This window comes from Tripterygium wilfordii, chromosome 11, assembly GCF_013401445.1.
Source record: "Tripterygium wilfordii isolate XIE 37 chromosome 11, ASM1340144v1, whole genome shotgun sequence".
Taxonomy (NCBI): Eukaryota; Viridiplantae; Streptophyta; class Magnoliopsida; order Celastrales; family Celastraceae; genus Tripterygium; species Tripterygium wilfordii.
Window position 1 is genome coordinate 5,149,784 of NC_052242.1, and position 62,933 is coordinate 5,212,716.

Genomic DNA, 62,933 nt, shown 5'->3' on the forward strand with positions numbered 1-62,933 from the left:
CTATCTCCCGTACATATAATCTCGTCAACGACTCAATCGAATCTGTCTGACAAATGGGCATAAAATAAGCTGTCTTTGTCAACCGATCCACAACAACCCAAATAGCATCATGTCTCCTCGGAGTCATAGGTAAACCCATCACAAAATCCATAGTGATATGCTCCCACCTCCATTCAGGTAATGGAACCAGTTGCAACAATCCAGCAGGTCGTCGATGCTCTGCCTTTACCTACTGATAGGTAAGACGTCAAGTCACGGTCTGTGCCACATCTCTCTTCATGCCACTCCTCCAATACTGCCTCTATAAATCTCGATACATCTTGGTAGCACCAGGATGCATCGCAAATCGTGAGTAATGTGCCTCCTGAAGTATCTCCTCTCGTAACTCAGTGTCCTCTAGAACCACTAATCTACCCTTGAATCTGACTCACCATCAGTGCCTCTAACCCATCCCTCCATATCCTCAATGTCATCAAATAATGCATCCCCCAACTGTGCATCCAACACCTGCTGTACTATGGTCGTACGAGCAATCAAACTCCGTAAACTCAGTACATCTCCACGCTCCTCCATATCCAGTCGATACTGACTAAGTGTATCCACCAACCCAAACTCCTGAATAGCCAACCGAGCTGCAATCAATCTCCTACTCAAGGCATCAGCCACCACATTGGCCTTGCCCGGATGATACTATAAAGTAAAATCAAAATCCTTAAGATACTCCATCCATGTACGCTGTCTTTGGTTTAGATCCCTCTGAGTAAACAAGTACCGAAGACTCCTGTGATCCGAGAATACCTCAAACTTCTCACCATAAAGATAATATCTCCACTACTTAAGTGCGAACACTACTGCAGCCAACTTCAAATCATGTATAGGATAATTCCTCTCGTGCGGCTTCAGTAAACGTGAAGCATACTCAACCACTCTCTCCTACTGCATCAACACACAACCCAATCCAACTCCTGAAGCATTACAATACACCTGATAACCAATACCCCTGTCTGGTATCACCAACACTGGAGGTGACGTGAGTCGAGTCTTCAACTCCTGGAAAGCTCGCTCACACCCGTCTATCCATACAAATGGAGTATCCTTTCGGGTCAACTGTGTCATCGGTGCTGCAATCCGCGAGAACCCCTCAATAAAACCCCGATAATACCCTGCTAACCCCAGAAAACTGCGAATCTCCCCCACATTCTTTGGTCTCCTCCATGATATCACTGCCTCCACCTTAGCTGGATCCACTGTTATAGCCTCCTGGGATATCACATGCCCTAAGAATTTCACCTGAGTCACCCAAAACTCACACTTACTCAGCTTGGCATATAATCTATGCCCTCTGTAACACAATCTTCAAGTGTCTGACATGCTTCTCCTCTGGCTGAATAAACCAATATATCATCAATGAACACAATCACAAACTGATCCAGATACGGTCTAAACGCCCTGTGCATCAAATCCATAAACGCTGCAGGTGCATTGGTTAGCCCAAATGGCATAACGAAGTACTTATAATGGCCAAACCGTGTACGAAATGTTGTCTTTGGAATATCCTCCTCTCTGATCCTCAACTGGTGGTACCCCGATCTGAGATCAATCTTGGAGTAATAATGGCTACCCCTCAACTGATCAAACAAATCATTAATCCTCGGCAATGGATATTTGTTCTTCACTGTCATCCTGTTCAACTGTCGGTAGTCCACACACATACGCATCGTACCATCCTTCTTTTTAACAAACAGAACAGGTACTCCCCAAGGTGAAGTACTTGGTCCGATAAAACCCAACTTCTGTAAATCTATCAACTTAGTGTCTAATTCCTTCAGCTCTGCTGGTGCCATCCTATACGATGGTATAGAAATTGGATCTGTACCCGGATACAACTCAATCACAAAATCAATCTCCCTCTGCGGTGGCAACCCCAGTAAATCATCAGGAAAAACATCCATATAATGCTCCACAATCGGTATAGGGATCGAAGAATCCTCCTTAGACGCTAAAGTAATCAAACCCACTATAACACAATCGGTGTACTGAGGATTATCTAGAAAATGTGGACACGAAAGAAATCTCGTCCCACGAAATCTAACCCTCCCCGTACGTGTGGTCAGTGTAATCCTCCTCTCAGCACACTCTATAATCGCCTCATACCCAGTCAACCAATCCAATCCGAGAATAACATCAAAATCAGTAAATGGCATCACAAACAGATCCGCTCTAAACTCATGGTCTGTGAAGCTAAATACACAGTCCCTACAGATACCACTAATCATGGTACCTGGTCCTAGGGGTGAATCAACTATAAATCTCCTCGCCACTCCCGTAATCTCCAAACCCAATGTCTCAGCAAATGATGCAAAAATAAATGAATGCGTAGCACCAGTGTCAAACAAAACACGTGCCCAAGAACCGAATAAGAGAAACCTACCTCCCAAGTGGTCTCGCTCTGCTGGAACCACATCAGGTCTGAGTACATACACTCCACCTCTCTGCTGCTACTACTGCTGAACTAATGGCCTACCCCGTCCTGCAGGACCCCTCGGTACCGGAACCGGTGCTGGAACTAGAACTGGAGTTGAAGCTCTTTGACCTCGAGGTACTGGCGGTGCAAGTCCTCCACCTTGTGGACAATCTCTCCTAATATGTCCTGGCAATCCAGACTGGAAACATAATACCATAGGACAATCCCAACGCATATGGACCACATGACCACACGCATAGCAATGTTGGGGCAGCTGATCCCGTCTCGGAGCCTGACCTTGCTGGTCCAATCTCTGCCTCTGCTGACCTTGTCTCTGCCCCTGCTGAACCGGTCTCCGCCTCTGCTGAACCTGTCTAGGACCCTGTTGTCCCTGCCTAAGTCCCCAATAACCGTGTCTCCAACTCTGATAACCCTGCCCCTGACTCTGCTGCTGCCCCCGAGTATCAATCCTCTGTCTGTGCTAACTACTCTCGCCAGAAGCAGATGTAGAACTCTCAAGCTTCCTCTTGTGAATCTCCCAGTAATCCTTAATCTCCACTAAAGTCCTCTACACTCCGAGTGCCCTATCAATACACTCCCGATAGGTGGTGATAGTCTGAGCTGCCAAATAAGGTGAAATCTTTGGCGACAATCCTCTCCTAAATCTCAGTATCTACTTTTCCTCTGTGCAAATATACTCCTCTCCATATCGCCCTAACTCCTCAAAACGAGCCTGATACTGTGTCACTGTCATGTCCGGAGACTGAATCAACTCAAGAAACTCCTTAGCTTTAGCAACACGTACTGTTTGTGGTACATACTGTGCCCACGGCATACCCTCTCTGCCCCGACTAACCGTCATCACCTCCCACCACGTAAAGGCATCCCCCTCTAGAAACTCAGCAGCTAATAAATCCCTTCTCCCATCAGGAATCCGCAAGGAAGTCATCTTCCTGCGTAGCTGGCGAACCCACTCCTCTGCTGCCACTAGATCTATCACTCCCCTATAAACCGGAGGATTCGTCTTCCGTAACTCGGCTAGCTCCTTGATCGACGTATCAATTGCCAAAGGAGGTACTTGCGCCTCCACAATCTGTCCTGTACCCTCCTGTAACTCACCCAAAGCCAGAAACTACGCTGGAACCTCAATAGGAACCTGTAATGCAGCTGGGACTGGAGCGGCAATCTGTGTCATAAGTCCTGTAACAGTCTGCCCAAGAGCTCGCACCAACTCAATAACATCCCGAACCTCCTGTCGTAAAGTAGTCACTACTGCCTCTACCCCATGTGGTGCTAGATATACCGATGGTACCTCCTGATCCTCCCCAATATCATCTACTGGATCTATATACACTTGTCGCCTGCCCCCACCTCTCCCACGTCTTCCACCCCTACCGCGTCTCGCACCCCTACCTCTCCGTCCTTGCCCCGGCTCTAATGGAGCCACCTCAGGCATACCCACCTCATCTACCCCCTGAGGCTCATCCGCCTCATGTTCTCCTCTACCCCGTTCATGTCCTCGCACCCGAGTACTACGTGTGTCAACCTTATCTGGAAAATATAACACACGTATACATAAACCAAAAGGCAAGAAACACCAAAAATGAAAACTCACCAGGTCAGCCAGGAAGTGCATGATGTGTAGCCAACAAGATAACCTAGGTAACCTAACCACTGTAAGTTTCTAAACCTACAGCTCCGATACCAAGCTGTCACGCCCCTCTCCTAGGGTATATAGAAGTGTATATATACCACAGGGACGTGACCGGCAAGGGACACCCCGTCCCCCGAACCAGATCCCAAACCTACAATTAAACTCAATAAAATAAACTGTAGTAATAATAATCATAATAACTCCCACAATGTATAATGAATAGTACTGAACCCAAAAACACCGAAGTATGAATACAACAGCGGAATAATGAAATATATCCACCCGATACCAAACCATATAATATATACAAAATACAATACAAAAGGTCCCCACACCCACTAAAGAGTCAGCCGGAGGCTACACACTAGCTCACGCATCCCACCGCTGACCGCTTGACTCAGTCAACTCGACCGAAACCCACTCAACACCACCGCTGCGATTCGACCACCCAAACCTGTCAAATCTTATATCAAATTGAAGAGCTCAATGAGATGAACTCATAGGTACCTGAAACAAGCGAAATCGTCGCCGGTATCGGCCGGATCGACCAAAAGAAATCCGAGGTGATCGGAACTTCAAACTCTGATATTTCCCTAACCACAGCTCCAATCGACATGATTCAAGTTGGGTTACACTCGTCTCGTCGATACGCTTCTTTTGATACCGGTGGTGTCGATCACCGTCGTTGGAATCAGAAAAGCACCGGTAACCATGAAGGAGAGAGAAAAATATGGGAGAGAGAGAAAAATAAAGAGAAAAAGTCACGTGAATTTTTTTTTTATTTTAATCTTTCTTTTATAATATCTTTCACTTACAAAAACACCCACCTGTCAGAAACACCCCTAACTAAATTGTTACAATTAACTTCAAAAATTCATAACAAATCCAATTTAAATCTGATTTAAGTAATTCTTGCACCAAAAATTTTCTTTTAAAATCCCCCATTTATGAAAAATATTTTCATAGTTTTATCTAGATTTAATTTTTATTTTTCCAAAATCCCGATTCACCATCCCCGAGGTTCACTCCACCTCGATCACCGCTACAAGATATTATGAATAGTGTAAAATCAGATCAGGATATTACACTACCCATGCACGCTAACCATGTCCTAAATAACCAAACGAATGTTTCAGTGTCCTCACTAGAGATCAAACCACAACCAATAACTATTGAATGCCCATGGTGATTGACACCAACAAACGGGGCAAATGACATGTCATATGTCACGCCCCTTTCTCCTAAGTATACCGAAGTGTACCTATACCACAGGGACGTGACCGGCAAGGGACAGACACCCCATCCCCCAAACCAGATCCCAAATCTACAATTAAACCCAATAGACATATGTAATAAAAATAGTAATAACCACCATAATATCCACAAAATATATCTACCCGAGTACATATACAACAGTGGAATAATAAAATATATCTACCCGATACCAAACCGTATAATATATACAAAATACAATACCAAAAGTCCCCACACCCACTAAAGAGTCAGCCCGAGGCTACACACCAGCTCACGCATCCCGCCGCTGACCGCCATCACCTAAATCTAACTCACCTGAAAGGGAATAAAGAAGAGGGGTGAGCCACAAAGCTCAGTAGGGCGTAGAAAGGGAACGCCGATATCCAGAAATAAGAAATCCAGAAATATGATGCAAAATATGCAATACAGTAAATTTATATCCATCAGTAATCCAACCTAGTAGCATGGTAGCCGATAAGGCTAAACAACACTGTAACCACCCACACCGGTCTCCAGAAATCCATACACCAATCCAATCAAGTAATATGGTAACCGATAAAGCTATACAGCACTATAACCACCCACACCGACCTCCAGTAATCCATAATCCATAAACCACCCCTGGACCCACCCTAATCCCCGTAGGGTGTCTCCCAGTCCAGGTCCACACCAAAACTGGATGAGGATCGAATATCCCGATAGCATAGCCTACCCCAGAGGGCGTTCCTTATGATACACCTCATCTCAGACGATCTACAGGTACGTACCCGGTCTGTATATATATATATGTCATCCATCATAAATCCATATCCGATAATTTGGGCTCCTAAATAGGCCCACAGTCCACATCAATCACCTCCAACCATCCCACTCTCAAAACATACCTACAGTGATAAATAACATGAAATATAAATTAACAAGCAAACAAGTCGTATTTCCACCCCCAGAAACCGACAAAACCATAACATCATAAGAGTCCGTGAAACCGGAACTCTAAAATGACATGCAAGAATAAGGAAAGCCCTACCTGAAAATCAAAGTGCCAATACCAAGCACGTGTCCCTGACAAACCCCTAACTCCAAAAGTCAACCCGCTCCGAATCCCAACCGACACCACCGTCTACACCGAAAAACACGATATATGAAAATACTGTAAAAATACATTTGGTCAACTATGGTCAACGGTCAAAGTCAAAGATCAAATAGTATCAAACCGGGTCAAACCTTATAAAACCGGGTCAAACAGTGCCAAAGCGGGTCAAACTGGTCAACACACCAGTCACCGAGTCAACTCGGCCTGACTCGATCAACATACCAGTCAACCGAGTCAACTCGGCTTGACTCGATCAACTCGGTCTGACTCGGTCAACACACCAGTCAACCGAGTCAACTCGGCCTGACTCGGTCAACTCGGTCGAAACCCACTCAACACCATCGCCGACGATCCGGCCACCCAAACCTGCTGAATCTTATATCAAATTGAAGAGCTTGATGAGATGAGCTCATAGGTACCTGAAACAAGCGAAACCGTCCCCGGAATCGGCCGGATCGACCAAAAAAAATTCAAGGTGACCAGAACTTCAAACTCCGATATCTCCCTAACCGGAGCTCCGATCGACGTGATTCGAGTTGGGTTACACTCGTCTCGTCAATACGCTTCTTTTGGTACCAACTACAGTCATCATCGTCACCAAAATCAGAAAATCACCAGGAGAGAGAAAATGCACGGGAGAGAGAGAAAGAAAGAGAGAAATTTCGTATGAATATTTTTTTTTTCATTTTAATTTTTCTTTTATACAATCCTTTACTTACAAAAACACCTACCTTTCAAAAACACCCCTAACTAAATTGTTACAATTTACTTCAAAAATTCATAACAAATCCAATTTAAATCCGATTTAAGTAATCCTTGCACCAAAAATTTTCTTTTAAAATCCCCCATTTATGAAAAATATTTTCTTAGTTTTATCTCGATTTAATTTTTATTCTCCCCAAATCTCAATTCACCATCCCCGAGGTTCACTCCACCTCGATCAACGCGACAAACTACTATGAATATTATAAAAATCATATCAGGATATTACATCATACTTGTTAGTTAGGTATGTCGTATCGAATATAACGACATCACCAAATTCATGATAAGTTGCCCTGCTGCGCGGATCTACCCAAAAAACCTTCCTTAAACGCCCATCATCATCCCAATCTATCAATGAAAAAAAAACCCTAATTATTAGCTTGCATTTGAAGAAAGTAATCATGTACGACATTAGCATCCCCTTCACCAAGGCACAAACGCCTAGTCCTAGCAAGAAGGTTTCTAGTATCTCTCTCCAGAAATTGAATATTATCATGACCACCGACACCAATGACAAATGAATTGAAACTCTTGTTCGGTCGAATTCCAACAATATCATTAATATCTAGTTGTCTTTTAACACACGAATTTATTTCCCTATTGGACGTGAAGAATCTAGAATGACTAGGACTTAGATTGTGGTTGTGGACATCTTCAAACAATGTAATCTTCCATTTCCCATCAACAAAAAGTCAACCAACAAGCCTCGCCTTGCACTCATTCTTACTATAACCACAATGATTGACTGGATTCTTCGAACGTGATACAAATTTATCCGACCTCTAGCAAAATATCAGATATCTATAATCACCATTCACATCCTTCGTTAATGACCTCCTCTTGAATGAAGACCCATTTACTTGACCATATTCCTTGTAAAATTTAAACATCTCATCAACCGATTCAAACAGCATTCCTATAACTGGAACATTCAATCCAATAGTCTCGGCACCAGTCTCAACATAATCATTAACACAATCAACTTGATTGATATTGATCTGATTATCAATATCATCAAGTGAAACCATATATTTACTGCAAAAAGAATATTGAGACATATATTTGTTAGAAGAAAAAAATATAAATTCAGTAATTTATAATCGTAATAACGCAAATAATATGAACCCCAAATAATATCATTCCAGAGCGTCATAAATCATTGGCCTAAAAAGTAATACCAATGTTTTTAACAAGAAAAATGTATATGTAATGAAGAACTGGGATAAATACATTGGTTATTCGTAATGCATTAAAACTGGTTAACAAATACACTTTCAAAAACCTAATGTAATAAGCTACTGGCATGACAAAATTGGTATCCCAGTGATAAAGTCCCACCATCAAAGTAAGACTAATCTATTTAAAAAGGAAAATCTTTATACAATGAACAACTGGTTTAAATACACTGATTACTCTTAATGCATTAAGAACTGGTTAACAAATACACTTTCAAAAACATAATGTAATAAGCTACTGGCATGACAAAATTGGTATCCCAGTGATAAAGTCCCACTATCAAAGTAAGACCAATCTATTTAAAAAGAAAAATCTCTATACAATGAACAACTGGTTTAAATACACTGATTACTCTTAATGCATTAAGAACTGGTTAACAAATACACTTTCGAAAAAATAATGTAATAAGTAACTGACATTACAAAAATGGGTATCTCCATTGATAAAGTCCCACCATGACAGACATCTTAAAAGAACAACAATTGTTCATCACCAACAATTGTTCATCTATATCTAACTCAGTTACAACAAATCAACAAAGAATAACATCAACTTCTACCGCATCCAACACATTCTCAACAAAACCATTCAGATCCAAAACATAGACTCCAATGTTTATAAAAAAAATGAATAATAAGAGAATATGAACCTGGAACAACTAAGGAAACTCATAACTCATAAGTAGAATAGAACCAGAACCCCTGCTAGTTGATATATATGTGCAGCGTTTAACCGATTATTCACGCTTGTGACATCACTGGATTCGAAAAAGAGAGAGACACAAGTAATTGATCCGAAGTAACACAAGGAAGTCGCCCGAGTTGAAAAAGAGAGACACAAATATTCTTCTAGCCGGAGTCAAAAAAGAGAGAGATACACAAAGATGCTTCTAGCTGGAGTCGGAGAAGAAGTCGTCGAAGGTATCATAAGCTCAACAAGATGAGAGAAGTGGGTAACATATGAGAGTGGGTAATGTATGAGAGTGGGTATTGTATAGCCTACAAAAGAGTGGTACTATAAGGAGAGATAAACGGGAAAACTATGTGGGCTCTAGGGTTTTGTGTAAACCATCTATGTGGCATGCCACATAGATTATGTATATTATGTATGTCATTTTCAAAGTATAAAAGTGGTTTAAAAGCTGAAATTTGGTTTGCAGGTGTAACTGTCTGGACAGCTTTTTAAAATTGTCTGAACAACCTTTTAAAGTTGTCCGGACAACCATAGAAAAATGGGTGCAGATCTGCCAAAATAGGCAGAGGTGTTCGGACAGCCATCAAGGGTGTCCGAACACCTCTTAAAAAATCAACACGCGTGAATTGTTTTAAAGCACTCATTTCGCGATTTCTTCTCAAATACCCGACCTAAACAAACCCTAAACTCCATTTTCTCTCAAATTTCCTCCCTTCCATCAATCTAAAATCATCAAGCAAGGTAAGATTATCCTTTTTCAAGTTGATTCAAGATGGATTAGGAATTCTCTCTCTCTAGATTACACATTCCTAAATTTCTCTCTTTGTCCTAATCTTTCCAGGTTTGAACCCAAACTCAAATCCATGAGTTTCTACATCATTTGAGGCCTAAAGGAAGCTTGAATCTCTTCCTTCTACTTGTCTCTACAACTTTGGTAGGTTTTCTTAAACCTAAAAGCTAGTATCTAGAGATTAGGTGATTTGGGATTCTAGGGTTTTATGGGTTTTGTAGATTTGGAGAAAAATCTTTAAGTTAGATAAAATTAGTGATTTAATTGGTTGATTTAGACTTATTTATGATTGTATTTCTAGATTCTATTGTTGATTGGAGTAGCAAGCTTGAGTAGATAAAGTTCAAGAACTTGAAAAGTCTTGGGTAAGAAAAGGTAATGGTTTCTTGATTTATTGGGTTAATTTGTGTTAGACATGTGAAATTAAATTTGTTTGTATATTGATTGGAGGATGGGCGTAGCGAATGATAGTTTGATTGAGGTCGGAGAATTCAAGGTTGAGTATTGATTTTATATAGCTAGTTTTGGAGTGCGAGGTAGGGAAATTTCGCCCATTTGCTATTTCCTTTGAATATGTCCTCCTATTAAGAACGTTTATCTTTTCCCATTGTTCATTATCTCGCCTTAATTGCACCTAAGGGAGAGCAACCCCACTTTGTGATTTCTTGTTGTATGACTTGAGTTATATTGCATACTCTACTTGTTTAATCTTCTATTGTGCATGAAGTATTCTTGAACATGCATCATGTAGTAGTGTATATATATATATGTAGGTTGTACATATACCTTATTGCATAGCCATACTGGACATGCATTGTAGTTACATGGTAAATGTCGGGTATAGACCCATACATCTGCTAGGTTTCTTTGATATGGAATGTGCTTGAATGTCATATTGAATGTCGTTGGGCTGTTCAGGGTTCTGATGAGTACAAGAATGTTGGTGGGCCGGACCATGATTCCATATGTGCTTAGACGCCATGTGATTTTTTGTTCGACTGTTCAGGGTCCCGTTGAGTATAGGGATGACCAGTGGGCCATATTGTTGTTCATGATGTTAGATGTCATATTGTTGCATCTGTGTCTTTCATTGATATTTCAGCATTGATATTAATTATTCATACTTTATTATTCCCTATTGGGCTTTTCGCTCACCCTTTCCTTTCTTATTCCCTCATTGCAGGTGAGTCTAGTTCTGATACTAGGGTTACGAATCAGGAGAAGCTTGCGTGACATGGATAGCCCCCTAGAGAGTATTAGAATCTAGATGGTTTGAGTAATTAGCTATGATATTAGTATTTGTTGTATTTGAACGTTTGAGACCTATTAATTGATACGCCAAGTCGATGGATGGTTGAGAGGGTGCTCAGTGTGATCAGGACTCCCGTACCAGGCTGTGGACCATTTGTCCTGATTTTGATTGTACTTGCAGGGTTACCCCCTTACGTTGCATCTTTACCTTAACAAACTTTGCACGAAAGCTAAACTAGCATGATAGACTTCTAAGAACACTAAATATTGTACAACGGTCCACTTGCATGCTTTGGAATTGCTCAACTCTCTCCAAAGACGAGCTTTTCACTTTTTGTGCAATTTCAAACATAACTTGGTCTATCCGCATCTTTACCTTACGAAACATTGCACGAAATCTAAACTAGCATGTTAGAATTCTAAGACCACTAAATAGAGTACAATGGTCCACTTTGAAGCTTTGAAATTTCTCAACTCTCTCCATACGTGAGCTTTTCACGTTTTGTGCAATTTGAAACATAACTTGGTCTATTCGCATCTTTACCTTATGAAACGTTGCACAAAATCTAAACTAGCATGTCAGACTTCTAAGAACACTAAGTAGAGTATAACGGTCCACTTTAATGCTTTGGAGTTGCTCAACTCCCTCCATAGACGAGCTTTTCATGTTTCTGTGCAATTTGAAACATAATTTGGTCTATTGGCATCTTTTTGATTCCAAACGTTCTACCAAACTTAAACTAGCAAGATAGTCTTCTTAGAACACTAAATAAAGTACAACGGCCAACTTTGATGCTTTGGAATTGTTCAACTCTCTCCATAGACGAGCTTTTCATGTTCTTGTGCAATTTGAAACATAACTTGGTCTATTCGCATATTTACCTTATGAAACGTTGCACGAAAGCTAAACTAGCATGTTAGACTTCTAAGAACACTAAATAGAGTACAACGGTCCACTTTATGCTTTGGAATTGCTTAACCCTCTCCAAAGACGAGTTGTTCACATTTTCGTGCAATTTCAAACATAACTTGGTCTATTCGCATCTTTACCTGATGAAACGTTGCACAGAAGCTAAACAAGCATGTTAGACTTCTAAGAACACTAAATAGAGAACAACGGTCCACTTTCATGCTTTGGAATTGCGCAACCCTATCAAAAGACGAGCTTTTCAAGTTTTTATGCAATTTAAAACATAACTTGGTCTATTCGCATCTTCACCTGACGAAACGTTGCACGAAAGCTAAACTAGCATGTTAGACTTGTAAGGACACTAAATAGAGTACAACGGTCCACTTTCATGCTTTGGAATTTCTCAACTCTCTCCATAGACGAGCTTGCTTTGGAATTACTCAACTCTCTCGATAGACGAGCTTTCACGTTTTTGTACAATTTCAAACATAACTTGGTCTATTCGCGTCTTTACCTTACGAAACTTTGCACGAAAGCTAAACTAGCATGATAAACTTCTAAGAACACTAAATATTGTACAACGGTCCACTTGCATGCTTTGGAATTGCACAACTCTCTCTAAAGATGAGCTTTTCACGTTTTTGTGCAATTTCACACATAACTTACTCTATTCGCATCTTTACCTTACGAAACGTTGCACGAAAGCTAAACTAGAATGTTAAACTTCTAAGACCACTAAATAGAGTACAATGGTCCACTTTGAAGCTTTGGAATTTCTCAATTCTCTCCATACGTGAGCTTTTTACGTTTTGTGCAATTTGAAACATAACTTGGTCTATTCGCATCTTTACCTTATGAAACGTTGCACAAATTCTAAACTAGCATGTCAGACTTCTAAGAACACTAAGTAGAGTATAACGGTCCACTTTAACGCATTGGAGTTGCTCAACTTCCTCCATAAACGAGCTTTTCACTTTTCTGTGCAATTTGAAACATAACTTGGTCTATTGGTATCTTTTTGATTCCAAATGTTCTACCAAACTTAAACTAGCAAGTTAGTCTTCTTAGAACACTAAATAGAGTACAGCGGTCAACTTTGATGCTTTGGAATTGTTCAACTCTCTCCATAGACGAGCTTTTCATGTTCTTGTGCAATTTGAAACATAACTTGGTCTATTCGCATATTTACCTTATGAAACATTGCACGAAAGCTAAACTAGCATGTTAGACTTCTAAGAACACTAAATAGAGTACAACGGTCCACTTTCATGCTTTGGAATTGCTTAACCCTCTCCAAAGACGAGTTGTTCACGTTTTTGTGTAATTTCAAACATAACTTGGTCTATTCGCATCTTTACCTGACGAAACATTGTACAAAAGCTAAACTAGCATGTTAGACTTGTAAGAACACTAAATAGAGAACCACGGTCCACTTTCATGCTTTGGAATTGGGCAACCCTATCAAAAGATGATCTTTTCACGTTTTTCTACAATTTAAAACATAACTTGGTCTATTCGCATCTTTACCTGACGAAACGTTGCACGAAAGCTAAACTAGCATGTTAGAGTTGTAATAACACTAAATAGAGTACAACGGTCCACTTTCATGCTTTGGAATTTCTCAACTCTCTCCATAGACGAGCTTGCTTTGGAATTACTCAACTCTCTCGATAGACGAGCTTTTCACGTTTTTGTGCAATTTCAAACATAACTTGGTCTATTCGCATCTTTACCTTTACAAAACTTTGCATGAAAGCTTAACTAACATGATAGACTTCTAAGAACACTAAATATTGTACAACGGTCCACTTGCATGCTTTGGAATTGCTCAACTCTCTCCAAAGACGAGCTTTTCACTTTTTTTGTGCAATTTCAAACATAACTTGGTTTATTCGCATCTTTACCTTACGAAACGTTGCACGAAAGCTAAACTAGCATGTTAAACTTCTAAGACCACTAAATAGAGTACAATGGTCCACTTTGAAGCTTTGAAATTTCTCAACTCTCTCCATACGTGAGCTTTTCACGTTTTGTGCAATTTGAAACATAACTTGGTCTATTCGCATCTTTACCTTATGAAACGTTGCACAAAATCTAAACTAGCATGTCAGACTTCTAAGAACACTAAGTAGAGTATAACGGTCCACTTTAACGCTTTGGAGTTGCTCAACTCCCTCCATAGACAAGCTTTTCACGTTTCTGTGCAATTTGAAATATAACTTGGTCTATTGGCATCTTTTTGATTCCAAACGTTCTACCAAACTTAAACTAGCAAGTTCGTCTTCTTAGAACACTAAATAGAGTACAACAGTCAACTTTGATGCTTTGAAATTGTTCAACTCTCTCCTTAGACGAGCTTTTCATGTTCTTGTGCAATTTGAAACATAACTTGGTCTATTCGCATATTTACCTTATGAAACGTTGCACAAAAGCTAAACTAGGATGTTAGACTTCTAAGAACACTAAATAGAGTACAATAGTCCACTTTGAAGCTTTGGAATTGCTCAACTCTCTTTATAGACGAGCTTTTCATGTTTTTGTGTAATTTGAAACATTACTTGGTCGATTATAATCTTTTTGTTTCCAAACGTTCTACGAAAGTTAAACTAGAAAGTTAGACTTCTAAGAACACTAAATAGAGTACGATGGTCCACTTTGATGCTTTGGAATTGCTCAACTCTCTCCATAGATGAGCTTTTCACGTTTTTATGCAATTTGAAACATAACTTGGTCTATTGGCATCTTTTCATTTCCAAACGTTCTACAAAACTTTTACTAGCAAGTTAAACTTCTAAGATCACTAAATAGAGTACAACGGTTCATGTTGCTGCTTTAGAATTGCTCAACTCTCTCCATAGATGAGCTTTTCATGTTGTTGTGCAATTTGAAAAATAACTTGGTCTATTGTCATCTTTTTTGTTTCCAAACGTTCTACGAAACTTAAATAGGAAGTTAGACTGCTAAAAACACTAAATAAAGTACAACGGTTCACTTTGATGCTTTAGAATTGCTCAACTCTCTCCAAGGACGTGCTTTTCACGTTTTTGTGCAATTTCAAACATAACTTGCTCTATTCGCATCTTTACACTATGAAACGTTGCAAGAAAGCTAAACTAGCATGTTAGACTTCTAAGAGCACTTAATAGAGTATAACAGTTCACTTTGATGCTTTGGAATTGCTCAACTCTCTCCAAAGATGAGCTTTTCACGTTTTTGTGCAATTCTAAACATAACTTGGTCTATTCGCATCTTTATCTTACCAAACATTGCACGAAAGCTAAACTACCATGTTAGACTTCTGAGAACACTAAAAAGAGTACAACGGTCCATTTTCATGCTTTGGAATTGTTCAACTCTTTAAAAAAATGAGCTTTTAACGTTTTTGTGCAATTTCAAACATAACTTGGTCTATTCGCATCTTTAAGTTACGAAACGTTACACAAAAGCTAAACTAGCATGTTAGATTTCTCGGAACACTAAATAAAGTAAAACATTCCACTTTGATGCTATGGAATTGCTCAACTCTATCCATAGACGAGCTTTTCACTTTTTATGCAATTTCAAACATAACATGGTCTATTGACCTTTTTTTGTTTTCAAATGTTCTACGAAACTTAAACTAGCAAGTTAGACTTCTAAGAACACTAAATAGAGTACAATAGTCAACTTTGATGCTTTGGAATTGCTCAACTCTCTCCATACATGAGCTTTTGACCTTTTCGTGTAATTCCAAACATAACTTGGTCCATTCGCATCAGTACCTTACGAAATGTTGCACGAAAGCTAAACTAGCATGTGAGATTTTTAAGAACACTTAATAGAGTACAACGGTCCACTTTCATGCTTTGAAATTGCTTAACTCTCTCCAAAGACGAGCTTTTCACCTTTTTGTGCAATTTCAAACATAACTTGGTCTATTCGGATCTTTACCTTACGATACGTTACACGAAAGCTAAACTAGCACGTTAGACTTCTAAGAACACTAAATAGAGTACAACGGTCCACTTTGATGCTTTGGAATTGCTCAACTCTCTCCGTAGTCTACTTATTCACGTTTTCGTGCAATTTCAAACATAACTTGATCTATTAACATTTTTACCTTACGAAACATTGTACAAAAGTTAAAATAGCATGTTAGACTTCTATGAACACTAAAAAGAGTAAAATGGTCCACTTTGATGCTTTGGAATTGCTCAACTCTCTTCATAGAAGAGTTTTTCACGTTTTTGTGCAATTTGAATCATAAGTTGGTCTATTTGCAACGTTTTGTTTCCAAATGTTCTATGAAACTTAAACTAAATATAGTACAATGGTCCACTTTGATGTTTTGGAATTGCTCAACTCTCTCCATAGACTAGCTATTCACGTTTTTGTGTAATTTCAAACATAACTTGGTTTATTCGCATATTTACCTTACAAAACATTGCACGAAAGCTAAAATAGCATGTTAGACTTCTACGAACACTAAAAAGAGTAAAACAGTCCACTTTGATGCTTTGGAATTGCTCAACTCTCTCCATAGACGAGCTATTTACGTTTTTCTACAATTTGAAACATAACTTCGTCTATTTGTATCGCTATTTTTCCAAATGTTCTACGAAGCTTAAACTAGGAAGTTAGACTTCTAAAAACACTAAATAAAGTACAACGGTCCAATTTGATGCTTTGGAATTGCTCAACTCTCTCCATAGACGAGCTTTTCACGTTTTTGTGTAATTTCAAACATAACTTGGTCTATTCGCATCTTTACCCTATGAAACGTTGCACGAAAGCTAAACTAGCAAGTTAGACTTCTACGAACACTAAAAAGAGCACAACGGTACTCATTCATGCTTTGAAATTGCTCAACTCTCTCCAAAAACGAGCTTTTAACGCTTTTGTGTAATTTAAAACATAACTTGGTCTATTCGCATCTTTACCTTACGAAACGTTGCACGAAAGCTAAATTAGCATATTAGACTTCTATGAACACTAAAAAGAGTAAAACGGTCCACTTTGATGCTTTGGAATTGCTCAACTCTCTCCATAGACGAGCTTTTCACGTTTTTGTGCAATTTGAATCATAAGTTGGTCTATTTGCATCTTTTTGTTTCCAAATGTTCTACGAAACTTAAACTAAATATAGTACAACGGTCAACGTTCATGATTTAGATTTGCTCAACTCTCTCCAAAGACGAGCTTTTCATGTTTTTGTGTAATTTCAAACATAAGTTGGTCTATTCGCATCTTTACCTTACGAAACGTTGGACGAAAGCTATACTAGCATGTTCGACTTTTAAGAACAATAAATAGAGAACAACAGTCCACTTTCATGATTAGGAATTGCTTAACTCTCTCGATGGACGAGCTTTTCACGTTTTTGTGTAATTTCAAACATAACTTGGTCTATTCACATCTTTACCTTACAAAACGTTGCACGAGAGCTAAACTAGCATGTTCAACTTCTAAGAACAATAACTAGAGTACAACGGTCCACTTTCATGATTAGGAATTGCTCAACTCTCTCCATAGACGAGCTTTTCAAGTTTTTATGCAATTTGAAACATAAGTTAGTCTATTGTTATCTTTTTGTTTCCAAATGTTCTACGAAACTTAAACTAGTAAGTTAGACTTCTAAGAACACTAAATAGATTATAACGGTCCACTTTGATGCTTTGAAATTGCTGAACTCTCTCCGTAAACAAAATTTTCACATTTTTGTATAATTTGAAACATAGCTTGGACTCTTGGCATCTTTTTGTGGCCAAACGTTCTAGGAAACTTAAACTAGCAAGTTAGACTTCTAACAACACTAATTAAAGAACAACAGTCCAATTTGATGCTTTGGAATTGCTCAACTCTCTTCAAAGATGAGCTTTTCATGTTTTTGTGCAATTTCAAACATAACTTGGTCTATTCGCATCTTTACCTTACGAAACGTTGAACGAAAGCTAAACTAGCATGTTAGAATTCTAAGAACACTAAATAGAGTACAACGGTCCACTTTGATGCTTTGGAAGTGCTCAACTCTCTTTATAGACGAGCTTTTCATGCTTTTGTGCAATTTGAAACATAACTTGGGCTATTGTAATCTTTTTGTTTCCAAACGTTCTACGAAAGTTAAACTAGCAAGTTAGACTTCTAAGATCACTAAATAGAGTACAACGGTTCACGTTGATGCTTTGAAATTGCTCAACTCTCTCCATAGACAAGCTTGTCAAGTTTTGTGCAATTTGAAACATAAGTTGGTCTATTGGCATCTTTTTGTTTCCAAATGTTCTACGAAACTTAAACTGGGAATTTAGACTGCTAAAAACACTAAATAAAGTACAACGGTCCACTTTAATGCTTTGGAATTACTCAACTCTCTCCAAGGAAGTGCTTTTCATGTTTTTGTGCAATTTCAAACATAACTTGGCCTATTAGCATTTTTACCTTACGAAACGTTGCACGAAAGCTAAAATAGCATGTTAGACTTCTATGAACACTAAAAAGAGTAAAACGGTTGAGAATACAATATTCCTTTCCAAGAATGTTAGTCAACAAAATATGAAATCAATGCGGAAAATAAACAAATAAGAACGCCACCAATTTAACGAAGAAACCCTGACTGGGTGAAAACCTCGGGTCTATGAGCGACCATCCTATCAAAACAATCCACTATGTGAAGAAAAGTTTACAATCTATCGTTACCTATGACTCGATCATACAACTTGACTCAGCGTTTATTAAAGAAATTTTCCTTCTGCATTTGCACACCATTAGTCCTTCTAGACATATATGACATAGTTATCCCATACAATTTATGACAGTGTGGACGAATAAATAAATAGTATAACATAAAACTCACTATAATATTATAAAAATATTTATAATAAAATAAAAGAACATAAAAATCATGATAAACAATTATTTGTAGAGTTTATACTTAAAATTAATTTTAATAATAAAATTTATTATAAAATCACAAAATATAATATTATAAATTTTAAAATAATATTTTTATTCAGTAATTTTTTCCTCTAGCGTAAGCTTTTAGTTCACCAAACAACTCACAACATATTACACAGCTCTAGGCTCGGCTTTTTTTCCTTAGCTTTTCCATTAGTATTGAAAATCAATCAAACCGTTCTACCAAACAGAGCATATAAACAATGTAACATCCCTATTTTGTGACCCCCAAAGACTCATAAACCTATGTGATATTAAAATAGTCATACATTAAAAACACACACATACAATCTACTTCACATCCAACGCTCTGTATTAAATGCGATTTTTTAGGATATCCATAGGATTTTTCTTAATTTTACTTCGTATACGACAAATTGTTATTGTTTACGGTTGTGAGATATTTTTTATTAACTTGTGCAAGTACCACAAGTGGTAAATGTTTATGGAAAAGCAGGTCGCTTTCCAAGGATAATTGGGCAGCAGCACATGATGAAAAAGGCAGTAATGCCCAATAATATAGATTACAGACCTTCTCCCTTTGAGACACAAAATGGAAGCATCAATGGTTTCAATTGCAGTATCGGTTGTTTTAGCTGCAATACTAACATGGTCATGGAGAGTACTGAATTGGGTCTGGTTGAAGCCGAAGAAGATAGAGAGGCAACTCAGACAGCAAGGCATAGGAGGCAACTCTTACAGGCTTTTAGTTGGAGATGTGAAGGAGATGTCTTTCATGTCCAAACAATCAAAATCCAAACCAATCGACTTCTCCGATGATATTAGCAACCGTGTCATGCCCTTCCAATCTCGATTGCTCAAACAGTATGGTATGCCCATTTTTTGATTCAATTTCATTCATGAACTCTTGAAATTAAGTTTGAGTAGACAAATAATAAAACCCAGAAAGTATTTTTCTTTTTGTTTTCATTTGATTGAAGTTCTATAACTGGGTTTGAGATTGACTGAGACATACTGCTTCCCTAGTTACTGGAAAAACTGGGGGTTTTTTTTTGTTTGTTAATTTCTGTGATTATACTCTTAATTTTTCGACAGAGCATGAATCGAATAAATAATATTCAAGTTTTAGCAGCAACACTAGCAAGTTTTGGAATATAGAGATGAGATCTGCAAGATATGTTTGTAAATGTTTATATATAAGTAAAGATTACAACTTGAATAATAAATTTTGATTTTGTTGTGAGGAAGGTAAGAGTTTCTTGATTTGGTTTGGACCAACGCCAAGGGTGATAATAATGAACCCAGAACAAATAAAAGAAGTACTTATGAGGACGAGTGACTTTCAGAAGATGGCTCCAAAAGGACTTTTGGGGTTATTTTTCGTCGGACTTGCAACTCTTGAGGGTGAGAATTGGATCAAACATAGAAAGATCATCAACCCAGCATTCCATCAAGAGAAATTGAAGGTTAATCTTTAATTTTCTTTCCACTTCTTCATTGAAAGCTATTCAACAAGTTTTTTTTTTTCCCTATGCGATCGAGGATCTGTATATATGATATATAAATACTTTTATCTATAACACAATATGCGATATTTACTCTAAACATGTTCCTGTTTGTTTAGAATGATAATATGCATTGTCTAATTAGCTAGTGGTTAATCACTTATATATACAATATGCGGTATTTACTTGAAACATGTTCCTGTTCGTTTTTGTACTAATGTTGGCCTATTGTACTTATCATACTTGAGGATCATACTTCCCAGTTCTTGCATTGCATTTGCGTACTCTGCTCTAATTTGTCTCCCTTGGTGTTGGGATACAGTTTATGGTGCCTGCTTTTCACCAAAGTGGTAGTGATATGATCAATGAATGGGAAACAACGGTCTCAGAAAATGGGTGTTGTGAATTGGATGTGTGGCCTCATCTGCAAAATATGACAGGGGATGCAATTTCTCGTACAGCGTTCGGAAGCAGTTTTGTAGAAGGGAAAAGAATTTTCCATCTCCTCAGAGAACTGGCGGAACTCACAGTTTATCATGTTTTCCAGTCAGTTCCCTTTCCTGGAAGGAGGTAAAATTTGTATTCCCTGATGAACGTGTGACCCGAAAAATCGGTACTGAAAATTGAAAAGCAATACTAATGTTTGTACAATGACTGTTGAATTTGTAGCTTCTTACCCACAAAGGCAATTAGGAGGATGAAAGAGATTAAGAAAGACATCGACGTATCAATTAAGAACATCATCAACAAAAGAGAGAATGCGATGAAAGCAGGTAACGCTGCTAACAATGACTTACTAGGAATTCTCATGGAATCCAACTTAAGAGAAATTCAAGAACATGAAAAGAACAAGGATGTTGGAATGAGTATTAAAGATGTGATCGAAGAGTGCAAGTTATTTTACTTTGCTGGTCAAGAGACCACTTCAGTGTTGCTTGTTTGGACATTGATTTTGCTCAGCAAGCACCTGGACTGGCAAGCACGCGCGAGGGAAGAGGTTTTGCAACTCTTTGGTAATAGTACACCTGATTTTGATGGCCTCAATCACCTAAAAGTTGTAAGTATATATCTACACTAACTGTCCCCAAGCTTATTTTCAATGTCTATGGAAGTATTCCAAATGAAATTGGATGTTCTGATACCATTTAAATTTATCAATGTCTCTTAAGTGTATATTATATTTGCCGGTTAATTCTTACCGTACTATTTGAATTTTTAATGTCGCAGGTTACGATGATTTTGTATGAGGTCCTAAGACTATATCCGCCAGCTGCTAATCTTGTTCGAAATGTTGTCAAGGACACAAGGCTTGGGAACTTGTCATTACCAGCAGGAACACATATCTCCTTGCCAATCCTTCTTGTTCACCACGATAAAGATCTTTGGGGCGACGATGCACTAGATTTCAAGCCTGAGAGATTTTCTGAAGGGATTTCAAAGGCTACCACAAATCGAGCAATCTATTTCCCATTCGGTGGAGGTCCTCGAATATGCATTGGCCAAAACTTCTCTCTTGTGGAAGCGAAAATGGTACTGGCAATGATTCTGCAACGCTTCACATTCGATCTTTCCCCAACTTACGTTCATGCTCCTCTCTCGATGATGACAGTCATACCAGAATATGGAGCTCAAATCAATATTCGTAAACTTGAAACCTAGTTGTTGTTGCTGTAAATTATCGACAATCGAATTGTTTAGAGTGAGTTGATAAATGTAAGACAAAACAGAGAGATTTTACGTGGTTCGGCTTTTGAGCCTAGGTCCACAGTACAGAACGATACAATATTTTATAAATCACTTGTGATTACAGAGTGAATGAGAAAGTCAGTATTTTTTCCAACCGAATTCCCCTTCCCTGAGCCTAATGAACTCTTTTTATGCTTTTCTTGAGCAATTACCAGCAGTTGTGGCAGTTGGAGAAGTTCATGGCAGTTTGGGGGAGTTTGCGGTAGTTTGAGGTAGTTTGTAGTAGTTTCAGCTGTTACCATTTAACGAGGAACTGCCTTATCTTCGGTTTCGTCCCTTAGTTATTGGTTTGGCCTTACTTGCATCGGCTTTGTATTGCCTTTAAAAGACCAAGTTCTTTTTGGACTGTATGCTCTGGCTTGATTGTTGTTGGGCTTCGGGGCCCTAGCCTCTGTTGGGCTTTTATGTTGTTGGGCTTCGGGGCCCATATAATTTGTTGAGGTTGACTTTGACCTCTACAATTGTCTTATGATTATCGTGCAGGAGTGTCATTTAGTTAGATTCCTTGCTAAACTTGTGCATTTACCTTTACAATTTACATCTGTAATTGCCGGTGGATTTGCAGGATTCTTGGCTTCCCTTTTAGTGTGTGTTAATGAAAAAATAGTGATTAATAAGACTGCCGCAGCCTTGCAGGGTCATATCCAACTTCTTCTTTAGTTTGTATTAAGAGTCCATTTGGTACGTCATGTATTTACGGTGTAAACTGAATCACGTTGCATTACATCATTTTGTTCATATTTACTATGTACTCGTAATGGTAATTGGATTACTTGTAAAGCGGATGTACTAAAAAATAGGTAATGTGAATACCTGATTTAATTTGGTATTTTGATTACATTTGCTTGAAACAATGCACTAAGACAAAAGTACCCTCGAAACACTTTGATCAAATTTATAGTTTTTACCTTGCCGAGCTATATTATATCCATCTTCGTGCTTCCAAACTATGTATGCGGATAAAATGAGCCAATTAGGTTCTAATTTTTAGGATTCACTTTTAGGATTCAAATTATTTTTTAAAAATTTGGAAAAAATATATGTATTTTGATCAGTCTTATGAATCCAACAAGATATTTTTTTGTTTGAAACAAAAAAATTAAATGAAAAATGTATGAAATGTCTTTTATTTTATATCTCCAATGATCCAGAATTATCATGCACTTTTCATGTTAACTTTGATTTTTGTTTAGAATAAAAAAATATATTGTTGGTTTTGTAAGATCGATCAAAATACAAATATATTTTTCTTAAATTTTTAAAAAACTTTTTGAAACCTAAAAGTTAGAAACTCATTTTAAGACCTAAAAGTTAGTATCCATGTCGGATGTTGTCTGTCCCGTGGAAATTATCACTCTTGTTAGGAAGGATCAATCCCTTCTTGTGTAATGTTGCTTGGTTTTAATGAAGTTTTCTTTCTCAAAAAAAAAAAAACACTTTTTGAAACCTAAAAGTTAAGAACTCATTTTAAGATCTAAAAGTTAGTATCCATAAATAAATTGGATACAACGAGACACCTTTTTCCTTTTTCACATATACTATATATATAGGGACAATCTTGAAAAATACCACATATCACATTACAATCACATTTTATTAACCAAACAACTTAACAAGATTACTTATTAATTCAATTCTCACAATTTGATTACTTGTAATGGTTACCATCGCAATACAACAAACCAAACTGGGCCTAAATGTAAAAAAACCATTGCACATGTAGATGTAGTTTTGATTGATGAATTTTGGTCCAACCTGGACGTTTTAAAGCCTTCATTCGGGTCCATTGGCTTTTAGGCCTATGAGAAGACCAGAAGAGAATGTTGGAAAATGATGGCCAACTATAGTTCGACCATTATTAATTGAAAGCTCAATAATAATTATTGAATGAAATTTATGGGCAATTGATCCTTGTTATAAGGATAATAAATTGGAGCAATTAGTGTGACCAAATCATTTTTAGGTTGAATGTAAAAAGACTCCAAAGTGACCATGATGAGCATGGTGAACATAGTGCAATAAGTGTGCGCATGGAAATCCCACATTGGAAAAAATATCATGTGGACGTGTAGTGTATAAGCTCAAGTGTTGAAGTAAGACTTTGGGCCCAAGGTCACCCAAGATTTTGTAGGAGTGAGAGGCTCCACATTATGGGCTTTGATTAAACACGCGTGCGCGCCGCCGTCCATCCAGCTCGGCTCGGTTCAATTCGGTCGAGCGTGGTGGGCTTGTGATTAGGCCCAATCCAATCACATCTTAAATTTGCACTTTGTTACAAGCCCAACACCCAGATACATTGCATTTGGACAGGAAACTTAGTCTCTAGTCAGGCCCGAAATCATGGGCTGCAACTGGGTCAAGGATCATGCCAACCATATCAATGGGCAGTTCCTGGTAAAGTGGTCAAGTGGTTTTGCCCAAAAAATCAGCAACTACTTTTTGATTTTTCTGGGCAATTGGTTGTTCCAACTCCTATATAAGGAGACCTGTAGCTTCATTTGAGACATACAAAATTCTCTTTTTTCCTCTGTTGCCATGAAATTCCTTTCTTTCTCCCCTGTTGAAACTCTGCCAAAATTCTAGTTTGAGAGTGTTATTCTTACTTGGTTCGATTGTACTACCTATTTTGGAGTGTCATTAACAAGGTGGTGAAAGGAGTGTTGTATCTGGGGAGGTGATTGATCGGAGTTGCTAGACACCAAAAGGCAGGAGCAAATTCACTTTAAGGAGATTCGCATTAGCGTACCTCCCTCCCTCATCTAATTCCGGTTTTGATATTTTAATTCCAGTTTTTATTCTTGTATGTGATACTGTTTTGATCAATATATGATATTATTTATGCATGTAATTTGTTACTGTTATGGTATGTGATACTGTTTGATCAATATATGATACTGTTTATGCATGTAATTTGTTATTGTTATTGTTACTATTAATTAATTAATTATATGCATGTACGTTTTTTCCAACAATCTTAAAGTGAATTTTGCTTTTGTATGCTTGTTAAATCTGTGCATATATTGATAGCATATTTCTAAACGTGCATTAGCTTTTGTATTTCTATCATTTATGTTATGTGTATCTGATAAAAAGAAATATAATCTGGTAATACGTGCATATTAAAGAAACTTAGCACCTGTCTAATATACAAGTATTCTGTACTTTTGATATGATTGCACTATCAATGCATGTACGTGCATGAATATTGTTGCTTTATCAAACTACAATTATTGATTCGGTGCATTAATTGTTATTATTGATCAATTCTTGTTCACTGATTTTTACATATATATTGAACTTGTGTGCTATAATATAATTTGGTTAACCGGTTTTGAAAAATTGAAATTTCATTGATAAATATTTTGATAATCTTTTTTAGCGATTAACAATAATTAAGCAAAGTCTAGAAAATTCTATCCAGGAAAGGGGTTATTTAATTGTGCGCCATGTGACATGGAAGACCCTCTCTAACCTGAGAACGATCTGGTTGCTAAAGTTGTTACCCTCTAATTTAGAAAACCAACAAAGCTTTTTGTGACTTTTAAATTCTTTGTTGATTCTGTGGTGTTATATCTTTGAATTATTTAATATAATTGTGTTACTTACACTACACATTGATTTGTGTAGAAAAACAATGACTCAAAATCAAAACACTGAGAAATCCACCGTCCTTCCTGGAGGTGATGAAAATACCACTGGTGGTCTGACCCCAGTTGGTTTTGTTGCCCAAGCTGGCGTGACTACTCAAGGTAGCCCTGCTCTTCTTACCAACGTGATTGGTATGGTTGGTCCTAGTGGCGTTGGTGTGACCACTCCGATGACACCCACTGTGGGAACAACTGATCCCGTGACTGGTAGCTTGACTTCTGTGGTTTTGGGAAAAAAAATCGGAGAAATTCAATGGTACTGATTTCAAGAGGTGGGAACAAAAGATGCAGTTCTACTTGTCCACTTGTGGACTTTCAAAATACCTCACAGAAGTGTGTCCTGCCATAAGTGCGGATGAGTCGGATCCTTCGATTGTTGCTGCTGTGCAAGCATGGATGTATGGAGACTATCTATGCAAAAACCATGTCCTTAATAGATTGGTGAACTCACTCTATGGTGTGTATTGTAAGATATCCACCGCTAAGAAATTGTGGGAAGCTCTTCACAAGAAGTACAAGACTGAGGATGCCGGCACAAAGAAATTTGTGGTGAGCCGGTTTTATGACTTCAAAATGATAGACTCAAAATCTGTCGTTGCACAAGTGGAAGAGTTCCAACTTCTCTTGTATAAAATTGAAACAGAAGGAGTGAACTTGGGTAAGGCTTTCCTAGTAGGAACAGTCATAGAGAAATTACCTCCTGGGTGGAGCAACTACAAAAATCGCTTGATGCACAAAACCAAGGAGATGAATATGGAGGATCTAAGCCTTCATCTGAGGCTTAAACAGGAAAATATGAGGAAGAGTGGTAAACTTCCAAGGGTGCCCAAGGCAAATTTAGTGGAAACTTCCAAGCCCAAGTTCGATGGGAAAAGGAAACGAGATCACCAAGCCAAAGGCAAACAGTCACAAAAGTTTCAGGACAACTGCTATGTCTACGATAAACCCGGACATAGAGCCAAAGATTGTATAAAGCGCCCAAACAACAACAAGGGAAAGGGCAAGGGAAAACCTGCCAATCAAGCTCATCTGACCGAGCAAGAAGGTGAAGAAGATGATGAGATGCTTTGTGCTGTGGTCTCCCAGGTGAATCTGGTGACAAATACCAAATATTGGTATGTGGACACAGGTGCAACTACTCACATTTGCACTGACAAGAATCTCTTCGCCTCCTATGAAAAGAAAGATGATGGAGAGAAGATCTACTTGGCTAATGGTGTTCCTGCCACTGTAGAGGGAAAGGGTAAGGTGATCTCGAAGTTCACATCCGGGAAATCCTTGGCCCTAATGAATGTGCTTCACGTTCCAGAAGGGATTCAAGATGGTATTTGAATCCGACAAGTTCACTATTGGGAAGGGTGAAATGTATGTGGGAAGGGGTTATGCTAGTGATGGCCTTTTTAAGACTTGTGTTGCTGTAATGGATGAAAAATCCAAATTTGTGTACCCAAAGGCTGTTATTGCCAATAATAATAAAGCAGAGTCTTCAGTTTAATTTGTTGTTTCTCCTTGTCTATGGCATGGTAGATTAGGACATGTAAATTATGATACAATGAAAAAACTAGCAAACTTGGGGCTAATTCCCAAATTTAATTTGGATGAAAACCATAAATGTGAAACATGTGTTGAAGCAAAGTTTGCTAAAAAACCCTTTCACTCAATTGAGAGAAGCACTGAGCCTCTAGGCAATTTGAAATTTATTCAAAGTAGAGGTGGAAAGAAATATTTCATCACTTTCATAGAGATTGTACTCGGTTTTGCTATGGCTATTTATTAGCGAGCAAAAATGAAGCTTTGGACGCTTTTATCAAGTATAAAAATGAGGTAGAAACTCAACTTGATAGAAGGATCAAATCTCTTAGGTCCGATCGAGGTGGAGAATATGATTCTACCTCATTTGATGAGTTATGTGCAAATTTTGGAATAATCCACCAAACTACTGCACCATACACTCCTCAGCAAAATGGGATTGCTGAAAGAAAAAACAGAACAATAAAAGAGAGGGTTAATGACATGTTAATAAGTTCTGGTTTACCTCAAAACTTGTGGGGGAAGTAGTTTTAGCTGCTAATTATATTCTTAACAGAATGCCCCACAAAAAGACAGGTAGTAATCCATATGAAATGTGGAAAGGAAGAACACCTTCTTTCAAATACTTGAAAGTGTGGGGGTGTCTTGCTAAGGTGCAGTACCTCCACCAAAGCAAGTCAAACTTGGACCTAAGACAGTTGACTGCATATTTATAGGATATGCACAAAATAGTAGTGCACTCAGATTTTTGGTACACAAATCTGAAGTTGATGACATCCACGTTAATACAATCATGGAAACAAGAGATGCTGAATTTTTTGAGGAAACATTTCCTTATAAAAATACAGAAAACTCTCAGAAAAGGGTTAGAGAATCGAATTCTGAGAATGAGAATCAAGAGGCTGATGAAATAGAACCAAGAAGGAGCAAGAGATCAAAAATCTCTAAATCCTTTGGTTCAGACTATCTAACATACATGATAGAGAATGAGTGTCAGACATTCAATGAGGCAATGTCAACTCCAGAAGCTCCATTCTGGAAAGAACCTGTAAACAACGAAATAGAATCCATTCTAAGTAATCATACTTGAGAATTGGTTGATCTCCCTCCGGGGAATAAACCAATTTGATGTAAATGGATTTTCAAAAAGAAGCTTAAAGCTGATGGTTCTATAGATAAGTACAAAGCAAGGCTTGTAGCCAAGGGGTTTAGACAAAAAGAAGGTCTAGACTACTTTGATACTTATTCACTGGTCACGAAAATTACATCCATTCGGATGCTAATGGCCATAGCCTCGCTATATGAATTGCAGATACATCAAATGGATGTAAAAACTGCATCCTTGAACGGTGAACTCGATGAGGAGATCTATATGGAACAACCTGAAGGGTTTAAGGTCAAAGGATAAAAACACAAAGTGTGTTGGCTTGTCAAGTCATTATATGGACTTAAACAAGCTTCTAAACAATGGCATGAGAAATTTGACCAAGTGATGATTCGGAACGGATTCCAAATCAATGAGTGTGACAAATATGTTTACACCAAAGTCGTTAACGATGAATGTGTAATCGTTTGTCTATACATCGATGATATGCTAATTCTTGGACGTAATATTGAGATAATCAATAGTATCAAGAAAATGCTATCAAAGAATTTTGATATGAAAGACTTGGGTGAAGCTGATGTGATACTAGATATTAAAATTTCCAGAAATTCATAAAGCCTAGCTTTATCTCAATCACATTATATTGAGAAAGTGATTGAAAGGTTTAAAGGACATGACATCAAGAATGCTAATAATCCTTTTCTCCCTCATCTAATCTTACATAAAAACACTGGTAACTGTATTGAACAGTTTGGAATACTCTCGAGTTATAGGCAGTCTCATGTATATTATGAACTGCACGAGGCCAGACATTGCGTACTCTGTCAGTAAACTGAGCAGGTACACAAGCAATCCTGGACATGAGCATTGAAAAGCTCTATTAAGAGTATTAGGGTATTTGAATAAAACCAAGGAGAATGCTTTGCATTATGGTAAATACCCAGCTGTTCTAGAAGGATATAGTGATGCTAATTGGATTTCAGATTTCGAGGAGTCGAAGTCAACTAGCGGCTATGTAGTCACCCTAGGGGGTGCGACAGTATCTTGGAAATCCTCAAAACAGACGTGCATAGCATGATCAATGATAGAATCAGAGTTCATCTCTTTTGATAAAGCTGGTGAAGAAGCAGAGTGGCTTCCTCACTTTGTAGAGGATATTCCAATATGGCCGAAACTCGTGCTTGCAATTTGCATTCACTGTGATAATCAAGCTGCAATTGCAAGGGCACAAAATATGATATATAATGGTAAGTCTAGACATATTCGTCGTAGACATAATACCATTAGGCAATTGCTCTCAAATGGAATAATTTCCATAGACTTTGTGAAGTCTAAAGACAATTTAGTGGATCCGTTTACTAAGGGGTTCAGTAGAGAGCAAATAGACTGCACTTCGAGGGGGATGGGATTGAAAGCCTTGATTGAATAAGTTACCTTGATGGAAACCTAACCTAGCGATTGGAGATCCCAGGGACTAGGTTCAATAGGACAACACAAGTTGGGTGTAACTTAAATGTGAGCAGTACGGAGTTTTACTCCAACCCATCCCTAAGATGCACAACGTGCTGCTAGAATGTGTGTATAAGGCTAAGCTATGCTTTTAATGATTACTATATCTTGTGATAAACAAGTGGAGTATTAGAGGATACTCCTGATAAGAAATCACCTATGTGAGTGAAGAGTATGGTCGGCTCTATGAAAGTATTTTAAGGCGATACTTTCTTAAGCACTCATTGAACCCAAGAAGTTCATGGCCGAAATAATGAACACAACCTACAACCAATTATGAATTGGATCAGTGTTGTGTGAAGTCTGTTGACTAGGCTTACACAAACAACTGGCAGTTCAAGGCGTCAGTCCACTAACTAGTTAAGTAAGTCCGATGGATTTTCACTAGGGGAGGTTTAAAGCCAAAAGCTACCTATCTCGATGCAGTATTGATTCTACTACACTCTCAGACGTATTCTCGTGTCAGTCATCTGTTCACATTCAATGTAGGGGATTGTTGGAAAATGATGATCAACTATAGTTTGACCATTATTAATTGAAAGCTCAATAATAATTATTGAATGAAATTTATGGGCAATTGATCCTTGTTATAAGGACAATAAATTGGAGCAATTAGTGTGACCAAATCATTTTTCGGTTGAATGTAAAAAGACTCCAAAGTGACCATGATAAGCATGGTGAACATAGTGTAATAAGTGTGTGTATGGAAATCCCACATTGGAAAAATACCATGTGGATGTGTAGTTTATAAGCTCAAGTGTTGAAGTAAGACTTTGGGCCGAAGGGTACCCAAGCTTTTGTAGGAGTGAGAGGCTCCACATTATGGGCTTTGATTAAACACACGCGCGCCGCCACCGCCATCTGTCAGATTCGGTTCAGTTCGGTTCGGTTCGATCACGCGTGATGGACTTGTGATTAGACCCAGTCCAATCATATCTTAAATTTTTTGCACTTTGTTACAAGCCCAACACCCAGATACATTGCATTTGGACAGGAGACTTAGTCTCTAGTCAGGCCCGAAATCATGGGCTGCAACTGGGTCAAGGATCATGCCCACCATATCAGTGGGCAGTTCCTGGTAAAGTGGTCAAGTGGTTGTGCCCAGAAAATCAACAACTACTCTCTGATTTTTCTAGGCAATTGGTTGCTCCAGCTCTTATATAAGGAGACATGTAGCTTCATTTGAGACATACGAAATTCTCTTTTTTCCTCTGTTGCCACGAAATTCCTTTCTTTCTCCCCCGTTGAAACTCTGCCAAAATTCTAGTCTGAGAGTGTTATTCTTACTTGGTTCGATTGTATTACATGTTTTGGAGTGTCACTAACAAGGTGGTGAAAGTAGCGTTGTATCTTGGGAGGTGATTGCTCGGAGTTGCTAAACACCAAGAGGTAAGAGCAAATTCACTTTAAGGAGATTCGCATTAGCGTACCTCGCTCCCTCATCTAATTTCGGTTTTGGTATTTTAATTCCAGTTTTTATTCTTGTGATTCTGTTTTGATCAATATATGATATTGTTAATGCATGTAATTTGTTATTGTTATGGTATGTGATATTGTTTGATCAATATATGATATTGTTTATGTATGTAATTTGTTATTGTTATTGTTATTGTTAATTAATTAATTATATGCATGCACGTTTTTTCCAACAGAGAAGAGAACAGAAAATCCTCGCCAAATGGCTAAAAAACTGGATGTATTTCATTCGCTGCCTTTCTCAGCCAATTATGCCATGCAATTCCCATTGAATGGCTGGTCCCATGGCTGGCACAGGCCTAGAGAATCATAGAACACTAATCTTTAGTGGTTAACAGATCAGAACATGCCACGTCACCAAATCCCATCCAAAATTAGTCAAAGCCCAACTAATCCACGGTATCAAATTAAACTCAACGTAAACACCATTTTGCCCTCTAATTCCTTCACTACGAACACCCAAATTACCCCTCTCCGCCTTATAAGTCCCGTACCCATTTTAGTCATTTTCTACGTATCCTCTTCATCATCGTACACTATCATTTCACAAACAGTCGGCCGTTCCGTCTCGCGTCTGTTCCTCCTATCGAACACAATCATGGCGACTGGTCTGCTCCGACGAGGAATTTCGATCTCCAGAAACTCAATATTGTCGGCGTCGAGACTTTTGACGGTTCGCCTCCACGCCTCCGAAGCCGAGGCCCAGCAGGTGGAGCTGAAAGCTCGTCCGAGCACGAATCTCAAGACGTTCCAAATCTACAGATGGAACCCGGACAACCCTTCCAAACCCCAGCTTCAGGACTACCAGATCGATCTCAAGGAGTGTGGGCCTATGGTCCTTGACGCGCTTATCAAGATCAAGAACGAGATCGACCCGACCATAACTTTCCGTCGATCGTGCCGTGAGGGAATCTGTGGCTCATGTGCTATGAACATCGACGGCTGTAATGGTCTCGCTTGCCTCACCAAGATCCCGTCGGGTAAGGAAACGATGATCACGCCGTTGCCGCATATGTTCGTGATTAAGGATCTGGTGGTAGATATGACTAATTTCTACAATCAGTACAAAAGCATCGAGCCGTGGCTTAAGAGGAAGAGTCCGGCGCCAAATCCTGGGAAGGAGATCCCACAGAGCAAGAAAGATAGGGCCAAGCTTGATGGAATGTATGAGTGTATCCTCTGTGCTTGCTGTAGCACATCCTGCCCCAGTTACTGGTGGAACCCTGAGTCCTACCTTGGTCCCGCTGCTCTGCTCCACGCAAATAGGTAATACTTATATCCATTTTTTTGAAGTCTCCAACTGATTTCGCTTTGCATCAGTGATCCATAGGTATGCTTGATTTTTCCGGTTTTGGTGCGTGCTTGGTGATTGGGGACGATCAGTATTATGTTTCTCTTAATTTATTGATTTCGTTGATATTCTTTATTGTGAGTGTTAGGTTAATTTTTGAATTGATATTAATGGGCAATATATTGAATGGTTAAAGGGTTTGGATTTTTATGAGTTCTGTACTTCAGTTTACTTCATTGAAGTGAATGTTAAGGAGATGATGTTAGTGGTGGAAGTTAATATCTTTCTTGATTGATACTGGCTTTGCATCCGTGTACGAATTCTCTTGGTGTCATCCTTCGACATGTATATTGTTCTATTCCTTATATTCTATCCTATATTATGCTGGAGAAGTGATCTAGACTCTGCTTGTTAAGCAATTATCTCATACTTCTATTTGACTATTTTTTATGAGCTTTATTTAGTATTTTCTTCAATTACTTCATAGCTTCTTCTTCTCTGGAACAATTCAATGTCATCTGAGAAGGTGGTCTTCTTGGTTTATTTAGGCATACTGGAAACCTTAATCTATTTGTGAACATAATTATATCTGTAATTGGAATTGTACTGTATTCCAGTTCATTTTCTCAGGGGGAAAAAAAAACTGGCAAAACTAAAATGATAACCTCATGATTTGTGCACTGGGAATATTGCTCTGCTTCTCAGTCCTTAGCCATGAGATTGTAAGAAAGATTCAAGCCCCTATAAATTGAAACTTTATTGATGAAAATGTATTACAAAGGTTGATTTTAATAATTTATGAGATTTATTTGGGTCATTTTCATTCAATTTATTGTTACTTGTTGATCTTAATAATTTATGAGATTTATTTGGGTCATATGCATTCCACTTATTGTTACTTGTAGTTATTTGTATGAGGCCACGACGGTGGAACTCTGCTTGTGTTCCACCCAGATGATCCTGCAGTCCCAACTCTATCTACTAATATAAATAGCTAATTGCACTTGCAACAGGACTGGTAGAATTTATGTTTGAAGTTTATACTTGCACCAGGTCATTTTTTTCATTTACTTGTTCGTCATTCATCAACTTTTAACTGACAAATAAGTCATTATGTGATCATTTGGTACTCTAAGAAAGTGTCCGATTTGTAGGAAAAGTGTGGGTGAGGGGCATGTAGATGATGAGGATTTGATTAACTTGCTTTATCTATTAGATTTTTGCTTTCTGAAAATAATTGTTCAATGAGATTGATTACCGCGTACCTTGGCTTTCGATGCTAATTTCACCTGGAATCATTCTTTCAGCTCTTAAGAATAGTTTAGTTCGCACTCTTGGGCATGGCTTCTACTCTTGTTTGGATTTTTCTTTTTGTCCGGCTTGTATTGTGTTCATATTAGAAACTAAAAGAAAAAAAGTTGTCCTAAACTTTGCTGGTTAAAATGCAGGTGGATTAGTGATAGCCGTGATGAATATACTGAGGAGCGACTGGAAGCGATAAATGACGAGTTTAAGCTTTACCGCTGCCATACTATATTGAATTGTGCCCGTGCCTGCCCAAAGGGTTTGAATCCTGGGAAGCAAATAACACATATCAAGAAGCTACAGCCTTCCAGCTAGGGAGCGGAATTTAGGTTTCGAATTTTGTGAAGCATGGTGATGCCTCTGACCAGTTATTCTGGAATTTTTTTTGAGGACTAGTCAACTACATAATTTGTTTTAATAATTGTGCACTTACTGTATCAGCCATCCCATGTATACCTTACAGTTGAAGATTATAACATGTTGCCATTTTTACCTAATAAATGTTGATAGAATTTGTTTGGGTCTATATTATCTTCGGCTATGGTTCTCTTCTGCTTTAGCTTTGTTCATTTTAGAGTATTTATTTAACTATGAATTGTGAATCACGTATTTACTGGTCAAAATCTTGAAATATCAGTTGTCTGGTCAAGTTTGAAGGTCTTGTGTGTGGAGATATGAAAAACCTGACACATTCTTTTGCTTGAGTGAATATCACAACAAATCTTCTGTAATAAAGTCGTTTTTCCCGATTTTTTTACATGAATTTAACCGATCAATTGGTTAGTTCTAAATAATCTTTTTTAGAACCGACCGATGGATCTGTTTGATGATTGGTTCGGTTTCTAGGATTTTTTTCGACACCTTTATAAAAGCAATCCTAATTTTATTTTTTTCATCCTAATTTTTTTGGAAAAAAATAGTGAGATAAGCCAGGATGTCTAGCCTCTCATATCATTGTCATGACATTTATTCAATGAAATCCTCTCAGCAATTGTGCAATGACTGATGATAGGATTACAATCGTATTTATATATACGATCCCCGTGTACTTGTCATGGCTGTTTTTATATTCCCAGAAAGGGTCACATACCTTCTAGGCCTACTGCAAATTAAATCTCTCAACCCTTAAACCACCATAGAATATTTTCCTCGTGGAGTCATCGACATGTGTTGGATATATTCAAAGTTTCCAAGTCTTTAACATAATTGGTTAGGTTTCTCATGGTAAACTTGAACTGATGTATCTTTGTCTCTATAAAACAGGAGCTACCGATCGGACTTCACCTACAGAAACAGCTTTTTCTTCTACTACTCTGCTTGAGATGAAGCTGTTGGCAGTGGCTTGCATATTTGTTCTGGTGGCATTGACAGAGGTTAGAACCCATTTTGTTGTTGCTGCGACTCACACTCCCCTCATCTTAAGCCCTGCAGAACTTGAACCACCTCAGTATGTTACAATAACAGGTGAGGTATTTCAACAAAAGTTGAGCATTATGGTCCAGTTGGTATTGATGATGCATTCATATACAACTGCATGCATATATACATATACAGTAACCATAGGACATTCACAAACAAATCTACATGTATGAGCACATATACAACAGTTCATACAACTTTTAAGCAGCTTTTGATGAACTTTGCATCTGGCATCAAGAGGTAAATGCCATTTGAGTTCTTTTACAGGGTGCAACAATGATTGCGATACGGCTTGCTGCGACTGTGACATAGAGCAACAGCCACCATTATGCGTGCTATGCTGCCATGAACGTTGAGTTGCATGATCTGCCACAGAGATTGATACTAAACACCACATATTTTACAAAACGTATGTATCTTGATTGACTAAAGTATGTACTTCTAGTAATTGAACATAAAGGATGGCAACGAAATGGATAGTAGCGCAGAGAAACATATGAGCATTTTAAATTCCAAGTCCTTTTTTCCTGATTATCAGGTTTCTATAGACTTGGCTCGTCTCAAGGTAGATATAAAAACAAAATTATTCAAGGCAAATAAATAGTAATTGCCACAAGCCAAAATGCTCTATAGAAGGCCATCATAAATTCTGGCATTGAATTCTATTGAATACAAAACCCAAAAACCGGATTCCAATGGAAATCTATATGGAATCACTCATTATTTCGTCATCACCAAACGTATCAGATCAACCACACTTGATGAGCCTCGCAAATAATTTGGAATTCTACAAATCTACAACATATGAGTAAGATGGATCCTACTTAACTTTATCAAGCCAACAGTTGCAAAATACCCGGGGAGGCAGAGATTAGATCCTCCTTGAAAGGCCAAGGAATGCAGCTGCAGAGGATATTTGTACTCCGAGATCAGCAATATCAAGATCATGACCACCTTCGACTAAACCCCATCTATCCACCTGTGAAGAAACAAACAGCCACACAAGCCTCAAAAGCAGTATTTACATGTTTTGTTTAAATAGAAGTATTCCAAGTCCCAAAAAAAAGAGTAAAATGTCTGTCTTTTAGTTGAGTTGAGGTTGTTAAATTAATGAGACAAACCTGCAAATCTTCTTCTAGTCTAATCAACTCAATCGCTTCTTCAATCTCCAATTTCCCACGAAAGATTCCAATAGCAATGACCAGAGAGTGTGCTGACGCTGCAATTGCATCAATTGCTGCCAATTCACAGTCATCAGTTTTCTCCAGAACATTTTGTACGGCATTAACAAGACCTTCCTCCTGCTTGCCACCAAAAAAGCTGGAGTACACTAAGGGTTTAAAGCCAAACTCAGACTTCACCCAATCAAGTAAAGGATCAATTTTCTCCACTTGCCGATCTGCACACATTCAAGGACCATTTTAAGTTAGTTAACCATCCAAAAGCGGATAAAGATCAATGCCTACCAAGTGCTCAAGACATTTGGCGATCTGCACGCATTCAAGGACCATTTTAAGTTAATTATAACCATCTATCTAAAAGGGACAAAGATTAATGCCTACCAAGAGCTCAAGTAGAAAAGGCATTTTTTTTGCACTAAACATTACCAATCAACTCCGATTGCGTTTGCAGCTGGTCCCAAGCCTGGGCAAAATAAGAGGGTTGTTGTAGGTACCAACATAAAACTTCACCAAACCTATGAACATCAAAATAAGATATTCACTTGGGCGTTCCCTGCGCATGATGCATTACATCGGAATCTGGGTGCAGTGATAAATGAGCGAGCGTTGGCATGAACTACCTTAGCAACATGCTGTAACAAACCCAAGTTTAGTGATAAATGAGCGAGGGCATGCCAAGGCATCCCCTACATGCGACGCTGCATCGGCCCCGAATGTGGTGAGATATAGGCAAGGGTTCTCCGGCTAGGGACAGGTGGGGGTAAAGAAGCTAGTCCATGATTATAGGATTATGATAGGTAATTGGAACATAGGGTCACTTACAAGCATATTAACTGAGTTAATTGATATCATGATTAGACGTAGTGTAACATAATGTGTCTACAGAAGACTAAATTGGTGGGTGAAAAATCTAGAGATTGAAAAACACAGGTTATAAATTATAAAGCACTGGAATGGATAGAAATAGAAATGGTGTAGGTATAGTAATAGATAGTGACCTAAAAGATTTAGACATAAAAAGAAACAAAGATAGGATCTTAATGACAAAAGGGTGCTACAAAAAGAGATAATTAATGTCAAAAGTGCTTACACCCTCCATACCAATTTTGGGAGGACCTCAATAAGATTGTTCAACGCATTCCAAGTAGGGAGAAAATATTTTTAGGAGTTTTAAATGGATATGTAAGGAGAGAGAGTGGAAACTTTGATGTGTACATTGGGTGTATAGATTTGGGGATATAAATGAGTCTGGACAAACTATTATAGAGTGCGTGGTGTCATATGACTTGTGTCTAGTAAATACCTGGTTTAAAAAGAGAATCACATTCAATTACCTTTAGGAGAGAGCATAACTCTAGCTAGATATGTAAGACTATGTAAAGGTTGTAAAGTAATTTCATGGGCTAGTCTAACCACACGACATGGAATGATAGTGGTCAGTGGTGAACATATGTTTGGAGAAATGGCCTAGAAAAAGTAGAGTGGCACAATCGATAAAATTAGGTGGTGGAATCTAAAAGGGAATAAGTAGATAGCTTTTAGCGATAAATTACTTCAGAGAGAAAATTGCGGTTTAGTTGGGAAAACAAACACTATGTGGGGAGAGACGGCAGCTTTGATCAAACAAATAGCAAAAAAGGTTGTTGGCGAGTCGAAAAGCACTATTACCTAAAGACAAAGAAATATGGTGGTGGAATGTAGTCTGTCGATGTGAAAAAAAAAAACAATTAGGACCAAGAGAGAGTGTTACAGGAAGTTGTTTAATGGTAGAGACGAGAAAAGTTATGAAATGTACAAAGTAGCCAAAAAAGAAGCTAAGATTATAGGAGAGACACACCATAAAGCATATACTGAGTCATATAACAAGTTAGATACAAGATATGGAGAAATAGAGAAAAAGATATATAGCATAGACACGTCATAAAGCATATACAGAGTTATATAACAAGTTAGATACAAGATATGGAGAAAAAGATATTTATAAGCTAGAAAACACAAGAAATTAAAACTAGAGACCTAAATCATGAAAAATATATCCAAGATATAGATGATAGAGTTTTGGTGAAAGACGTAAAATTAACGAGACGTGGAGAAATTACTTTAGTCTTTAATGAGCTGCTTAATGGCGGCCACAGAGAATGAAAATCTTCATATCTCTCTGAAACTAGGGATCTCTTATATATAGGACGTATTAGAGTGATTGAAATGAGGGATGCCTTAACGAGAATGAAAGGAGGTAAAACCATGGGACCTAACGAAATTCCAATTGAAGTGTGAAAGTGCATAAGAGATATAGCTATAGTATGCCTAACTAAACTATTTAATAAAATTATTAAAACTCGTAGGATGCCTGATGAATGGATGAGAAGCACTGTAGTATCTAATTATCTATATACAAGAACAAATGTGATATCCAAAGTTGTAATAATTATAAGGGCATCAAGCTTATGAGACACATTGAAATTTTGGGGAACGGTTGTAGAACAGAGATTGAGATTGGTATCGACGATATCCAAAAACCAATTTAGTTTTTGATGACACAGTGCCACTCGTGCCGCATCAATTTTATACCAGGATGATCCACCACGATAGAGAGGATAACGTTATTAAGGGGAGTTGTAGAAAAATATAGACGAAAGTAAAAATACCTTCCTTTAGTAGACTTGGAGAAGACATATGATAGTGTGTCTAGAAAAGTACTGTGGTCGCTTTTAGAGAAGATACGAGTCTCAATTAGTGATATTACTATTATCAAGGATATATATAGATATATAGGAGTTGTAGCTAGTGCTAGGACTAAATGAAAAAGTTATAAAGGGAGTTTTCCATCACAATAGGTTCGCATCAGGGGTTGGCACTAAACTGGTTCTTATTTGTTATAGTGATGGATGAACTCACACGACATATCCAATGTGAGGTACCTTGGTGCATGTTGTTTGTGGATGATATAATTCTAGTCATTGTTGCAAAAATCCCTCTAGTCGGCGACTAGTCGGTAATCGGCGCTTGCCGATGCGACTAGAGGGTAATCAGGTCACTTAATCGGTGACCCGATTAAGCCCCGACTAGTCGAGGCTCTTCGACTAAATACTGACTAGTCGGTGAATCGTGAAGCCAGCTTCGCTCGGACTCGACTAAGACTGATTTCGGAGAATGAGGTCTCAATTGCTTGTCTTCGAACTGGACCAACGATCTACGACCAAATCAGATAGTAGGTTAGTCTTCCTTCTTGTTCTCTGGAAGATTCTCATTCTCTGTCTCTTCTTGGCTTCCTCCTTGTTCTTCTCTGGAAGCTTCTAGTTCTCTGTCTCTTCTTGGCTTCCTTGATGTTCTTCTTGTTCTCTGGAAGCTTCTGGTTCTCTCCATCAGTGTCGTTCTTCTTGTTCTCTGGAATTTCTTGGCTTCCTTCTTGTTCTCTGGAAGCTTCTGGTTCTCTCCATCAGTGCCGTTCTTCTTGTTCTCTTGAAGCTTCTGGTTCTCTGTCTCTTCTTGGCTTCCTTCATGTTCTTCTTGTTCTCTGGAAGCTTCTGGTTCTCTCCATCCGTGCCTTCATTTGATCGTTCTTTTTCTATGAATCTTGGGCTTAGATTTATTTGGGTTGTTCAACTTATGTTACAATGTTGGGCTCATCTTGGTTTTATAGGTCAAGTATTTTATTGTAGCCCTGAACTTAATATTTTATTATTTAAACTTTGACTAGTATTCAAACTTAATATTTTTTCTTTAAAAAAAATCTAAACCTTAGAAACGTCTAAACTCAAAAGTCCAAACCTTGTTTTATTAAAACCCTTTTCTTTTAATTTCTTTCTTCAAGAGGCCAGCCACCTCCTTCCTAAGAAATGTCATTTATATTGTGTTTTTACACATATATATGATATGTATTGTGTATATATATATTTTTTAATTTAAAAAACTGAAAATGATTAATCCGATTAATCCCCGACTAGTCCCCGATTAATCCAATTAATCCCTAGTCCCCGCGAACCGCCTAGCGGCCGACTAGCGATTTTTGCAACCATGATTCTAGTGGATGAGACAATATTAGGAGTTCACTCAAAACTTGAAATGTAGAGGCTAGTATGTAGACTATTTAAATTAAATAGGACTAAAACAAAATATATGAAATGTAAATTTAGTAAACAAGAGAATGAATAAACGATTGAATTAGATAACAAAGAAGTAACAAAAATAAGGTTTTAAATATCTTAGCTCGATTTTCAAAGATGACGAAGGCATTAGTGAAGCTGTAGCTAATATGATTAAAAACGGGTGGATGAAGTGGAGAACATCTAAAGTTGTATGCGACTGAAGGATTCTTTTAAGTTTTAAAGTAGAAGGAAAAAATCTATAGGTCAGTCATACGACCCACGGTTTTGAGTGTTACGCTATAACGAGACAACATATCAAAAAATGCATGTAACAGAAATGTGAATGCTTTGTTGAACGTGTGGCCACACAAGAGAAAATAAGATAAGAAATGAAATGAGATTATTAGATATAACGTAGGAGTAATCGAGTAACATCAATTAAATATAAGCTGCGAGAAAACGTTTAAGATGGTGTGGGCATGTACAACGTAGAGATAGAGGTGCGGTGATGAGAAGAATTGAGAGGATTTGTATAGGAGATAGTAGGAAATGAAGATAAAGACCTAAAAAACATGGCTTGAAGTAGTAAAAATTGATTCGGTTTCAATAGAAGTTGATGAAAGTATGATCCTAAATAAAAATGAATGGCAGAAACGAATAAACGTATTGACTTCCTATTGATTTTCTCATAGACTCATGTAGCCGACCCCAAATTTTGGAATAAAGGCTCGAATGATGATAATGAAACAACAGTACCAATTCACCCTTGCAAAAACAGATGAGATTTGTATCACAAATATTGGAAGGATTACCTTAGCTTTCTTTGGGAAAAAAAGGGATTACCTTTGTCATCAAGACAAACAATATAGTTTTGAGCAAGAACAAAGACCTTATGAGATAGGGTACAACACAAAGAAATTTATAGTGACTAGAAAATGTTCTCTCATTTAACTTGAGAGAATCATTTGGAGAACAACAATGGGGAAAAAAAAAAAACCTCGCTTAAACATATCTATGATATTATAGGAGTATTGTCAGATGCACCAAAGGTTGAAATTCTGATTGTGAGATAAAACCCCAACACGTTTTAGAGTAATATTTAGATACGCCAGATGCAAGTGGGGACATGAATCGTTTTACATACCCAATCATCTTGGTTGTTCATTACATCCTCCATGAGGAGCACAAAACCCATAAGTTAATTTCTAAAAGACAGAATCGTAAAAATATATATACTTAATGGATCCTTAAAACCTATTAACAGGAACTAAACCCAAAATACACAAGGACTAGCTATTCAGGATATATACAATACCCCCGTCCCCATTGACCAGGATTGAACTCCTAATAACTAACTACCGTGTAAACAGCCTAATGGAACAGATTGTTCAGTGGAGAGAAATAAATTGGTAGAACTTCAAGAAAAAGGATTTTGACCTTAATATTTCCTAGCTATAGTAAACCAGACATAGCTCATTGATGTTCACAGAAGAAAGTTGAAATAATTAACATAATAAAAATACTAATGTTAATGTATTCTTCATTTACGCGAACTATTATCACTTTGAATTCCATACAGTAATAAACGAGGGGTATGTAGGTTATAAAATGAAAGCATTTTGTGTAATTAGCTGGAACTTCTTATCCAAATCATGATCGAGAAATAAACAATTACAAGAAATATGGCCAACTCTTCTGAAGAATAGTATCATATTCAACCCATCCATTTGCGAAGTACACCAGATAATTCGGAGAGGAAAATCAATGACAAATTGCAGATCCAAGTATCCAACTAAATAAAAATAGGCAATAATGCAATATGAGTGTTAGAACTTAGAAATTGCAACAAATCACATACCATGAACACCACTTGTCAGATCATTATCTGCCGGAGCACGAGAGAAAACTAAATCCTGATTGAACTTTTGTAGAAGATGTTCAATGATCTTCTTCCGTGTAAGCGGAACTCTTTCAAGTGCAGTACAAGCTAGCCTCATGAGTGGCATTGTAAATGGTCTGATCCCATCTGTTAACTACAATAATTAACATTTTAATATTTTATCACTTAGTTTCCACTATTTTCAGTCACAAATCTGCAAACCAAACCTCAATAAAAGTTCAAAAAAAAATTTACAGAGCACACGCAATTTGATGAAGACGTCAATGTCTGTAGCCCATTTCAATTTCCACTAATCCTAAGATGTCCAAGTCATGAACCCAACAAAATCGAATAAAAACATAAAGTAGACCAACTGTCACATTAATCAAGTGGAAAAATGAGCTACTGATACCGAAAAAATGCTATAAACCCAATATAGAGAACCCAAGAAAAGAAGGCATAAACACACCTGGTACTCCCACTCAGCAGCAATGGCTTTGGCTAGTGCCAAAGTAGGAAGCTTTAAGGGCCTTTTGGAGGGAGTCTTAAGCGTCCTATAGTCAAGCATCACCGTCCATCCAATCCCATCTTCCGAGACTCTCGTCGTCACCTGCTTATAAAATCTTTTTCCCACAATAGACCCCGTCATGAACGAAATTGGCATCGTCACCGTAGACGAAGACGACCCTGTTTCACTTTTGTGACTCAAACTCGGTGCCCCAACAAATACGCTGTCGTCAGGTCTGTTGTTGTTTTCGGTAGTGGTGGGGCTAGTTTCTGCACCGTCTGATGAGAAGGTGAAGGAGGAAGACGGGCCATCAGATTGAGGCTGTTGTTGGGCGGTGGCCGTGGAGTTGAAATGACGGGTGAAAGATGATGATAAACCAATGGTTGAGCTGAATTTGGGGATTTTGACGGTGTTTAGGGTTTTGGATATAAGCGAAGAAGCCATTTTTGGAGTTTTGCTTTCTGAGATTCTTGGGGATTGAATGCTGCCAATGGATAAATAGAAGCCCGACTAGGGTTTCTAAGAGAGAAATGGTGGGATTAGTGGACTGCTCAGTTGAGGGGAAGAGCGAGTGATATGAACTGAAGGGGTAAAAAAGTAAAAAACACATGCTTCTAATTCTTTTAAATTACAAAATAACCCTCAAATCCAAGTTTTTGGAAACCGGATCCATTATCGAGCCGAAAAATTCTTCAAGTTCAAAATTTAATGGTTCAACCGAGTTCAACGTAATAAATTATTATATATATTAAAAATATTTTATATTTTATAATACTTATAATTATATAGAAATACACACTTTTTGTTGAATTAGAGATTTAAGAAAGGGGTAGGATTCAAACCCACGACCTAATGAATGGGTGATTGTCGTTCAACCACGACTTAATAGGTAGGATTCGAATACACACTTTAGTGTATATCTACGCATATATCTACATTATATACACTAGTCATGTACCCATGCTACGAACGTTTTTTATTTTTAAATATATCTGTATGTTACTGTGAGGTAATAAAAATATTATTGTCATTATGTTCCCATGGTTAAAGAATGTTGGTATAATTCGTTATTGTCTATTACTTTCACTTTTTCAAAATATTTGACAGGTTGTGGTAATACTCATTATTTGTTTTTTATTTTCATTTATTGTATGGTTCCATGGTTTAAAATTGAGGTTTTGACATTTTAGTAAATGAAAAATGAAGTGCCTAATCGCTATGTAATTTTGTGCACGCTTCAGAAATTATGTTCCAAAGCATCAATAGATGTATGTTTGTTTTGTTGCATTAGTTCATTTTTTCATTTAGTTTTTGGGGTATAAGTTTGTACTTTTTTTGGTAAAAGAATTGGTGGTTGTCTTTTGCATATAATAAGTCACATTTTTTTTTTGTTTTGGTATGTCTACTTAGCACAATTATTTTTCCAAACCATTTTATTAAGTTATCGTTATGTGAATTTGTTGTCGTCAGTTTATATTCACATTTGGTTTAATTTTTTTTAAAAGGAAACCGCTTTAAATGTGGAATTGGTTGGTTTGAGGTCTTCGAATCATAGCGTGCATTAGCGTTATCCTTTTTTAAAATAAAAATTCAGACAACGACAAAGAGCCTTATTATAGAACAAAGCCAGGATCATGTGAATTGGTTAGAGAATGTACGAAGGATTTTAACCCATAACATGCATACCTCTTTGTCTAAAAGCAACATATCTATACTCAACAATTCATCACCTTTTTTCATGTTTACAGAATCCCATATTCTTGTGATCCTCACGACTACAAGCCAATTGAGTTTTGTTGGATTGACTTCATTAAATAGTTTCTTGACATCTTGTTTTTGTGTGCGCTTGTAAGGGTGATGACAATGTGCAACATACTATTTATAGTGATAAAAGTTTATGGATATTGAAATAGAGTTATAATCTACATTAGTTACTTCTGTACTTTTGGAGTTCTACGGGACATGAACGTGCATATTAAATGTCATTAATTGGGAGTAGTATTGCATTAGTCATTGAAATAGATTCATGATTTATTCTAGTCACTCTTTTGGAGTATTTCGTATTCTGTGGGTCATGTACGTTTACAAAAAAAATGTCTTTTATTGGGAACATTGTCGCAACCGGAATCGCGACAGAGGAGGACTTACAAAAAAAAACAATAAAATCGCTACCAATTGTTTTGGAGGTGCAATTGGTCACCTTTTGAAGTACCGGTCTGCCATTAGAAAATTGGGCTCGGAGGTCGATTGAGTGTAGGGAATGTATTAACACCCCACAACACCTGCTCACACGGTTACCAACACTTGGACAAAGGCTAATATATTTTTGGTTTTTCTTAAAAATTGATTTTTGGAAACTTCACCCATACGGATATAGAATACCACGAGAGAGAAGCTTAAAAAATTTAACCAAAGGTATCTTTGAAAATTGATTTTTGAAAAAATTCCTCCCGTATGGGTACAGAATACCACGAGGAAGGAACTTGCAAATTTTTTTGTAAAAGGTATTTTTTAAATTTATTTTGAAAACTCCCTCTGTATGGGTATAGAATACCACGAAGAAGAAGCTTACAAAACTTCATAAAACAAAGTATTTTTGAAAATTTATTTGGAATGTCCCACTTTCGAATTTGACAATAATTATCTGAATTAAAGTCTTTTTTCTCGAGTGGGTGATAAAACCATTTTTGTTCGGATGGCAGTTATTCCGATTAAAAGAAAATAAAACAAATACCAATAAAGTGTTGGCTAAAAAAATAGACTCATAAATCAAAAGTGGTAGCAGTGTTCCTCCTATACTGAGACAGAATCCCACGAAGGAGAGAACCGATAATATTCCAACCTTGCGGCAAGCCCAACTCCAAAATAGAAACTCTTCCTATACAGGGACAGAATCCCACGAAGGAAAGAGCTTGCGAATTCGGGACCTTACTACCGGCGGTGGGGTTCTCACCTATATGGGGACAAAAATCCCACAAAGAATGATAACCAATGGACTTGGATAATGGCAGTAAAACAAAGACTACAATCAAAACTCAAGAAATAAAACAAAAACAAACAAAAACAAAATTCAAATAAACAAAACAAAGTGATCACAATCTGTGTATACAATCAAGAAACAACGCGTAAAATAAACAAACCCTTTTCTCCCTTTTTTTTTTATTAAATATAACCCCACTTTCTTTCCTTATTTCCTATTCCCCTTCCTTCTTTACCTCTGCCGCCTCTAATCTTCTCTAGAACCAACACCCATTTTATCTCTCAACAGCCTACACTTTCTTGTCTTTCGTGTCTTGTCCACAATCTCCACTTCTTCCCTTTATTCTCACATACCCAGTGATACCAGAACACCAAAATCAAAATGAAACTTTCAAAGCTCAAGGGATATCCTAAATCTCTGTTTGATAGAACCTCTTTCTACCTTAACCTTGCTATGGAGTCAGTGAAGAACACAAGAATGATTACAGAGGAAAATTAAGAAGACACAGAGAAAGAAACCTTCCTTTCGTAATTCATTTTCATAACTGCTTTCCTTCTACAACTCACAACTAATATATTGACTAACACACAAACGTTAATGCCACCTGGACCATTCCGTTAAATCTAACTGAGACTAAACAGTAAGCTAACAGTCACAACTAATACTACTTAACTAGTTGTTAACAGAAAATACAATATCAATATTGAACCATTATTAAGGTTCCTAACAATACTCCCCCCTTAACAAATTCCTTGTCCACAAGGAATAAGGAAATGAACAAGTCCGTTGGCCAATTTAAAGCTGGAAGTAAGGAAATTAGAAAAGCTTGGATACAGTAGTTGCAGTAGCATACGCCTTCCATTATTATCTAAAACAAGCTCCTTCAAAATTGTTTGAAGTCACTGAAGCACAATCTTGGTTATGAGCTTCTTGTCTTCAACAGTTGAAAACTTGAAATGATGCAGACCAATACCATACTCCCATATTGATCATGAGCTATCTTGTTGACAAGGCTTTTCATTCCTTTGATAATTTTCTTTTGTTCCTTAGAACTTGACAGTTAACACAGAGCATCCTAAGTCTAGATCCATCTCTAGTGTGGATCATTCGAACAATAGAATGTTCAAGTACTCTGCGAGTTATGAGAAGCTTTTCTGCTATAGTCAAGTACTCTATGAGCTCCATGAGTATAATAGAATGATCCACTATTATTTTCCCAAGAATTGGCTGAATCATGAGAGACGGGTGTCGTAGGACTGAAGCTTTTTGTAGGTCCAACTTTGAAATCACACCTAACAACCTGCTTTCTTTCATTAAGACCAAATCCTTAAACAATTGAAGCTCAATAGAATATAATTCCATTATAAGCTCTTGTCTTTGAGTTGCATCACCCAGTTGGTATTCAAGTTGGTATTCAGTAACAACATATCCAAACTCAATAGCAATGTACTGTCCACCAAGCACCACAACACCACTGCCATCTCCAAGGACATACAAGTGACACAACTCCAACAACAAATCCCAAATCCAATTCTTATTTCCTCCACTTCCCAAAGACAACACATCATCAATAACAAGCAAGCTTACTTTAAATCCCATACTTCTTAACCAAATCAAGGCAAGCAACACATTCCCTACTAGATTTCTTTCTATGCACAAAATTAAAATTCTTGCCAAAAACTTGTAGCCACTGGGATAAAAAATGAGGAATATAAATCCACTTTTCCCCTCTTGTTTCACAGAATCGATAAGGAAGATTGCACAAGATGCCATACCTGGTTCAAGAATTTCAACAAACACCTTGTGTGCACAAGATTTTTGGAATATTTTCCACACTTCTTCTAACAGCGGAACACACATGGAGCTCCCCTGGCTAACAGTCGATATTATTCTGGTCGATATGAGGTTGAAATTCTAAGCCATCTTTTCCAGCTGCCTACTGTTAGCAACTTCTATGCCAACTTTTTGGTCGAACTCCTCTACTGGCTTTGATGCTTCTTTCGACCAATTGAGACCAAATATTGCAAAAGATACAGTTTTTATGATTACCTGAGGGAGCTTGGCCGGATCTTGAAACTTTGGTGTCAAGAATTGATGTTTTCATAAAAGATTTTGAGTTGTCAGAACAAACATCCATGGCATCAGGAAGACCTAAATCACTGCGAAGCTTCGTAATTCCAACAATGAATTTCGCTTCGATCTTTGATTCGAGAGAAATTGTGAGATTTGCAACAAGATTGTGAAGCTCGTCCTTGAAATCAACACCAAATTTCTCAATAGCAAAAGAAAGCTTTTCAACTTTTGCTTCAAGACCCCAAGGTCCTCTATACTCCAACACCTCATCTTTTGACATTAACACAGAGCACCTAATATGAGGGCAATAGACTCTCTCATCAATAGCTACTGCAGCTTCCTTTTTTAAGCAAGTCTCCTTCAAACTATGACCACAATCAATGATATATTTCCTGAGAAAAGTCATCATAGAAAGTGGGAATGCCTCCTACAGACAAGACTTCCAAATGTTGTAGCTTCTTCAGTTCAAGCAGAATGAGCATAAAAGCAATAGCATGGCAATCATTAATTAAAAATTCACTTGTCATATATTCACATTCATGATCGGTAGTTGGAATTCCAGGATCAAATGGAAATTCATTTATCCCATAAAATGAGATCCTATCTAGAAGAACTTCACACATTTCTTGTTTTGGCATTTCAACAAACAACTTGAGTGCACCATCAATTAACCCTTGTTTTTCATTAAAATCCAGCAATCCCTCTTCCAATTCCATACTCTTACCTAAAGCCACATTTAAATCAAGAATTTCATTTACCTGTAGCTTCTTGAATTCTTGCCTCTTCACAGCCCCTTTCATAAGAGTTGTAATTCTGTCCTCAGAAGTACATGGTGAGATGCAAGGGTGAACTGAAACAGATTCCTTAGTGGATTCTTGTATAAGGAGCTTGGACCCCAAATTGAAATCGGAAGCTAAATCGTCAGATTTTGTGAAATGGCTAGATCTTGAACAATCGGTTCCAAGATTTGAAGGTTTCTCAGATCGTTCCTCCTTTTTGTGCTTTCCATTAGCAAGAACAACAGCCAGCTTAGCCTTGATTCACGAATCAATCAAATCTGGTAACTTAGAAAATTCAGCATGCACAAAAGATTGGAAATTGGCAAGAATATCAACGATCTTTGCAACTTTTGCTTCGAGAATACTAATTCGATTTTCAAGATTTGCGTCAAAAATATTCATGGCAATGTTTGTGAGATTGCTCCGATGCCAATTGTCATGGGCCTAACTATGCACTAGAAAACCGGCTTACTAGTGATAGGTTTGCCCAATCTTATATAGTGCGCAACCTCCCCCACTTAACCGATGTGGGATGTATGACAGAGCCCACCCCTTCAAGACCAACGCCCACGTTGGTCGAGCACCATGGTAGCTTCACTCTGTCGCTGTTGGCCCCTCAACAGGGCACCAACCCGACAGGTAGCCCTCTCCATGGCCTTTCCAGGGTCCCTGGGCCTGGCCCAAAGGGCCGGCAAGCGGGGTTTGGCTTCGATACCAATTGTCATGGGTATAACTATGCACTAGAAAACTTGCTTACTAGTGATAGGTTTGCTCAATCTTATATAGTGCGCAACCTTCCCCCACTTAACCGATGTGGGATGTATGACAGAGCCCACCCCTTCAAGACCAACGTCCACCTATGTTGAGCACCGTGGTAGCTTCACTCTGCCGCTGTTGGCCCCTCAACAGGGCACCAGCCCGACAGGTAGCCCTCTCTATGGCCTTTCCAGGGTCCCTGGGCCTGGCCCTGGCCCAAAGGGCCGGCAAGCGGGGTTTGGCTTCGATACCAATTGTCATGGGCCTAACTATGCACTAGAAAACCGGCTTACTAGTGATAGGTTTGCCCAATCTTATATAGTGCGCAACCTCCCCCCACTTAACCGATGTGGGATGTATGACTCTAGTGCGCAACGCCTACGTTGGTCTGTCATACATCCCACATCGGTTAAGTGGGGGGAGGTTGCGCACTATATAAGATTGGGCAAACCTATCACTAGTAAGCCGGTTTTCTAGTGCATAGTTAGGCCCACGACAATTGGTATCGAAGCCAAACGCCGCTTGCCGCCCCTTTGGGCCAGGCCCAGGGACCCTGGAAAGGCCATGGAGGGGGTTACCTGTCTGGTTGGTGCCCTGTTGAGGGGCCAACAGCGGCAGAGTGAAGCTACCATGGTGCTCGACCAACGTGGGCCTTGGTCTTGAAGGGGTGGGCTCTGTCATACATCCCACATCGGTTAAGTGGGGGGAGGTTGCGCACTATATAAAATTGGGCAAACCTATCACTAGTAAGCCGGTTTTCTAGTGCATAGTTAGGCCCATGACAATTGGTATCGAAGCCAAACACCGCTTGCCGGCCCTTTGGGCCAAGCCCAGGGACCCTGGAAAGGCCATGCAGAGGGCTACCAGTCGGGTTAGTGCCCTGTTGAGGGGCAAATAGCGGAAGAGTGAAGCTACCATGGTGCTCGACCAACGTGGGCGTTGGTCTTGAAGGGGTGGGCTCTGTCATACATCCCACATCGGTTAAGTGGGGGGAGGTTGCGCACTATATAAGATTGGGCAAACCTATCACTAGTAAGCCGATTTTCTAGTGCATAGTTAGGCCCATGACAATTGTCTGTCATACATCCCACATCGGTTAAGTGGGGGGAGGTTGCGCACTATATAAGATTGGGCAAACCTATCACTAGTAAGCCGATTTTCTAGTGCATAGTTAGGCCCATGACAATTGGTATCGGAGCCAAACCCCGCTTGCCAGCCCTTTGGGCCAGGCCCAGGGACCCTGGAAAGGCCATGGAGAGGGCTACCTGTCGGGTTAGTGCCCTGTTGAGGGGCCAACAGCGGTAGAGTGAAGCTACCATGGTGCTCGACCAACGTGGGCGTTGGTCTTGAAGGGGTGGGCTCTATCATACATCTCACATCGGTTAAGTGGGGGGAGGTTGCGCACTATATAAGATTGGGCAAACCTATCACTAGTAAGCCGGTTTTCTAGTGCATAGTTAGGCCCATGACAATTGGCATCGAAGCCAAACCCCGCTTGCCGGCCCTTTGGGCCAGGCCCAGGGACCTTGGAAAGGCCATGGAGAGGGCTACCTGTCAGGTTGGTGCCCTGTTGAGGGGCCAACAGCGGCAGAGTGAAGCTACCATGGTGCTCGACCAACGTGGGCGTTGGTCTTGAAGGGGTGGGCTCTGTCATACATCTCACATCGGTTAAGTGGGGGGAGGTTGCGCACTATATAAGATTGGGCAAACCTATCAGTAGTAAGCCGATTTTCTAGTGCATAGTTAGGCCCATGACACAAAGGAAGGGAAGCGTAGGATTAATTCAGAATCAAGAACTGCTTGATAACCTTCTTTCAACCTTAAACCCTTGACAGGAAGGGAAATGTAAGAATCAAAGCTCCGATACCAATGATAGAACTTCTTTCTACCTTAACCTTGCTATGGAGTCAGTGAAGAACACAAGAAGGATTACAGAGGAAAACTAAGAAGACATAGAGAAGGAAACCTTCCTTTCATAATTCATTTTCATAACTGCTTTCCTTCTACAACTCCCAACTAATATATTGACTAATACACAAACGTTAATGCCATCTGAACCATTCCGTTAAATCTAACCGAGACTAAATGGCAAGCTAACAACCACAACTAATACTACTTAACTAGTTGTTAACAGAAAATACAATATCAATACTGAACCATTATTAAGGTTCCTAACAATGTTACTATGCAGTAACCAAGGAAGAGGAATTTGGGATCAACAAAGTAGAAATAATTTTTTGAAAGTGGCAAGTGTAAATCATTCAAAGGAAAATATCACTCAAGCTTACCCAAATAATCTGGCAATAGAGAATAAGAGATTGAGAATTTGGTAAAGGTGTTTGAGAGAGGAAATCTGTGTGAACCAAGTGAGAAAGTTGGTTTTTTGGAGAGAATGAGTTTATCCCTATTTTTCTGCTGCCTTCCTCCTTCCCCTTTCTTTCACTGTGCCGCCTCCCCCCCCCCCATCATGGTAAGAGATTTTTTAGGGTTTAATTTTTTGTGGGCTCGGGCTCTGAGGGTTTGTGGGTTTTGGCTTGAGCTTTATGGGTTTTATTTGTTAGCCTATGGTTTATGGACTTATGGATTATGTTGAATTAATTGGGCTTGGGCTTTGAGTTATGACACAAATCTGGCTTGGTATTAATTTAATTAGGATTTGGATAAAAATCCAATTGGACTCTAAATTTGGATTTTTCACAATATATTTAAAAGAAAATGGTTGAATGAAATAAGAAGTAATAACAAAAATGACTCGGACAAAATTCGGGTATTACAAAACATCATTTGAGAAAACTTAATTTTATATGTGGCTCAAGATTAACGCATCTTATCAAGTATCACACTTGAAATAATTAATGCTTTGATTTAAGTGTGTCCCACGATTACAATGCCATCTAATTGCATAGAATTACCACTGACGTGATTGGTGGAGCTTAAGGGCACCTGCATCAAATTTTCTTAACAGATTCCTAAAATACAGATAAAATATCACTTTCCCTTATTTTATAGATTCCCTATCCAACCAACACTGCATCAGATTACCTATAATATTCTCTACTGTATTAAAATAATATTTGTTTCTCTTTCTTTTATTATTCTATTGATATAATTTTTTTTAATTAAAATGTCTAAAATAATAATAAATTCACCCACAAAGTCTCCACCTTCCCTCCACCACCAGACCACGGCTGCCTACCTTCTTTCCACCACCGACAACCACCATGCCAGGCCATGAACAAAATTAGTTCTTTCCATTGAAAAAGTTAATTCTACAACCCATGTTCTCCAAGGCTCTGACCTAGAAACCCATAGCAGAAAATCAAAGATGGGTTTTGCAAAATAAATGAAATCAAAGAGACAATCATCTAGAACAAATCTGGGTTTCTCAATTGATGTCCAATCTATGCGAGGATTGTTTGACTTTTAGCCCCAAAACCAGAAGTGGAGTTCGATTTGTGCACTTGGCAATAGAAGTGGAGTTCGATTCCCAAATCTCCCAAATATTCCAAATCAAAGACCCACGGATGACGGAGGTGAGGAAACAGAGGTTGGGGAAGGAGAGCAGGATGAAGCAACTGATTTCCCAAATCTTCCACCGTCGTTGACGAACTTGTCGCAGTGTCAAAAGGAGAGAAGATTGTGAGCGAAGCCAGAGGTAAAGTGTACTTTCGTAGCGTTGAGGATGGAATTTGTGTACAATTGAGGAGAGAGATAATAATATTTTATTCTTACATAAAGCTATAGTGGTTCCCTAGATGTAAGGAACCATTGCAGCAAGTCTTTAAAGTTTTCAAAATAGGGGAAAGTTTAGGTAACTGATGCAGGGTTTTTTTGACTAGTTCTCTATATTTATTTCCTATTTTACAGATAGAATCATGTTTTGATAATCTGATGTGGATGCTCTAAGAATCAATATTATATATAGCAATCCAAAATTCGTGTACATTAATCCGAGGAGGGTGAGTTTTTTTGCTTTACAATCGCTCCAATCATAAAACAATAAATATATATTATTGATTCTTTCATTTGTTTAATACAAAGAAACTGATTGTTTTTAGTTCAAGAATTGATCTTAACTAGTGTAATGTCCGCGCTACACGCGGTTAAATTTTAATACTAATTTATCATTCTTCTCAACTACACCAACACCTATTAGCAAACACACCACATCTATAAGAGGTTGACATAATTATTTTATTATATTGTTAATAAATTCAAAAAATGGTAGAGGTAAAAAGCCATAATTACAAACCTGACAACAACTGTTGTCACCAACCTGTTGAAGATTTCATTAGGTGATTGAAATTAAAATTTATATTTCTCGATAGCAACAACATCAAGATCCTTTTTTCCTCCCATTTTGTTGTAGGTAAAAACACGATAAAGAATCTCCCAATCACTGATTTGTTCACAGCTTTGCTTTCAACAATTCTGAATTTTTCAATTTGATAAATGAACCCCCTCCATCAATATGCTACGAATTTTCTTGCTAATTTCATATAATCACATGCATGAGTGTGCCCTACTCAATCGAAACATATCAAATATTATAAAGGTCTAACATGCTTAATATTCCTGAACAAACTAATTGACAATTACATTTACATCGAGAAGAAACATGTCAATGCTAATTAGCTCATTTTTGTTTTTTGCATTTAGGAAATCTCATATGCGTGTAATCCTAACTTGGATGTGATCGTCAAACCTAGATGAGTTTAGATTCGTAAGGTAATTGAGTGACATGTTGTATAGTTTGATGTATTTTGTTTTTTTTCTTTACTCCCCAAAAAAATGTTTGAAATACTATATATTCAATTATAGTATTGTTTTAAACAAACAAAATCTTATAGCTTAATTGGTTACCCCTCTCTAATCCATCGAATGAATCATGGCGGTTGTCACAGTTGTTCTACATCGACCACTACCCTTGCCTGATCACGATCACTTTGTCGAGAGAGATGAAATCAGAGGCTCAATAAGTATGGCAACAACCCCGTTATCATCTATAGTAACAAAAAATCAAAAATCAAGTTATGGTGACCTCGATCTTCTCAGAGTTTTGCACCCAAAATCACCAGTAGTTTCAACCCAAAATCTTCCTCTTTCCTCCTTCTCTCTGTCCATCTGACTCTCCTCCATCTCTCTTCCCCCCTCCCCCCACAAGAATCCAAATCACCACAAACCCACATCAGAAAAGAAAGAAAATAAAGAAAACGAGAAAGTTGAAGGAAACCTAGACGCAAAACTTGTAATAGGAACCATATTGTTCTTTCATATGAATGCTAGACGTTATGGGATGACTTATATTTTGGAATCTGCTTTTACCTATCAACCAATATCGTTATATGTTTTAGCAATAGCACAAATTATGAAAGAATACAAAAATGGATATGAGATTTTGTCATTTATGCTTAGAGAGAGAGAAAAGAAAGAAAACAATAAAAGAATGTAGAAGAGTTAAAATTCAAATGTATAAGGTGCAACATAGAGGTAGAGTTGTATAAACTACGAAAAAATTTGTCGTGATCACTAAAATAAACGCATTTAAAATTCTGCTTATTAGGGAAACTGAAGTGAAAGAAGACTTAAGGAGAATGTGATGTAGGATTAATGGACATATTAATGTTTTAGAAATATTTTGGTAATTTCATATTTTATATTTTTCACTACTTTTGGGATTGCAGTAGGCTAACTGGAACAAGCTGAACGCTAACCTCCTATTGGAGATCTAGCCCCAGAGGAATATGCGCATAGGCCTATTTGTGGCAGAGGTCGTGGTAAAAGATTTGCTACCACCAGATTTTGAGCAATACCTATTTCAGATGTTCCGTAATTGTTTTCAAAGTAATCGACCATTATTTGATAGAGTGGCATGGATATCGATATAGCTTAAGGCTGTCATTGAGGGGGAAGATTGGGTTGCAGGTTATGTGGTCTGGTGATGAGACTAATAATATAGCCTTAGAAGCTAAGTTGATAGAGTGAAGCTTGAGAAACTAGAGTCATAATCGTAGCAGCTAGAGTCATCCTATTCTACATACAAAGGGAGATCCTCACAAACACTAGCACCCATGATAGTGACAATAACACCTATAATGTAGCGTCATCATTAACATAGTTTGAGGAAATGAGTAGTAGCAAAATACAAACGGGTATGAGAAAAGTTTGTGATCTTATTGTTGATAGTAATAGTTGTGACAAATTTGTGGCCAAAAAGATTGTTGAGCATTTGAAGTTACCGACATAGAAGCATCCTGGTCCATATTCTATTGGACGGAGAAATAAGGTATTGACGGTGAAGTTGACCGAAGTATGCCATACCTTGATCTCTATTGGTAAGCAATATCGAGATGAAGTAACATGTGATGTGATAGATATGGATTCTAGTCATGTGCTACTTAGTAGACCTTGGCAGTTTGATATAGATAGTACATACAGAGGCAGAGACAAAATTTATGTGTTTAAATGAGGTGGCCACAATATTGCAATGATTCCTTCTAAGGAACATGATGTATTGCCACCCAAAGCCTCCAAAGTGGAGGCGCATTCCTTCTTGAAACCTGTTACTTTTGAGCATAATATTATGACAAATTTATAAAGTCACCGATGAGGTGCATGCCTCAGTGATAAAGGCGTTGGTAGTAAGTAAAACAAGAGGAGAGGAGTTTCAGGTAGATTTTTTAGAATCGATTAATCCATTATTATCCTAGTTCATTGATATATTTTCGAATGACCTTCTTGATAGTTTGCTATCGATAAGGGATATCTAGGACCATATTGAGTTGGTTCCCGAGGTGAGTTTACCTATCTATCATATTATAGAATAAGCCTAAAGAAAAATGATATTCTAAGAGAGAAGGTTGAATAATTTTTTTGGTAGACATTTATCAAGAAAGCAAGAGTCCTTGTGTAGTGTCATCGTTATTAGTACTCAAAAAGGGATGGCAGTTGAAGGATGTGTGTAGATAGTCGTGTCATCAACAGGATCACAGTCAAGTATCATTTTCCTATCCCGTAATTAGATGACATGGTTGACCAATTATGGGGATCGAAGATCTATTCAAAAAAATTTCAATGTGTGTACCATCAAATGCCTAGATGATAAGTGAAGATAACTTTAAAGACTCGAGATGGTTTGAACGAATGGATTGTCATGCCTTTTGGACTCTATAGTGCTCCTAGCATGTTCATGCGTGTGATGAATAAGGTATTGAAACCTTTTATGACAAAAGTTTTGGTGGTTTATTTCGATGATATCTTGATATATAGGAAGATCTAGGAGGAGCGTATGCAACACTTACAGGATTGACAGTTTTGCAAAAAAATTAATTGTTTGTAAACTTGAATAAGCACAATTTCTTGACAAACAATCTATTATTTCTTAGATTTGTAATCAGTGGCAAGGGAGTTTACATGGATGAAGTGAAGGTAAAAGGGATTCGTGGCCAACACATAAAAAAATGAAGAGTTTGTTGGTACCGGTGTTGGGCCCCAAATATCAGAGTGTACGTATTTAAGAATATCCACGCTCCTATGTGAGGAAAGCTTGAACAAGATTCTATTATGTTTTCCACAAAAACATTCACATAAATCAATCTTACACTATTTCACTCCATCCAACATCTTTCTTTTGTGGAGTTCCTTCATCCCTTGCTAATTGATATGCCCTAGTCACATATGCCAAAAAGAAGACATATCGATGCTTGATTCATCTGAAGAGGCTACAAAAACATCACCCACAATCGTACTCCCAATCAACTTATACAAATTATTCTCAATCCGCTTCTCTATCAAAATCATCATGACACCCTTGGAAACCTTAAGAATTCTACTGCCCCTAAGTTGCTGATGAACCATGCAAAGTCTTTTCCAATTTCACTAAAAATTTTTAGTTTTTCTTCAATTCTAAGACATTTTTAACTTTTTTAAGAATCCTCACAATATTATCAAACATCTTGATCCTTACAGGCTTATTCCCACAATCTTACCAGAATAGCCATCACCTAACACTACACTACCAGCCTCATAAGTCTTGCAAGTGTTGAACTAGTTTCTATGTGTAGTATTATATATGTGAAGAACATGTTGAATCTAGAATCTAGGTAGAAGTATAAGCACAATTACCTGCCATTGAAACCACCATCAAGTCTTCCTCATTTGAGGTTTCTGTCACCACGTTTGTTGACCTTGAAGAATTTTGATTATGACCTTCCTCCTTTTGATCCTTCAACAGTGGATAGTCTTTCTTGAAGTGACCCTTTTGATGGCACTTAAAACACTCACCTTTATTCGCTCTTTGCTTAAACGTTCATCTAGACTGACCCATAGATTGATCATTGTCCATATCCCGCCTCTTACTAATTCTGAACTTGTAGCCAAACCCTTTTGATGACTATCTAAATCTAACTTCTACATTGGATGATGATACCGTAATGCTATGACAACTTCCTCATACTCAAGTGTGTCTTTCTGAAACATTATCGTAGTAGTTAGTTGCTGGAACGAGGGTGGAAATGTGCATAATACCATAAGAGTCTTGTCCTCGTCATCCAACTTCACATCCACACATAATAAGTCACTGACTTTCTGGTTGAATTGGGCAATATGGTCAGATAAGTCTACCCTTTATTTCATTTTGAATGTAAATAAATACGCTTCATGAATGCTTGTTGGTGACGTTCTTAGACAAGAACATGCTCTCTACTTTTGTCTACAGATCATTTGTTGTCTTCTCTTAAATCATATAGTAAACCACTAAATTTGCCAAACACATACGGATCGTGCTGAAGGCTATGAGTGTGTTTGGAAATTCCTGTATTTTTAGTTTCTAGAAATGATTTTGAGTTTAGATTTGGGGAAGAGTTTTAAGAAATAAAAAATTGTTAAAAAATTCATTTGGTTTGTGTTATTCGAAAATTGTTTTCTAAAATAGAAAACATAAATTTCATTTGACAGATGTTATTTTTGATATGAGAACTTAAAACACAAACAATATATAATTGCATAAAATATATAATTAACTTGTTTAATTGGTAAAATAATTTGTATAACTTTTTTTTTATTGAATATGAATCAATTTTTTACTATGTGAACCGATAAGATGGTCAGATGGGTTGCATAGTTCGATGACAATTGAATTCATAAAAAAAATAGAAAGCAATAGATTTCATAAATAAATGAATAAAAAATAGCAGATAAGCTAATAAGAATAAGAGAGCACATATGGGTTGTTGGTCAGATGGTCTCCATGTAGATTTAGGCTTGAGTAAAAACATGACACATTACTATAAAGCAAAGGATAACATGGAAATTTCACAAAAAATATTAGGGGCATAATTGGAACAACAATTTCAAGACGAGTTTCGCGTCTTACACCAAAAACTGATCAAAACAACAATTTCATGTTCTTATTTTTTGGTTTTTGAAAACAAAATGTGAGTTACAATTTTACAAAATAGTTTATTGAAAACTAGCTGCCAAATGAATTTTTACTACCTTTTTATTTTCAAAAATTGAAAACAATTTTTAAAACTGTAATGAAACACACCCTATATGTTCCATATCCAAACAATCATCAAAATTCATCTTCTATGGTTTCTTCCCGATTAACGTCTTGTGTATCTTCGATTGCATCAATAAATCACTCACCATAACCTGCCATAGACTGAAGTTATCCTTGCCATCAAACTTTTCGAGCTTGGCATGCATATTCAGCCCACTAATCATGTCTACGAAACCCTAATCGCCAAAGAACCAGAATCACAACTCTGATACCAGATGTTGTTAATTGAACCTCACATACAACACATATAATAGAGCAACACACATAGAACAGTCAAAACTATTGAGAGAACGAATAATTTCATGCGATTTTACATGGTTCGACAAGAGGGCCTACATCCATGGAGTCTATGGTTATTTTTATTAGAAGAAGTACGAAATTGGCCCCTCTACTTTGCGTTTTGGATCAAAAAGGCCCTTGAATTTTTTTTGAATCAAACGAGCCCTTACACTAATCAGAATGGTACAAGTTAGCCATTCTGTCAAACAACCGTTAAAAATAGCTTATGTGGACTCAAATATCTGATATGGTGTTGATTTTGGAAAAAAAAAAGAATTATGTGTAAATGACATGTCACTTAAATCAAAATATCTATTAAATTAAAATAAAAATCTTAAATTAAGATAAAAACCATGTCAAATTAAAAAATCATAAATTTAAATTTAAAAATCCTAAATATTCTTTCTAAACCCCCTCTCTTCTTCCTCCTCCTCCCTCCGTCCCCTTTGTTGTCGACGGATGGGGGTGAGGAATTCAATTGGATCAGCCATCTGACAGCTCTCCTCTCTCCGACTGGAACAAGAATGACACCACACTGTGCCATTGACGGTACAGGAGATCTAAGCTTTTTGGTGGGATCTAGTTGGAGCCTATCAACAATCAGAACGAAAAGAAGAAGAGAGGATACGAAGAGTGGGTACGACCAATAACAAGGTACCATCTTTTACCCGTAGCCCTTCCTCAATCTCAAAAGAATCCACCTGATGTTAGCTCCATCTCGACCAAAAGTGAGTGTTCCTCATTGGGTTTGGAACAAAATGGTGGGACCAAAGTTGATCATTTCACCTTTGCAAATTTGAGAATGAGACCTAAGCATATTTGATCATTTTTCGGAAGACTTACGTGAGAATAATGATACCCAATTGGAAAATAGATTCTGGTGAAATTGGTAGGGTTTGGCTCCTCATGGGCTTTCGCTGGAGATGGATTGTTGTGGTCGAAGATGGGCCAAAGAAGATGATTCTCCTTTTTCACCTTTTTTTAATTATCAATTATTTATTTTTTAAAATTGTAAACTTAAAATGAGAGGTGTCACCATTTCATTGGTCAATTCCACATGTACATCACGTCATAAATGAAGAATTAAAAAATACACTTAATTGTTAAATCAATATTTTTTTAACGGTAGTTTGACGGAAGGGCCAAAATGAACCATTTTGGTAAGTGCAAGGTCTTTTTTGACTAAAAAAAAAATTTAGGGTCCTTTTTATTCAAATCACAAAGTAGATGGGCCAAATCCATACTTATCTCTTTTTTCTCTATGAGAAATCTAGTGTGCAAAGTTGAGCTAGGGTTTCCCCTTTATAGCCGGCTACTTGGGTGTTGAAAAATGCAGTTATACCCCCGTATTAAAAATAATCAACACTTATCAGTAATAACATATAATTGAGCTAGGGTTTTCCATTTTTTTTCTTTGAGCTCAATTGGTACGCTTCGCTTCCTTTTTAAACAACTTTCACTTTTTTAGAGCTATCAAGTATAAAGTAATTCTTCTAATATGAGTCGCTTTATTTAACAATTAGCTCCATACTAATCCTGATTGTTTTGAAAATTATTTATTTTGCAGGTATCCATATTCTTTGACCTTCTGTTCATCAGTTCATGCGTCAACATTATATCTTATATCCTGTAAAGAAAATTAGAACTACTCCCATAGTCGGTAAGGATATGGTGGAGCCTCTTATTGTTCCTCACACATCCAAAAGTGTTGGAACGCATGAGGAACTTGAAAATATTTAATAAAGTATAAATGTCGGCTAAAGTTAAGATGTACTTGTTAGAACGAAATCAAGATTAAATCTATTCATTGATATTTGATGGGTATGTTGAATCAAGAACATAAGGAATTAAAACCATGCCTCCATATCCAAAAAATGAAGAAGATGATGAAGGAATAGCAGGAGGGATTATTGGAAGCTCAATCGAGAGAAGTATTCTAGATTCCTTCTCGTTTTGAACCAAAGAACTCTATGCAACTCAAATTGAAAGATATCCTATGTAAGAGATGTTATTGGAGATATTTATATCCTATGTGTGTATCAAGAGGTGGGCTTGGGCCTAACATGTGGGGTTAAGCCCAAAATTAGGAAGAGAAGTCGTTTGATCTAATGGGCTGGCCAAAACAAAACGTAGAATGTACTCATGGGCTTTTGTTTAAATGTGAACTAGTGTCCATCCCATTATGGTCCAAATCCACTAAAATGAGTTGCAAACAATAAATTATATCTAACATTACTTGCTAAAATTAAGACCACTTACTAACACTATAATGGTCCATTAACTGAAATCGTGATGAACGACATTGCATATCGTTTGACTCATGTAGACCCGAAAGTCTGTAATCAATTTGTAATGTCGAACGAGGCCTTCAATAACCCTACAAGATCACACAAGAGTCGATCGTGAAACTTAACATCGGTGTGGTGTTGATCGGGAAAGCTTTGACGGTCAAGTGAGTTGATTGGAGGATAATTTATAGTGAGAGAAGTGAAAGGTTATTTTAGAGAGAGAGGGATAGAGAAATACCAAGTAGTTGAGAGAGTAAATGAGGAGGGGTCATCCTCTATTTATAGTGTTCTGAATCACATGTAGATCGTACGGATGCGCTTTGAGCTTTGATTGGGCCCAAGGCTTGTGGGGAGCTTCCTAGCAGTGTATGGGCTTGGAGCCTTTGAGATACATATATGGGCTTCTGTGGCCTGATTAGGATTGCTGACTTTCATGGATCCCTTTGCAGATTGGGCTTGACCTAGACCCTCATGGGTCTAGCGTCAAGTGGGCGTTCGGCCTTGGCCTATATGACTTGGACCTTCATGGCCTAATACCTGTTAATTGGGCCCATTGATAAGGATGTTTTGAGTAGACGATTTTTGACCCATACAACTCAAACGACATCCAAGTAATCCAGTAATCCCCATTAAGTAATCAAACCCAAGGAGCAAATTGAGATCAATAATCTATTCATGTACATAACACTTAAACAACGATTTGATAATTCAAATTAGTTTATTTGCTTTTCGTACAAGGTTTTGTCCACAAAGATAATCTGTCAATTCCAGTTGGTTTGTTCCACAACTACTATGTGACCAATTAAAAAATCCAAGACTCCTTGCACTCCAAGTCTCTCTTTCCTCGTATCAACTATACGTATATAGAGAGAGAGAAAGTCACACATTCATCACATCAAAAGCCCACAACCCAATTTAGCCAAAAATGAAGAGGGAAGGACGCCAAAATGGGATGGTTAGGACCTTCCGGGTCTTATCCGACCCATTGAACCCGAGACCCTACTCCAGAATAGTGAACAAGTTGGA

At 37.8% G+C, this 62,933-nt stretch overlaps 4 protein-coding genes across 4 annotated transcripts; 3 read left to right on the plus strand and 1 right to left on the minus strand.

The window, feature by feature from the left end:
• The first annotated feature begins 19,542 nt into the window (after positions 1-19,542).
• On the plus strand, positions 19,543-22,895 carry LOC120008538 (cytochrome P450 716A67-like). Its single transcript, XM_038858896.1, has 6 exons — positions 19,543-19,870; positions 20,250-20,467; positions 20,829-21,076; positions 21,176-21,563; positions 21,734-22,165; positions 22,714-22,895. The coding sequence occupies exons 1-5, from the start codon at positions 19,594-19,596 to the stop codon at positions 22,163-22,165; spliced, it is 1,563 nt and encodes a 520-aa protein (XP_038714824.1). The 5' UTR covers positions 19,543-19,593; the 3' UTR covers positions 22,714-22,895.
• Positions 22,896-26,184: 3,289 nt separating this feature from the next.
• LOC120008715 lies at positions 26,185-27,394 on the plus strand. Its single transcript, XM_038859096.1, has 2 exons — positions 26,185-27,147; positions 27,209-27,394. The coding sequence occupies exons 1-2, from the start codon at positions 26,185-26,187 to the stop codon at positions 27,392-27,394; spliced, it is 1,149 nt and encodes a 382-aa protein (XP_038715024.1).
• A 4,665-nt stretch (positions 27,395-32,059) lies between these two features.
• LOC120008477 (succinate dehydrogenase [ubiquinone] iron-sulfur subunit 2, mitochondrial-like) lies at positions 32,060-34,641 on the plus strand. Its single transcript, XM_038858808.1, has 2 exons — positions 32,060-32,785; positions 34,259-34,641. The coding sequence occupies exons 1-2, from the start codon at positions 32,118-32,120 to the stop codon at positions 34,428-34,430; spliced, it is 840 nt and encodes a 279-aa protein (XP_038714736.1). The 5' UTR covers positions 32,060-32,117; the 3' UTR covers positions 34,431-34,641.
• A 1,373-nt stretch (positions 34,642-36,014) lies between these two features.
• Positions 36,015-43,748, minus strand: LOC120009726 (ATP synthase mitochondrial F1 complex assembly factor 2). The gene is made up of 4 exons (XM_038860415.1): positions 43,152-43,748; positions 42,662-42,836; positions 36,656-36,933; positions 36,015-36,513 (listed from the first exon to the last, which is right to left on the minus strand). The coding sequence occupies exons 1-4, from the start codon at positions 43,632-43,634 to the stop codon at positions 36,406-36,408; spliced, it is 1,044 nt and encodes a 347-aa protein (XP_038716343.1). The 5' UTR covers positions 43,635-43,748; the 3' UTR covers positions 36,015-36,405.
• Positions 43,749-62,933: the final 19,185 nt, after the last annotated feature.

Excerpts from the sequence above, each read along its gene's own strand:
- LOC120008538 (XM_038858896.1), top strand. The coding sequence starts at position 19,594 with ATGGAAGCATCAATGGTTTCAATTGCAGTATCGGTTGTTTTAGCTGCA. Across the intron at positions 19,871-20,249 it reads TCGATTGCTCAAACAGTATG|GTAAGAGTTTCTTGATTTGG; the intron begins GTATGCCCATTT and ends GTTGTGAGGAAG. Across the intron at positions 21,564-21,733 it reads GCCTCAATCACCTAAAAGTT|GTTACGATGATTTTGTATGA; the intron begins GTAAGTATATAT and ends TTAATGTCGCAG.
- LOC120009726 (XM_038860415.1), bottom strand. The coding sequence starts at position 43,634 with ATGGCTTCTTCGCTTATATCCAAAACCCTAAACACCGTCAAAATCCCC. Across the intron at positions 42,837-43,151 it reads CTGCTGAGTGGGAGTACCAG|TTAACAGATGGGATCAGACC; the intron begins GTGTGTTTATGC and ends TAATTATTGTAG. Across the intron at positions 36,934-42,661 it reads TCTGACAAGTGGTGTTCATG|ATCGGCAAGTGGAGAAAATT; the intron begins GTATGTGATTTG and ends GAATGTGTGCAG.
- LOC120008477 (XM_038858808.1), top strand. The coding sequence starts at position 32,118 with ATGGCGACTGGTCTGCTCCGACGAGGAATTTCGATCTCCAGAAACTCA. Across the intron at positions 32,786-34,258 it reads GCTCTGCTCCACGCAAATAG|GTGGATTAGTGATAGCCGTG; the intron begins GTAATACTTATA and ends GTTAAAATGCAG.
- LOC120008715 (XM_038859096.1), top strand. The coding sequence starts at position 26,185 with ATGCAGTTCTACTTGTCCACTTGTGGACTTTCAAAATACCTCACAGAA. Across the intron at positions 27,148-27,208 it reads CTGTAGAGGGAAAGGGTAAG|AAGGGATTCAAGATGGTATT; the intron begins GTGATCTCGAAG and ends TTCACGTTCCAG.